This window comes from Abramis brama (genome assembly GCF_963993115.1).
Source record: "Abramis brama genome assembly, chromosome: 6".
NCBI lineage: Eukaryota > Metazoa > Chordata > Actinopteri > Cypriniformes > Leuciscidae > Abramis > Abramis brama.
In genome coordinates this window covers 5,185,650-5,251,774 of record NC_139968.1, presented here as the reverse complement: position 1 = coordinate 5,251,774, position 66,125 = coordinate 5,185,650, and the positions used below count along the sequence as shown (strand labels likewise).

Genomic DNA, 66,125 nt, shown 5'->3' with positions numbered 1-66,125 from the left:
AGTTGACAGTGATAGTGACAGTTGACAGTGACAGTAACAGTTACAGTGATATTAACAGTTGACAGTGATAGTGACAGTAACAGTTGACAGTGAGAGTAACAGTTGACAGTGACAGTAACAGTTACAGTGATATTAACAGTTGACAGTGATAGTGACAGTAACAGTTGACAGTGATAGTAACAGTTGACAATGACAGTAACAGTTACAGTGACAGTTGACAGTAACAGTGATAGTAACAGTTGACAGTGATAGTAACAGTTGACAATGACAGTAACAGTTGACAATCACAGTAACAGTTGACAGTAACAGTGATAGTAACAGTTGACAGTGATAGTAACAGTTGACAGTAACAGTGATAGTAACAGTTGACAGTGATAGTAACAGTTGACAATGACAGTAACAGTTGACAATCACAGTAACAGTTGACAGTGATAGTAACAGTTACAGTTACAGTGACAGTTGACAGTAACAGTGATAGTAACAGTTGACAGTGATAGTAACAGTTGACAATGACAGTAACAGTTGACAATCACAGTAACAGTTGACAGTAACAGTGACAGTAACAGTTGACAGTGACAGTAACAGTTGACAGTAACAGTGATAGTAACAGTTGACAGTGATAGTAACAGTTGACAATGACAGTAACAGTTGACAATCACAGTAACAGTTGACAGTGATAGTAACAGTTGACAATGACAGTAGTAACAGTTGACAGTGAGAGTAACAGTTGACAATGACAGTAACAGTTACAGTGATATTAACAGTTGACAGTGACAGTAACAGTTGACAGTGAGAGTAACAGTTGACAATGACAGTAACAGTTGACAGTAACAGTTACAGTGATATTAACAGTTGACAGTGATAGTGACAGTAACAGTTGACAGTGATAGTAACAGTTGACAATGACAGTTACAGTAACAGTTGACAGTGACAGTAACAGTTACAGTGACAGTAACAGTTGACAGTAACAGTAACAGTGATAGTAACAGTTGACAGTGATAGTAACAGTTGACAATCACAGTAACAGTTGACAGTGATAGTAACAGTTACAGTAACAGTTAACAGTAATAGTAACAGTTGACAATGACAGTAACAGTTGACAGTGATAGTAACAGTTACAGTAACAGTTACAGTGATATTAACAGTTGACAGTGACAGTAACAGTTGACAGTGATAGTAACAGTTACAGTAACAGTTAACAGTAATAGTAACAGTTGACAATGACAGTAACAGTTGACAGTGATAGTAACAGTTACAGTAACAGTTACAGTGATATTAACAGTTGACAGTGACAGTAACAGTTACAGTGATATTAACAGTTGACAGTGATAGTAACAGTTACAGTGATATTAACAGTTGACAATGATAGTAACAGTTACAGTAACAGTTACAGTGATATTAACAGTTGACAGTGATAGTAACAGTTACAGTGATATTAACAGTTGACAGTGATAGTGACAGTAACAGTTGACAGTTACAGTGACAGTAACAGTTGACAGTAACAGTTACAGTGATATTAACAGTTGACAGTGATAGTAACAGTTGACAGTGATAGTAACAGTTACAGTTACAGTGATATTAACAGTTGACAGTAACAGTTACAGTAACAGTGATAGTAACAGTTACAGTGATAGTAACAGTTGACAATGACAGTAACAGTTGACAATCACAGTAACAGTTACAGTAACAGTGATAGTAACAGTTACAGTGATAGTAACAGTTGACAGTGACAGTAACAGTTGACAATCACAGTAACAGTTGACAGTGATAGTAACAGTTATAGTAACAGTTACAGTGATAGTAACAGTTGACAATGACAGTAACAGTGACAGTAACAGTTGACAGTAACAGTTACAGTAACAGTGATAGTAACAGTTGACAATCACAGTAACAGTTGACAGTGATATTAACAGTTACAGTGATATTAACAGTTATAGTAACAGTTACAGTGACAGTAACAGTTGACAGTAACAGTTACAGTAACAGTGATAGTAACAGTTACAGTGACAGTAACAGTTGATGCATGTAACAGTTGACAATGACAATAACTGTTGACACAAGTAACAGTTGACATTTTGCTAGCCTGTTAACCTGCTTACCATCTTTTTTCGCTCACGCCTTTACGAGTTGCTGTAATTTATAGTAATATTTTCAGAATTACTAAGAAGTCTAGTTTCAAATATAATTCTTTTGAAGTGTTGGTGCTTAATGTAACAATATATAGTGTAAATGATAAATCACGTTTGAGATTTGTGCTGGCTACTGTATACAGGCCACCAGGGCACCATACAGACTTTATCAAAGAATTTGCTGACTTTCTATCAGAGTTAGTTCTGGCTGCAGATAAAGTCATAATTGTTGGTGATTTTAATATACATGTAGATAACGAAAAAGATGCATTGGGATTAGCATTTAAAGACATTCTGAACTCTACTGGAGTTAGACAACACGTGTCACGACCTACTCATCGTCGTAATCATACTCTAGATCTAATATTATCACACGGAATCAATGTTGATGCCATTGAAATTCTGCAGCAGAGCGATGACATCTCAGATCATTATCTAGTCTCGTGTAAACTTCATTTAGTCAAGGCTGCAAAGCCGACTCCGTGTTACAAATATGTTAGACCTATCACTTCTGCCACTAAAGATTGCTTTATTAATGATCTTCCTGATCAGTTTCATCATCTCAGCATCCCAGATAGCTTAGAAGAACTCGATATTGCAACAGAAACTTTTAACTCTCTCTTTTCCAGCACTTCAGACACAGTTGCAATAGTCCAACGCCATGGTACAACAAGCACACTCAGGCCCTTAAGAGAGCAGCCAGAAAAATGGAGCGTAACTGGAAGAAAACAAAACTAGAGGTATTTCATGGAGAGAGAGCTCGACTGCATACAGAGAGGCCTTAAAAGCTGTTAGTGAGGAGAATCATCTGCTTATTTTTCAACCCTATTAGAAGAAAATAAACAAAACCCTTGATATTTATTTGAAACAGTGGCTAAAGTAACGAAAAATAAAGCTCCAAGCCCAGACGTTTCCAAGCAACACAGCAGTAATGACTTTATAAACTTCTTTACTTATAAGATTGATAATATCAGGGAGAAAATTATAACTATGCAACCGTCTACTACAGTACCGCATCAGGCAGTGCATTGTAGTCTCCCTGAGGAAAAATTTGATTCATTTATTGCTATAGAAGAGGAAGAATTTGCTAAACTCGTTAATTCATCTAAACCGACAACATGTATGTTAGACCCTATACCGACTAAGCTACTGAAAGAGATGCTTCCAGAGGTCATAGATCCTCTTCTTAATATCATTTATTCGTCTTTGTCTCTAGGATACGTACCAAAAACCTTTAAGCTGGCTATGATTAAACCGCTTGTTAAAAAACGCAACTTGATCCTACAGAATTAGTCAATTACAGGCCGATCTCGAATCTACCCTTTCTGTCAAAGATACTAGAAAAGGCGGTATCCTCACAACTGTTCCTTTCTTGATAGAAATGAGATCTGCAAGGATTTTCAGTCAGGATTTAGACCGTACCATAGTACTGAGACTGCTCTCATTAGAGTCACAAATGATCTGCTCCTATCATCCGACCGTGGTTGTATCTCTCTATTAGTGTTACTCGATCTTAGTGCTGCATTTGACACCATTGACCACAACATTCTTTTAAATAGACTCGGAAATTATGTTGGCATTAGTGGAATTGCACTAGCATGGTTTAAATCATACTTATCTGACCGTTATCAGTTTGTAGCAGTAAATGAAGAGATGTCTCATCGATCACAAGTTCAGTATGGCGTACCACAAGGCTCAGTACTAGGACCGCTGCTGTTCACTCTGTACATGCTACCCTTAGGAGATATCATTAGGAAGCATGGCATTAGTTTTCACTGTTAAGCTGATGATACTCAGCTCTATATTTCTTCACGCCTTGACGAAACTTACCAATTCACAAAATTAACGGAATGCATAGCTGATATAAAAAATTGGATGACTAGTAATTTCCTACTTCTTAACTCTGAAAAAACAGAGATTCTAATTATTGGACAAAAAACTTCCTCACATAATAACCCAGAATACTGTCTAACACTTGATGGCTGCTCTGTCAAGTCCTCGTCGTCGGTTAGGAACCTGGGTGTGTGTGCTCTTTGATACCAATCTTTCATTTGAAAGTCACGTGTCTAGTATCTGTAAAACCGCATTTTTTCATCTTAAAAATATGTCTAAATTACGCCATATGCTCTCATTGACAAATGCGGAACAATTAGTTCGTGTTAATGACCCCAAGGCTAGATTATTGTAATGCTCTAATGGGTGGTTGCCCTGCACGCTTAATAAACAAACTACAGCTGGTCCAAAACGCAGCAGCTCGAGTTCTTACCAGAACCAGGAAGTATGACCATATTAGCCCGGTTCTGTCAACACTGCACTGGCTCCCTATTAAACATCGTATAAATTTTAAAATATTGCTGATTACTTACAAAGCACTGAACCGGGAAAACTTCCCATAAATCCTGATGTACTCGTTACATCATAAGAAGGATGGCGTCTATGCCAATATTAGTCTCTCTGTTTATCCGAGGTTTACCGCAGTCCGCCGGATCCGGGCCGTATCCAGATCAGATGGTGGACCTGCACCTGGACCCATCCATGACGCATCCCTGAAGTGCCAGCCTCATCAGCCCTGTGAAGGCCTCATCGACACGACAGCCATCGGCACTGATCCTCCTCCATGCCGGCGTGATGACTCCGACTTCCAAACAGATGAACTGGATAATATTCTGAATGTTCTGATCCAATCTGACTTCTGACCTGTAATGCTGCCTGGATCATAATCATACACTGTTCGCTCGTTGGACAGAGGAGAACTGGCCCCCGACTGAGTCTGGGTTCTCCCAAGGTTTTTTCCTCCATTCTGTCACTGATGGAGTTTTGGTTCCTGCCACTGTTGCCTTGGCTTTTGGCTTGCTTAGTTTGGGGACATTTAATATTCAACAATATTATTGATCTGCCTTACTTAAGGTGGACAATGAAGCAATTTTCTTCTAGAAACAAACTTTGTTGTATTATTTTTTTCATGTTATCACGGTGAAGCTGCTTTGATACAATCTGTATTGTAAATGTACTGTATTGTATCTGTATTGTAAAAAGCGCTATATAAATAAAAGTGACTTGACTTGACTTCAATCCTGAGCAGGACATCTGTAATGCTGTACTGTAGATCACCGGTCACAAACCTGTTCTCCGCTTCCCACTGAAACTGCCATAAGGCTGCCTTATTCTCCTGTAACTGTTTATCACTCTTTAAAAATGCTTGTTATTTGGCTTGAGTAATGAACATATTAATACCATTTCCACATCTCTCAAAAATGTATATCCCAGTGTGGGACTTTAAATCATCCCTTCAGTGTTTCTGTGGGTTCAAAATCCTCTACCAAGATACGCCATCTTTTGGTACATTTCCATACATGTCCATCGCAGTGCTGTGTCCAAACAAGAAACCATTTTATGTTGTTTTGAACGAATGGCATATGTGCAGTCGGCCATAGATTATAACACACTTTGGAACACTTTTTTTATTGCTTCAAATCTCATAATTTAGACTATGAATGCCATAAGTTCGACTTAATATGTCATAATTATAATTTAACATGTCAAAACTTTAATGCCATAATTATGACTTTTTATGCCATCATTTCTGTATGTCAAAATTTTTACTTGTGTGTCATAGTTTCAGTTTTGTAGGTTGCCCACTGAAACATCACATGCCAAATTAAACATAAAGACACGCATAAAAACAAATACCTAATGGTGCAATATATAATATTTAACAATTTCTCTGGTTAAGATTATTTATTTTAGTATTGTGTCTGTGTTGCAATGACACCTAGTGGCGTAGATGCAACATCGACCAAAAGAAAAAGTTTTCAGTGATAAAAAAACCCGCCGTCAGATATAATTAAATTACTATGATTACATTTGAATACATGATTAAATTAGGGCATCACTGTGCCCTACTCACAAAAGTCTGGAAATCTTTACAGGATTTAAAATATGGAGCGTGTAATTTATATGTGTGTGTGTGTGTGTATATATATATATATCCCAAACAAATTTTATATAAATGTTATTATTTTTCTTCTGGCTCTTATTCACTTATGCGCCACGTTGTTATGAAATGATTGGTCCATGAGGCCGCGTGTGTCATTTCAATGGGTGATACTACAGCCAATTTAAGCTGTTAATCCATTATTTTGTTTATAATTACCTTTATAACGTATTCTGTCATAAAATAAATGAGTTCGAAATACTCTTCAATGATTTCAATTATGTTGGTACGTCGTAAAGTCTACCGTACAAAACGGAAAAAGTCCAGAGATTCCCTCGCAGTAACTGGTACGGTCCATTGACCCGTGACGTCACGCCGTAGTTCCAGCTCTGGCCCCGCCCTCACGCTGCCTCGTCATCACTGACTGTACGGAACTCAACTCACTTCATCACAGAACATTATAGAGCCGTAAACCTGTCAGATAGACGCACCACTACAGATGAATAGAGTTTATTTGTGGAAGTGAGTTTAAAATACATGTTTTGTTGATGTACTGAGCCTAATCGTCAAGTAAGAGCAGCAAGGTGAATCGTTTATTTGGGTGAGTTTATCATTCAATCTAATGAAACGTGAGCTGTACAGTTTTACTGTGTAGTAATAATAATAATAGTAATAGTATTACTAATTTGTTAAATTGTATTATTTATATGTTATGATTTTTTTTAAATAGGTAAATATTAAATGCTTAGAAATTCGTTTTTCAGACAAATATTATCATCAACATTGAAATGAATGAGTTGCGGTGGCTAAGCACAAAAACAGCACAAAATTGAACATCATACATGCGAACTCTTTCTGTACTGTTAAAAAGCAGACTTTACTATTATTAAAAACTGTGGAAATATTAATAATAAAGAATGACTTGGTGTGTCCTGGCCTGACTGGTTGGCAAGCTCTTTGTAGTGTAAGATAGATGATATTCAGGTATTACAGGTGTGCTGCGTCACGTGGGTGTGTTGTGTTGTGTTCATACAGGTGTCAAATACTTTCAGTGAACACTAGTGTCCTGGTTCCTTTATAAATATTGATATAATGAGGACCTGTCAGAGCTGATAGTTCCTGATGTCTGTGTTTCTCAGGTATTGTTCCCACATGATTGCTCCTGTCTGCCTGGACTGATCGCTGTTCTGCTGACCCATAATGAAAGCCCTGATTCTCGTCGGCGGCTACGGCACAAGGTTACGCCCGCTCACGCTCACCGTGCCCAAACCACTGGTGGAGTTCTGCAACAAACCCATCCTGCTCCATCAGGTGGAGGCGCTAGTCAAGGTACAGCCTCCATACAGGCGGACTGAGCCTTCTCTGAAGCGTTACATTCATATGATGTTGATTGCTGGTGTGTTTGTGTTCAGGCCGGAGTCCGTCATGTCATTCTGGCTGTGAGCTACATGTCTGATCTATTGGAGCGAGAGATGAGAGCTCAGGAGCAAAGGGTATTTGATGAACATTCGTGTTTATGATAGCCGGTCACATGTGGAGAATATCAAAGTAACACAATCTCATTTGTGATTTTGACAGCTTGGAATAAAAATCTCGCTTTCACATGAAAAGGAACCTCTGGGCACTGGTAGGTGAACCTCTTCTCATCGCTGTACGGCGCAGTCCTCAGCCGCCGTGACCCTGTGTCTCTGTGTGTGTGCTTTCAGCTGGTCCTCTGGCTTTGGCTCGAGAGCTGCTGACCGACAGCGAGGAGCCTTTCTTCGTTCTCAACAGCGACGTCATCTGTGATTTCCCCTTCGAGGACATGCTGAAGTTCCACCAACAGCGTGGCAGAGAGGGCACGATTGTTGTAAGGAATCGATTTAATTTGCAAACCTCAAATGTTGTGTAAAACATGAGGCCCGATCATACACCCGGCGCAACGTGTTTTCTTCTAGTTTCAGCCCGACGCAGTTATCATTTTAACGTCTTACGTTGTTTAAATAGCAAATTTGCACCAATTTGTGCGTCCATGGGCTGCTGGTCTGAAAACGAGTGTGTTCAGGCGCATTGTTGGAGCTGATATAGACTGAGCCGTTGACCAACTGAAACCTGCTCTAAAGTCAATGGCGCAATATTTTTTTTTCTTATTTGAACACGCTTTTAGTAATATGAGGCTATAGGTGGCTCCACAACGCACTTACACTCTGCTTATTACACACACACTCTGCTTATAACACACACACAATCTGCTTATTACACACACACACTCTGCTTATTACACACACACACACACACTCTGCTTATTACACACACATTCACTCTTATACCATGGTCTGGGTGAATACTCGATTCTGATTGGCTGCAGGGTGTCCGTTAAAAAGTGATAATGTACACCTAAATAAACCGTCAGGCGTAACCAAGGAAACCAAGTTATTGTTTGTAACTTGTAACTTTAGATTTCGATTGTAAAACTAATTAAAATAGAAACTAATGTTTTAAAAATGTGTTATTTGGCAAGTGACCATGGTATAAGCGGGTTAATGCCCTTCGAGGTGTCCATTATCAGGTTTTAATGGACTCCGCTGCGCGTCGGACGGTTCACGCCTCGCGGTCGTCCATTAAAACCTGATAATGGACACCTCGTCGGGCATTAACCCTTACTTATTACACATATTACCAAATATTAAAAATGAAAGGATCACAATGTAAAAATTCCGTCATGTAAATAGCGAATCCGCCGAGCGCAACTGGCTTTTAAAGGGAATGTGAGATGACACTCTGATTGGTTTATTCCACGTTACGCCCAAAACACACCCATTACTCATTAAGAGAATAAGAGAACAATTTTAGACCATGCACCGGGAGCGCCGACCATTTGTCCCGTCGTTAAACTAGCAGAAGTGGATGCAGACACTGTGCGCTTTAGACCATGTGCTTAGATCCTTAAAACAGGGCCCGTGGTCTCACTGCCAGAGATCTGAATATGACTTAAACCTGTATGAGAAGTTTCAGAGATTCTTTCAATGAACAAGTACATTTTTAGATCCTAACGTGTTGTAGATTTTATAGATAGTGTTTTAGATCTTATATCTGGAGTATAAAGGACATTTCTCACCTGACTCTCTGTCGCTCACCCACATTAACATCTGGCTGATGTTTCAGGTGACGAAAGTGGAGGAACCGTCTAAGTATGGCGTGGTTGTTTATGAAGGGGACTCTGGGCGAATACATCGCTTCGTTGAGAAACCGCAAGTGTTTGTCTCCAACAAGATCAACGCTGGGATGTACATCTTCAGCCCTGCCATGCTGAGGAGGATCCAGGTCAGGACCGACTCACCGCACCAGCATCAGTTTAAATGGGCTTTCCAAAAACATTTAGGTTTTATTAGTAAAAACTGTGATCAGTATATGTACATACTGCGTAGTAAATGAAGCATATTTTTAGTACTGTAAACTACATTATTTCGCATTGTTGCGACAGTTTCATTACCAACTCATTGTACTGCCTTTCATTTATAATGTGCACAAAAGTCTCTGAGTAAGGACTGAGTAAAGGCTCTAAACATGACATGAAAGCATTTAACTATAGTAAAATACTTTTCTTGATCGAAGATCGAGTTATGATCATTATAAAAAATTGCAAGGTCAAAAAAAGGTTTAAAATGAAACGCATACATGGATGAATTATTCAAAATAAGATCAATAATATGCATTTAGAAAAAGAATGGGGTGAATTTGCGTTAATCTCTCTAAATGCCACTTCAGATGCAGCTTTTCTGCCTCTTCTGGGTTTTGTTGATACTGATTTCACAATTGCCCTAATTTACTGATTAACTGTAAGAATTTGATATAAAAGATGAGACATTTAATAAGGTTAGAAAAAATTACCCATATAAAGAGAAAAATGCCACTGGAAATCAATTTAAGGGGCAAACATCACCCCTTAAAGGAAAAGTTAACTTCTGAACTGAATATGAAGAACATGGAAAGCCTAAACCAGCCAAGAAACATCAGCAAAATATCATGTAGTTATTGACAATATCAACAAGATTGTTTGTCAATACATGTATTTAAAAATATTAGGGTGTAATGTGACATGTTTTGTGTGATGTGCTCTATAATTTCAGGGTTTAATATCAGGAAAATCAATTCATAACTAGTTGAACATTGTAGTAAGCTATTAAATGTAGTGATTTAAAGGTGCGTTAAACAAAGCTAGGAGTTCAGATGTAATCCTCGGCTCTCTCCAGCAATGAAGAGCTCATCTGATTTACAGTATTTACATTAATGTATTTGGAAGAATCATTTATCCAAAAACGACACACACCGCATTCAAGGTAACTGTTTTTATCAGTTCATGCATTCCCTGGGAAATGAGCCCATAGCCATCGCTAGCCCCATGTCCTGCTGTTCGAGCTGAAGGAACACGGCAGTAACACACTAGCTTTTAACTGTGGGTCTGTTGCTGTGTGCGGTGAGCAAGCACTTGTGCTGTTGGATGTGAAGGAGAAGTGCTGTCCCCAGCACATAACTTTCTTTATTCTTTATTCTGTAAATCCATCCATCCATTCTCAAAGCGCCTGTCCTCCGTGGGATCTGTAGGCGGGATGCTGGAGCTTTTCCCAGCGAACTATTGGCAGGGAAACACCCTGAAGTCCATCGCAGGACACAAGCGCAATAATGTAGACCAGCGTTTTTTATCAAAAATGTTGTCGAAGTTCAAATATCAAATCTTTGCAAGAAATGATTTTTGTAAATGTAATTAGGCACCTAGCTAACCAGCTTGCAGTCTTGACATACAGGAAAAAGGCTCTAAAAGTGCATCTAGTACGGATTAAATATATATTCTAGAAATATTAAGTATTTGACTAATTAATAATTTTGAGATTAAATTAAAAATGAATTGCTGATCCTCAACCTTGAATAGGGCTGATTGATTTACTTGGGAACCACAGTTGGCAATCCTGTTATTTTCCTCTATTCCTGTTAAGACGTGTGACTATAAGCCATTGTTGACCAATGAGAAATCGTGAACATTTCACACTTCTCCAGTTCATCATCTAGCTCAGACAGTGTTTCTGTTTGAATTAAGATTATTTTTCTTAGCCCATGGACAGATCATTTTGCTTGTTTTAAGCAAGCTCACTTAATTCTGATTAATTCCCCCGGAAAACGACATAATATCTTATCTAATTTTATTTATCTAGTAAATGCATCTTGATTTAAGAGTTTTTTGATATTTGAACTGGAAACCAGACAAAAATACTAAGTAAGAAAAGCATTTTCTGCAGTGATTTCAGGGAATAGGATTATTTTCTGTATACTTCAATAAAAACTTGTTTTAATTTATTGCTGAAGTTTCCAACATTTTCCTGTATTTTGTTCTTCAGTTGCGACCCACGTCCATTGAGAAGGAGATATTTCCAGTCATGGCAGAGGAGGGACAACTGTACGCCATGGAGCTGCAAGGTAAAGGATCACACACACGCTTAATTAGAGCCATTCATAAAGCATATACAGACCCTTTCCAAAAAATTAGAATATCATGGAAAAGTTTATTTATTTGCATAATTCCATTCAAAATGTTAAACTTCCATAGATTATAGATTCAGGGCCCACAACTTTTTCAAGTATTTAGTTGTTTATTTGTACATAATTTGGGCTTCCAGCTCATAAAACCCACGAAAACAGGATTTCAAAAAATTAGAATATTACATGAAATCACACAGTAATTACACAGTGATACCATGGTCATTGAAGCAGGTTTTGGTTCTTTTGGCAGTGTGAGCAGGTGCAAATCCTGCTGGAAAATGAAGGTCATCTGGTTGATATGATTTGCACCTCAGCACCACCACTAGAATGTCCAACAAAATGTTGGAATAATCAAAAACCAGAAACATATTGTCTCTAAAAATAATGTTGGCTAATGTTCAATAGTTTGTCTTTGGAAGAACTGATCGGAAAAGAATGACTAAACACAGAACAAACAAACAAACAAAAACAGGAGAAGAAGTGGAGAGCCAAGGTGGCGCCAGAACGGTTTTGTTGCTAACTAAGCTAACCGTCTGTGTTCCAGGTTTCTGGATGGACATCGGCCAGCCCAAAGACTTCCTGACAGGCATGTGCATGTTCCTGCAGTCGGTCCGGCAGCAGGCGCCCGAGAGGCTGCGCACGGGCCCGGGCTTCCTCGGGAACGTCCTCGTGGTGCGACAAATCACTGGAGTTTACTGCTCCTTCAGTCTGACATGTTCATATTAATTATGTAGTCTGTGTCCACAAAATAATCTCACTTTACACACTTGTAATATTTTATAGCTCAAGTCAGTTCACTTGACATCCATATTCATAACACACCCTGGCAAATATTCTCACCAAACAGAGCTTCTTTAATGAGGAGAGACATAAATCTACTTAACTGTTTGTCAAAATTATGTTTTATTAACATTAAATCAAGAATAAACTCGGGCAACAGTAACATAATAACAGTGTTAGGCTTGTGAGACTTTCAAAAAGAATGGAAAGGTTATGGGATGCTCACACAAAATATAAGAAAATATATAAGCTCTTTAAAAAAGCTCTTTTTGTTAGTATGGGGACATCTATTCTGGTAAACAGTTCAGTCTGAGTTTTCAGGAAATATGGTCACAGTGTCATCCATAACTACACACAATATGTCCAATGAACTAACAACATGACTAAAGAAAGAGGGCAGTTTAGGGATAGTTGTCTCTGCCTTCAGTTGCTCAGATTTTTGCTCACTTTAAAAGATGGACGTTTAAAGCCGCAATAAACAAAGAATTTTCATTTTGAAGTGAACTATTCTTTGAAGTATATTGCTAGGCAGGGGTGTCCAGTCCGGCTCCTGCAGAGTCCAGCTCAGCTACACACACCTGAACAGCTCATCAAGCTCTTCCAGACAGGAGAAGCACTGGAAGCAGAACATGGTGCATGTACTAAACATATATGCCATTACCCTCCACCCAGGACCCGACGGCTGTGATCGGGGACAACTGCACCATCGGGCCTAACGTGACGATCGGCGCTGGGGTGGTTCTGGAGGACGGGGTGCGAGTGAAGCGCTGTACGGTTCTGAAGGGGGCGCACATACGCTCACACTCCTGGCTGGAGTCCAGCATAGTGGGCTGGAGCTCGTCGGTGGGACAGTGGGTGAGTTCACTCTTACAGCAAGAGAGCCAACAAGTGGTTTGATTCAACCATTGATTTTCTCCACAGCAATTTCAAAGGAATCCTTTATAATAGAATTTTAAATTAAAATAAAGAATTTTAAGTCAAGAACCGAGCAAAATCCAAGATGAATAACAATATTAAAGACTTTAATTCAAAGCACAAAAGAAAAAAAGAAATTCAAGTCAGCTTAATCTCTATACTTTATACAATACAGATCATTTCAAAGCAGCTTTACAGTGATAACAGGAAAATAATGATTCAGTGATGCGAAGAGAATTGCATTATTCTGTAAAGAAGCTCTAAAAAGACAAGTCATTTATTCAGTTTGGTTGTGCCATCAATTGCCATCCATTATACCTCAAATAATGGAAAGAAAATAAGTTCATATTCATTTTTAAACAACACAATACTAATGTTTACTAATGTAAGGAGTGGCATAAAGTCACCCAACATCAGTGTGAAAGAGCAAGCTGAGACGCATGAAAGCTGTGATTGAAGATCAGGGTTATTCCACCAAATATTGATTTCTGAACTCTCTACATCTCAGCTTCCTAGATTGCTTAACTCTTCCTAAGTTAAAACACTGGTATTATTGAACTTATTTTCTTTCCATAATTCGAGATCTGACAACACTGCATCTTTTTTGTTATTTTGACCAGTTTCTGCAAATAAATGCTCGAAATGACAAGATTTTTATTTGGAATTTGGGAGAAATGTTGTCAGTAGTTTATAGAATAAAACAAAAATGTTAATTTTACCCAAACGCATATTGATGGCAACAAAGGTGGAAAAAGGTGACAGTGGCAGGAACCAAAATATCATTTCTTTCTAGAAAGGAACATAGTTGTGGAGATACCGGCTTTTCTAGTATCTTTGACAGAAAGGGTAGATTCGAGATCGGCCTGTAATTGACTAATTCTGTAGGATCAAGTTGCGTTTTTTTAACAAGCGGTTTAATCATAGCCAGCTTAAAGGTTTTTGGTACGTATCCTAGAGACAAAGATGAATTAATGATATTAAGAAGAGGATCTATGACCTCTGGAAGCATCTCTTTCAGTAGCTTAGTCGGTATTGGGTCTAACATACATGTTGTCGATTTAGACGATTTAACAAGTTTAGTAAATTCTTCCTCTCCTATAGCAATAAATTAATCAAATTTTTCCTCAGGGAGACTACAATGCACTGCCTGATGCAATACTGTAGTAGACAGTTGCATAGTTATAATTTTCTCCCTGATATTATCAATCTTATAAGTAAAGAAGTTCATAAAGTCATTACTGCTGTGTTGCTTGGAAACCTCTGGGCTTGGAGCTTTCTTTTTCATTAGTTTAGCCACTGTTTCAAATAAATACCAAGGGTTTTGTTTATTTTCTTCTAATAGGGTTGAAAAATAAGCAGATTTAGCAGCTTTTAAAGCTTTTCTGTTTTCTTTTCTGTATTGTCCCCGACTAAGCAAAGCCAGAGTGACTCAAACTCATCAGTGACAGAATAGAGGAAAACCCTCGGGAGAAACCAGGATCAGTCGCTCAGTTCTCCTCCTCTGGCCAATAATCACCACTCATCTCAGAAAACACTGTGAATTATGTAATGGGAAAGAAGAATGAGGGAAACAAGTAAAGACAATACATAGTCTATAAGCAATACTTTTAAGGATCAAATAAATGTATTATAACACAAACATGGGAATGGGTGGTTATTACTGAGATGTTTTGAACCCTACTCTTGTTTTTCATACTCTGTTGTACAGTAAGTAGATTTTGTGTGTGATTTGTGTGATGTTCTGTGCTTGTGTTGGTCAGGTGCGGATGGAGAACGTCACAGTTCTGGGCGAGGATGTGATCGTGAACGATGAACTCTACATCAACGGTGCCAATGTTCTGCCTCATAAATCCATCACAGACTCTGTTCCCGAACCGCGAATCATCATGTGAAACACCTTTCACACCCCTCACGAAGTGCCCGAGTGTGTGTGTGTGAGGTTCAGGCTGAGAAGGAGCACGTGTTGATTGTATCTGGATATCTGAAGTGTGCAGTTGCTGTTTCTGCAGGTAAACTCATCTATAGTAGATGTTCTCCAACGTCACACATTAATGACCCGTGAAGCGCTGCTGTTATATCTCCCTCTGAGTTACTGACAATAAGACCAGGACTCCCCTTCCTTTGGTTCATCTTGTTGATTTTGAGATGCCATTAGGCTGTCTAGTAATTATGTTAATAATCATTTTCATTGTTTTTTGTTTTTGTTTAGTTTTTTTTATAAAGGGAGCCATGTATTGCTTTCTGGATAAAACTCTGTGCCTGTAGAAAGAATGTATGTTTGTGTGTGTGTCAGATAACGCAGTGGCTGATGACTGTGAAGGCTTTCACACCTGTAGTATGCACTAAATTATGCAAACCACATTTTATTCATCACTCAAGGTCACGCAGAAATGTGATGGATACTTGCTGTGCAGATGAACAAAGATGAAACAGACTCGTGAAGTCATGTCTCTGTACACTGATTAAGATTTTTGATGTCTTTTATATCAAAAAAACAAATATATAAACCCATGAAACATCTTTTTGGCGTTTTCTTTTGAGTTGTTTTTACTTGAAAGCAGTTTAAACCCTTTTAACTTTTAAATGTTTGTAGTTGCTGCAGCTTTTGGGAATGTAAACGGAAATAAGACGGCAGTGATTCATGCACATGAGATGTAGATAAACCATATGGAGATGTCTTGAATGTCCTAGCAACATGAAGGGCATTAAAAATCATGTTGAAATCAGTAAAGCGTTCAGTTGAAACCCTGAAATAGGGTCCAAGCCTTGTAAAATTTTGAGAAAAGGTTCTCTCTGTGCAAACCTCAAAAACGCAAACCTGTGAGAATGCTGACGGCGTGCACATGCGTATTACGTGTTCAGTCTATAGGTATGCGCTTTTGAATATATATCTGTGCGCAGGCGACAGGCGTGTAGTCTTTCTTTACAACCTGACAAACAAACTACTTGTCTGGTCTTAAAAATTTCTAATACAGAATTATTTATTGCGTCCGCGTAGCCAAGCGAACCGTAATCATTCTGACAACGCTTTATCTGTAGAGAGGTAAAGGGAGGCAGGCCTTCACAGGGGAGAGACTAGTGGACACTTCAGGACTGCGTTGTCGTCATGTCCAGGCGCAGGTCCTTCATCAGATCTGGATACGGCCCGGATCCGGCCGAAAACCTCGGATAAACAGAGAGACTATTATTAGTGTAGACTCCATTCTTCTTATGATGTTAGGAACATGATGTTTTGTTGCTGAATAGGAAAAGTATCTAAGGAAATAGGACACCAGTATTATACAGTAGTAATACAGTTTTTAAAAAATAACATTTAACATGTGTGCACATCAAAGTTCACAAAAAGTTCTCAAAGTGCTCATTCTTTTAAATAGATTCCCTGAAACTTGTTTTCAGATTGAGGCATTTGCCTTTTTGGCTGCTTCTACAATTAAATGCAGTATTTGGAGTAAATCTCAGTATTTTGAGTGTTAATCATGATGTATCATTCCTGCACGAGGCATTTCTAGTAGTTTAAGCGTCTGAAATAAATCTGAAGCACGCACACACACACACACACACTGACAGAAGAACGCCAGGCGATGAAGTCCATCTTCCTGACACTGAACGGACATGTGCGCGAGTGACCAGGAGGCAAGTTAATAATCTATTGCATTTGACATTATAGGAACTCTAGTTGAGTACTGAGATACTGTATGTCATTTTATTAACGTGGTTTTGTTGCAATTGCCACAATAGATGCTGTGCAACGACACGTTTATAAGGAGAAGTACATCACATGAGCCAGAGTGCCGTTGTTATATATCAGCACATTTCTTCTAATCACATCAGCTCTGTAAACAAAAAGTTGACACACAGTACCGTTTTAGACTCAGTTCAGTTCGTTTCGTCTAATCTCACATCCACGGGTGATGTAATGTCTCATATTCCTGCACAGAGGAAGCGGCCAGTCAGTCAGACAGAGGCTCTCAGTTCGTCAAACACACACACACACACACACCTCACCAAACACTGACTGGACTCAGCGCTACTCCACAGAACTGGACTGGACTCAGCGCTACTCCACAGAACTTCAGGCTTAAATAAATAAGACGTATTTTCTAGCACGATGGATATGATCGCGAGGGATCAGAAGGTAAGTTATCTGACTCACTCTCAAACAATTCAGCTCCACTCGTCAATGCGCGCTGAGGTTTTAACTGTACGAAATGGTGTTTATTTTCATTGATGAATTCACATTTGTTGAATTGCTAACACCACATTTACAACTTGAGCTTTCTGTTTTGACCTTTATAAAGTGAAAAGAAACGCGTTTGCGCAGTAATTATGTTTGTTTTGGCCTCATACACTGGGTGGGGGCTTTTGAGTGTTGATTCCCGTGTACAGTAACAGCCAAGCGAAAACAATAATGCGCCGGGTGTGAAGTTTCGATAAGATTTTAATTACTCATAGTTTAGCATTAGGATCTTCTATAAACGTCCCGTTTTTGGAATTCATTTTCCGCCAAAACGAGACGGCTGGCAACCCTGGAGCTGAGGTCCGAGATCAACTGGGAATGATTAATCATATTCATAATCATAACATGCTTTTGTAGATTTTTATTTGCCGCTGAACAATTGTTTAGTTCTTGAGTTAATTGGCATCTGCAGTCTAGGACACTCACAAACTCTTTGAAAATGTATTGAATACAAGCCAGTGTTGGCTGGGATACATGAATGTGAATACATGTATATGTACATGAATGACTGGGATATACTGTATCATCCTTTTTAATACCAGAGCTAAAGTAGGAGTGCAGCAAAAGTGTGAATGTCATGACCCTCTTATAGAGCCCTGGGAAAAGGAGGTGTTCATATTTTCTTTTTCTTTTTTTTTTCCTTTTGAAGAGGAATGTCAGAACAACTAATGCTGAAATGTATCTTATTTCCCTCCATCAAATCAATTGCATAGAGCATGCCAATTTTATTTTATTTTTTTCAAAGTTTGCATGCCTGTAACTCAAGAAGAATTAAAGATATCTCAATATCCTTTTACATTCTGGTTCTTAACAAACTTTTTTTTTCTTTTTTTTTTTTGGCATCTTAATTTGTAAGCCCCTATATGGTCTAATCCTAGAGATATGGGGATCTAATGTTGCTCCATGAGTAAATTGCTGAAATATGCATACAGAAAACCACTTTTCATGCAGCTAATAGTTACTTTTTAAAGTAACTTGTTTTTAAAGAGGAATGTCTGAAGAAAAAAAAATATGTTGAAACTAGAAATGAACCTTTATTGACATAAAAGCAATAATGTAAATATCTTGATTTTTGATTGTCTATAGATTGTTATTAATTATAAAGAAAACATGCCAATATAGCTAGTACAATACCTTTATTTCTCTTTTGGATTTCAGAAAGGTAGATATATAAAGCTCCGGAAAGTTAATGCTAATAATGATAATGAAATAAGATATCCCAGAATTCCATTTACCCAAGATTTAGAATGACCAAGGATTAACTATTTCAAGTGTAAAAAGCCCTTAAATTTCGCAGTGATTCAGGTATTATGTAAATTATGTAAACACTTTGGTGCTCTTTAGTCATTTTTGACCAAAACATTTTATGTTTTGTTTTTTTTAAAGAGATTTGGTAAAGATTTTGTCACTTGCTATGTGAACACACACAAAATCATGGACATTGAGCTGAAAAAAATGGACGCATTGGAAATGAATGGGAAACGAATTTCACGTTTCACGAATTTTCCCACAGTTTGAGTAAAATATATTTTGGAAAATATATATTTCATATAAAAATGTAAACTTCTTGTCTTTAGAAAGAGACCAAACTTCAGTCTGTGCCACAAAGCATTCAAGAAATATCACAGTTTTAGTTTGAACTGTAATTTTCAGGTCTATGCTCAAAAAGTGAATAAATGGATTATAACTATTCCATAATATAATTTAGAGCCATAAAATCCCCTAAAAACACCATATATTAAACAAAAAACATTGAACTAAAAACATTTCAGTCATTTTTGACCTTTATTTGACACTTTATCCTTGAAACTGATTCAAATATAGGATGTTTTGAATGCAGCAAGTTAATGCGCTTGACCATTTCAGTGTATTTTTGGCACTCGGGTATGGTTCAGTGTAGTTGTTTTGCAAAGTGACCTACATTTGGGGTTTGGCTACTGAAAATGTGTACAATTTAACAATTCATGCATGGAGCCACATTGAGATCTCCATATAGGGCTTTAAAAATGAAGAAATCTAAAAGGATATTAAGATATACGTAATACTTCTTAAGTTACAGGCATGCAAACTCTGGGGGAAAAACAACATTTTCCCATTTTTTTGAACTGTCACCATTGGTCAGAATATGAACACAATCAGAAATGTTATTCTGCTTTATTCAATGCACTATTTCCACCAGTCTCTAAATCCAGAGTCAAGGCCGACTTTCTGCTTGACCTGCACTTCACAACAACACAACCACTTCCAGTAGGTGTCCTGACCTGTTTATGTTTGATGTGCCGTGAGAAAATGACACAAGCAAAAAAGCTAGTGTACTTTCTACTTTTATTGACTGTAGTTTAACCATTTTGAAATAGTTTACCAAGCTACAAACTATTCAATGATCTGTAGCTTCACCAGAACTTGAACTTGAAAGTGACCAAGTTCATCAACTTGGTCATTCAAGGCCAAGTTCAAGTTCTGGTGAAGCTAAAGTTCATTGAATCATGACTAGTTTGACTCATTGAATCATAGTATAATGCAGCCTCGGTTGATTCGGATGACTGTACGTCCTCTTTTTCCCATACTTTTTCCTTATATTTGGACATTAAAAAACATTCGACTGGGATTTCTAAGGGGGCTTTGGGCTTTCACACCAGCAGTGTTTCGGACACGTGGACACGTGGGGCACAGTTCACATGAAACATTGCTGTTGTGAAAGCTTCATGTGGAGCTGGCCAACCCGAGACTGGAGGAGGTGTCCTGAGTTCAGTTGCACTCGATCTGTGGAGCGATTCATGTCTAATCGCTCACATGTCCAGTGAAAGCAACACGGACTCAGGTGCGCGAGTAAATGTATCCATTTATCTTGGATACAAGCGAGAGTGAGCCTGCAGTGTTTATTATTTAAATGAGGAATATTGTGACGTGTTCGTTCCCAGAAGAAACTCAAGATACAATGGAGGCGTTTCAGGAGTTCAGAAACACTGACACTGAACTCCCGCTGGAGGGACTCTGGAACTTTACACACTAATGAATGTTAACCTTAATAAATAGTATATTTATACCTAGATTAATGATAGTTAATGCATTAAATAATGCATTAACTAAAGTTAGCAAATTGTTTTCATTAAAAAGTAAACGTGTACACTCAAAAAAATAACTCTTTGAATGAACATAAAAAAATCATGGAAATGATTTCCACATGATTAACTTGCTTCATTTCAGCATTATGCAATTCTGTTATTCCAATTTAATGTACTTACATTGGGTCAACTTAATTTATTAAGGTTGATTCAACTTATTTACTATGGTTGGACACAGCTTAATTTAATAGTGTCAGCCCAACTAATTTACTTAATTTGCATTCAACTTATGTGTTTGTTATTTTCATTCATCCATTAATATTTCATTTATTTTAGTGACACATAATTAAATTGATAGACTATAGCTAGCTATTTGCTAACAGTAGCACATATTAGCATCTTAAATGCTAAGATTTACATGCTCCTTCAACCAAAGCAGTTAAAATGAACCATATCAGTCCACAGCCAAACAAAATGCTCCACACTTCTCCACAATGGTAACCCACTGTAATTTAAATGGTTCTAATAATTCGAATGTAATTGAACATTAAACACAATTACACACTATCAAGTCTTCCCTTTTCTCATTTTCTCAAAAAAACATAAAATAACACTTCATTTTTAACCTTAATTCAACCATATGCAAAGCATGCTGGGAACTAACAAGCACTGCCCAGTTTCAGTTAATGCAACACAAATCATTCATGTAATCCAACACAAACGGATTAAGTAAACTTAAATTTTACATATTAAGCAGATTGAACACAATCAAATTAAGCTAGGGCAAAATGGCAGTTGGCGTCGCACTATACTGCCACCTTCTGGATGTAAGACATTTTTACTTAACATAAATGGTTTGTGTTTAGACAACACGTTAGGATTTTGTACTGTTAAGTTGAGACATAATTACGTGGACCTTAATAGAAAAAAAACATTTCAAGTCAACAAACACAATTATTATAAGTAAACTAAACATAAATATATTATGTAAAGTGCACAACCTTCCTAGTTAATTTTTTTGAGTGTACTCGCCAATGTCCTCTTTTTTTTAAAAACACGATATGGTCACAAGGCCAAAAGGTTTTAAAGGGCTTTAACGCCATGGTTGCATGCTTTGTTGTGCTCTGTGTGCTGTTATTTTGGTCATATTAAGCTCTGTGATGAAAGCTAAGCCCTCTGTATCGAGTGAGAATTGTGGTGGACAGCTTGTTATTATGGATTGTGTTTCAAGCGTGAGTTGAGTGATTTAAAGTGAATGGATTTGGTGTTTGTCATCACCTGATCAGACTTTCTGCTGATTTCTCACTGATAGACAAACTCAGCCAGGGAAGGGAAAAACAAGTCTCACCCTTTTATTCATGCCATCACTATAAAAATGCCATTTTACTGTATTACAGTAAAAAAAAAGTGTAATAGTGTTTTATTTAAATCAGCATAAAGCATTTTTTATATATATGTTAAGTAGTAAGAATTTGCTCTTGACATGTCCTTGAACTGTTTTATAAGATTCACCCAGAAGTGTGCCCAAATTATTCATTTTCACCATCAGACATGTACAGTATATGTTTTGTATATTGTATTTTTTCGCTTATTATTTGATTTTTTATTTGATTATTTATTTGTTATTTGAATAGCTAGTTTGCTGAATACATGAATCGATAATGTTGTATCAGTAGTCTTTATTTAATGTCGTGTGAGAAATGTGATATGATCGTGACAAAATTGTTTCATATGGTTGACAAGCATTAGCCTCACTGAATACAGTGGATAAAATAGTCTACGCACCCCTGTTAAAACAGCTGGCTTGTGTCATGCAAAGAATTAAACAAGTATAAATCAGATCTTTTGCACATTTAATGTAAAAACTACAATCTATGCAATGCAACTGAAAACCAAAGTGACATATTTAATAGAAAAACTTGAAATAACTATAACTGCATTTAATGTGAACTACTTAGCTAAGTATTTCATGTATAGCACTCAGTCTGTGTGGACAGGAGTGTTTCTTGACTCTTCTTTGCTCAAAGCCTTCCAGATGTGTATCTCCTCTTCAGGCCCTCACACACTCTCTACAGGAGTCAGTTCTGGCCTCAGGCGGAGCTGGTCAACATTCATCTTTAGCTGATTGAGATGTTCTGGATCGTTGTGAAGCTGAAAGGTGAAGGTTGTGGTTCTTGAAGCACTAAAGCCCGAGTCCCGGCTGAAGAAAAGCAGCCTGAAGCGTGATGATGCTCCTCCACAGATCTGCTGTTCTTCTACTTATGAGCCAAACATACCTTTCACAGATTTGGACAAAATATCTTATCAGACCGCAACATATTTTTACACATGGTTTTGAAAGACTGGATATATGTTTCTGCTAAGTTTACCCAGGTTTTTTTCAGTCAGAAAGGTTTGCGTCTTCCCACAGGCCCCATAGAATATGGGTCCTGATATTTGATATCTGTCCTGTACGAAGCAATCAGCCGACCATGTTGCCTGTTGACAGCCTCCCTGACCAGTTTTCTCTTTGGTACATCAAATGCCTTTTGAATTTTTCGTAGCCTTCACCTTTGAGTGACACCTTTCAACAGTGACGTTCGCAAGCTCTTTGTTGCCCATGGCTCTTGTAGTAGCAGCAACAAGATGTCAGACATATCTCACAAGAACAGTTATTTGGAGTTAATTCAGCTGAAGACAGGTGTGCACTGTTTTAGATGAGCTTGACGATTAGTTCATTCTGAACACAACCACAAACCTAATTATAAAACGGTGAACACTTATGCATTTAGATTGGTTTAAGTTTTTATTTTTATCCTTTTTCTTTGATATGTGGTTTTAATTTCTACATTAAAAGTGCAAAATTTCTAATATGATTTTTCTTTGTTTAGTTTTTTTTTATATCATGTTTTATGTCCACTGGACATTGTTACGTTTTTCTTTAACTATTTCAATACACATGCTGAAAGAGTGAGAGTAACTAGGTTTGCTTAGTTTATTTGGGCTGTTCTAACCAGCCAAGCAGGATCATTTGTTTGGCCGACCAATGGAAAATGGGGGAAGCTTTGAGTAATCCTGCTTAAAAACATTGTTCTGTCTAGGGCTACAACTAACGATTATTTTGAGAATTGATTAGTTGGCTGATTATATATTTGGTTAAATTGGTTAACTGGATTTTAAAAAAGGTTTTTTTAAGGTTTTTCTTATATATATATATATATATATATATATATATATATATATATATGTGCGCTATATGCAAAAGAGATATAAAGCAAAAAGACTGTTTAAATCCCTACATTAAAAATAAAGATAATAACAAAGATAATAAAGAAAAAGAAACTTAGTGTTAACAGATAAGAGGAATGTTTTGCAGGAACACACACATTCACTCTGGACATTCTTTATCCTGTAAATGTAAGAAATGACTTAAAATTCAATTACATAATTATTTTTTTCCATCCCTTTACAGTTACCACTCTCATAAAATACTTGAATTACATGTTGACTTTTAAACCTAAATTTAACGACCAACAACAGATATTTCAGCAAAATGTATATTTTTGCGCTGAATATTAATTAATTGTCTCCCTAATGCGTCCTGTCTGATTGACATGCATGCGTGTGTCGGCGCACATTCAGTAAAGTCTGAAGTTTTCAACACTTAAAGTTGTTGAAATTGAAATCATTCAACCCCCATTGCAAATCTGGTTTATTGTCAAAATGTACAGACTTTCAGCTGTGTGCAATGAACAAATAACAAACAAAAGTAATTGAAATAGCTCAACACAACAAATATTGCAAGTGGTTTCCCCAAATTCAACTAAAAATTCAACGTGACTTCTGCAGTATCAGCATTATTCAACCCCCTGAATAGAATCTCTCACAACAGCACAAATCTGCAAAACAGGTGTTGTATCTCAAGCACACGTGATGCAACTAATCAAGGGCTTCATTAGTTGCTCCAGGTGTGCTTGAGCTAGAACACATTAAATATCTGAACTGGCTAGGTTTGTTGAGTGTCACGTTTGACTGCATGTTAGGAATATGGCATATAAGTCAAAAGAATGGTCATCGCCCTTCACAAACAAGGAACAGGATGTAAAAAGAGTCACTGCTTTGTTGGTTTTGCCCACACAGGTTTGCGGATAACCTATGCCAGGTGGGATATGTATGAGGCACCTATGCATGTTGCTATACACGTGTTATTATAGCCTGAATGTTACTTGCAACGCATGTATTGTCCGTGCAGGTATCAAGCTAGCTGAAATCAAGCTCAGGCTTGCCACCTGTTGCAACATTATGCAATAGTGTCGGCGTTGCTGCCGCTTTCATTATCTCGCTGTGACGGTGCTGGTGCTCACACTGTGGATGTCACATAATCCTGGGATAAACGTTGCTAGGCAATAGTGCTGTCACCCATTAATTCACCAATGTGAATGGCTGCTGTTTAATGCAGTCTGGAGACAAGCGCCAACACAGCAAGGCAGACGAGACCACCGTCCTTTACTCTGCGATGTGTTTTCAGTAGTCTAATGCTTGTGCAGCTTCTGAGCTTACGAGGTCTTCCGTTGCATGAGGTACTTTTAGCTGAGGTCAACGGCTCTGCTTGCAGCTGAACTGGACCTTCACTATCAGCACGGCAGGATTTTATGAGATCCCCATAGCAACATCTCTGATGATGCAGCGTTGAGAGACCGACTCGAAAGGGAACGTCTCCGGTAGCGTAACCTCGGTTCCCTGAGAGGAGGGAACGAGACACTGCGCACGCTAGTCTGTCAGCTGCACTGTGCTTCAGTCCAAAGACTCTGAGGCAATGGAGCTCAGTGCCGCCTTATAGTGCGGGGGAGCCGCCTCTATTTCACGCTTGAAGGGCCATTGGAAGGCGAATCCCAGCCCGCGAGATTTCATAAGGCTTCAGTATATTCGAGCAAGGAGGGGATAACCCCCATAGCGAAATCTTCATTGACGCAGTGTCGAGAGGCAGATTCTCAGGGAACCGGGATTACGCTAGGTAACCGGAGACGTTTTCCGTGCACATTGGGCAGATAATGACATTTGTTGTCGATTTTCATTATTGATTATTAGCGATTAGTTGCTGAAGCCCTCTAGTTCTGGCTAATGGCACAGAAATTACACAATTTTTTAAACAAATGAAATTGAAAATGAATCTTAACCTCAGAATCATTTACATTTTAATGAATGTGTGTTTCATGAGATGTCTCTGCAGTGAGTTAAGTAATTTGCTATTCTGTGAATACTTTGTCCTTTTCCTCTGACCTCTCTCTCTTTCTTCTTATTTCCCAGATGTTGGTGGGGCCACTGCCAGCAGGAAAGGGTGCAGCATGTCTGACATGTAAAGGGATCTGCTCTGGATTCCAGCCACATTCCTGGAGGTAATTTATTCTCTTGACTAAAGATGAAAAAAGAGAGGAAAGGGCTTCCACGCCTTCTCTGGATGTGTATGTGGAAAACTGGATTAATGAGTGTGAGTTGTGAGTGCTTCTGTGTGAATTTCCATGGGCTCAATATTTTCAGAATGTCACGACTTTGGTGTTTGCCTAATTAATCTGTCTATATTAATTATATGATAAATATTTAATACTATAAACACTGTCATTTTTTAAATAAAAAAACAAATCTACTTTACTGCTATGGGGGGACTTTCCTGGGGCCTGTACCAGTGACTAGCTGAACAAAACCATGGTTGCAAGATTGGTTTTGATTTGACAAAACCAAACACATCCAAGCCGGCTTAAGTGGTACTACTGCTACTACAAAATTGTCCCGGTTAACTCAGGATTTGTTTTTTTCATCAAAGAGCTTCATCACATGCCACTGTCAACCAATAGGATTGGCGTGATGTCACGTGTGGTCGAACCCGCCACACGCTGAAGGCGTTTCCCATTGCTTCAACTTTATGATGCAGCGTTGAGTTCCCTCAATAAGGGACGAGTCAATATATGCAAAGGGTCAATATTTACAGTGTTGACCCTTCTTCTTCATAACCTCTGCAATTCACTCAGGCATGCTCATTATCAGCTTTCAACTCTGATTTCTCTTGTCCTTCTGCTGTTTTCTCAACGTACAACTCTGCTATCTCTGAAGCCTTGATTACGCCCCTGTGATAACTAAGCTGCTACCTTCATCTCATGCATCACCCTGTACACCTGATCTCCGACTGCTTAAACAAATTGGCTGACGTCTCGAGCACCAATATAGGAAACGGAAGAGCATTATCAAGATTTCTGCACTCACCAGCTGAAATACAAGTCTGTTCTTAATGCCACACATACAGCATACTGTTACTCCATAATTGACACTGCTAAAAGTCGATCTAAGTCAACATAATTTTCAACTGTTAACAAACTTATTAACCCTTCAACGCATCTTATTACTGGCTCACTTGACCTCTGCAACTCCTTCCTCCACTTTTTTGGAAAATAAAATCAAACCTATTAATTAAACATTTTAATCAAACTCATCATTCAGAAGTTTCCTATAACTGGTTCTTACCCAAGCACATCCTCTAGCTTTACTCTCACCAGCCCATCTTCTGTTAGTAATTGCTCAGACTAGCTCATCTACTTGTCAGTTTGATCCAGCCCTACCTCACTTCTTAAAAGCTGCCTGTCTGTTATCTAATCTCCTATTGCTCATTTGATCAACTGTTCTATTTCTTCCGGTCTGTCCCGCTATCATTAAAACCGCTGCAGTCACTCCTATTTTAAAGAAACCAGGGCTAGATTCTTCTGTTATGAATAACTTCAGACCTATATCTAATCTTCCTTTCATTTTTAAGCTGCTTGAAAAAGTAGTTACCTCGCAGTTACAAGCTCATCTCTATGCTGACCCCATCAATCTGCCGTTTGCCACAGCACTGAAACGGCATTGGTAAAATTTACTAATGACCTCCTAATATCTGTTGATTCTGGTTGTCTTACTGTTCTTATAATGCTTGACTTAGCAGCAGCTTTTGACACTGTAGGTAGTGCTTTATCTTGGTTTATATCATATCTTACTGATAGACTTTTTTTTATTACTGTCCATAACTTCAAATCTTCTGTGTGTTCTCTCTCTCAAGGTGTCCCTCAAGGCTCTGTTCTTGGACCACTTCTGTTCAATATTTATTTGTTACCTCTTGGTCACATTATCCGTAGTCATGGTCTCAGCTATCACTGTTATGTTCCATCTCTGCTTGGCCACAGCTCGCTCCATCTCTGCTGTTCCTCTGGACATACTGAATACCTGTATTGCGGAAATTAAAATATGGTTACATAGCAACTTCCTAAAATGTAATAATGACAAAACTGAGGGTTTTGTTTTTGGACCACCATCCCTTTTAAAAAAAGTCTGAAATGAGTTTATCTATTGATGGGGCCACATTAATTCCATCTCATACTGTTAGAAATCTGGGTGTAATATTTGATTCGTCGCTTACATTTCAATCTCATATAAGTTCTATTTACAAGACGGCGTTCTACCACCTTTGCAATATTGCCCGACTGCGACCTGCTCTCAGCACTAAAGATACTGAAACGAATTCATGCTTTGATAACCTCTTGTCTCGACTATTGTAACTCACTTCTTGGGCTGCTTGCCTGCTAAACAATCCCTAGACTACAATATGTTCATAATTCTGCTGCCAGAGTCATCAATCAAGTCAAGAAATCTGATCACATTACCCCTCTGCTCTATAATCTTCTTTAGTTACCTGTTCCTCTCCGCATTCAGTATAAAATTATCTTGGATATCTTGTATCTTTTAAATGTCTTCATGGACTTGCTCCCATTTATTTATCTGAACTTCTGCACTATTATTCACCTCCTCACTCTCTCTTATCCTCTTCTCATCATCTGACTTGAAACTTACTGTACTTACTGTACTGACACTTCTACTATATCCTCCTTCAAATCTCAACTAAAATATTTTCTTACCGTATTTCCAACCTTCCTCTGTTTAGTGTTCTGCTGTTTTGGTATGTATATTTGTATATGTACTATGTGATGCATACTAATGCTGTGTTTTTGTTATCTTCTTGAACAGCGACCTTGAGTTTGGGAAAGGCGCATTATAAATAAAACGTATTATTATTATTGATGAGGCACTGCCTCTACTGATAAGCCGTAGCTGGTACAGTGCCTAATAAACTACAATCTAATCTTAATTTTTGCAGAAAAGCTTGCACACAGTGCCACTGCGGTCAGGAGGAGCATGTGTCCAGCTCTGACAGCGAAGACGACCGCAAGGTGGGGAGATTGCTGGCAGAGTCTCGCTATGCCCATCTCACAGCTAAGGTTAAGGGAGGAGACGGCATGAGGGTCTATAAACGCAACCGCATGATTGTCACCAACCCAGTGGTCTCCCGTAAAGACCCAACATTCAACACAGTCACCTATGACTGGGTCCCACCAGGCCTCACCCAGAAACTGGTAAGAGAACCATGAAAGCTCAAACAAATCAATGCATCCTTTATATTTAGTAGTTTATCATGGTTGCGGTTATGCGTTATGCATAAGCGTTTGTTGGCGTTTCCCTTTCAGACGGAAAATTTATGGGAGGAGAGTTTTTAATATACCACTCAATGTGATTTACTAAGGTTTGCGCTAGTCAATTTACGGGTATTTGCACCATTATTTAAAATCAGAAAAAAGCAGTCTTAGCCCATTTTGTGCTTGTCATGCTGTGATGGCTGCTGTATGAGGACACACCACAGACAGCGAGTGTTGAAGGGAGAGATGTTTCTCCACTCATACTCATTTATTAGGAATGCCTCTGCTTATCTGCGAACCTATGCTAATTTGCACTGCTCTTGCTTTGGTCATAATGGACATTAGCTGGCATTCCTGAGGCCTCCCTTGGTGTTTTTATCTGGAGAAAAAAATCTTCTGGAGGCAAGACATGAAAAAAATTGCTTGCTAACAATTATGTGGTGCCGACCTTGATCACAAAGTACCACTATCAGTAAGCATGACATCTGATCTTAATTAAATCATGTATATTTGAGTGAGTTTGTCAACTGACCAGTCTGAAGGATTTGTGAGATACTGATAACTTGCAGAGCCTCTTGCTGTATTATCAACACAGGGAATTTGATTAACAAAAAATAAATGAACTAACAAAACTACTAAAAGAATACTATGAATGTAAAGTAAAGAGCATATTTTAAATTTAAGTGACCTGAATTCAGGTGGATGTTACTATATGGAGTTACATTATCTTATGAAAGATAAACTGATGATTCTCAAAGACTGGTAAACCTCATAACCTGTCTTCTACTGGTTGTACTGGGCCACATTGAACCAACTCAATCATTTGGTTTTTCAGTCCGTATAAGTAGTGGTCGACCAACAGTATTTTTCACAAATAATGAAGTTCTTCAAAACATGAATAAAAAGTAATTAAACACTATAACCAACAGTGCTAAAACGTGCCACTTTTATAAAATATCCTTTCCTAATTATTTTACTGTGGTAGACAGGGGTGAAAAGAGTACTGAAAAATAAAAGTGAAAGTATAAATAAAGTATTACTTTCCAAAAAATGTAGTGTGAGTAGAGTAAAACCTACTTGAGTAAAAGATTAGCTTATTTGAAAGTACTCATGAGTAGTGAGCTGCAGATTATTCCCCCTATAATAAACACTGTACACTGCCATTCAAAACATTTGAAAACTGTATAAAAATGTTATACTGTAACTCACATTATAATTAGTTGTTTGTCAGAAAGAATATCTATCATCCAACAGTTTTAATTTTGACTGCCAACTTTTTAAAATACATCAAAGCAACACAGAAAGTCTATTACAGAGATGAAAAGATGAAATTGCAGGACATCATCACCATTTAAATCATAATCATAATGTATGAACAAAAATAGATTTAAAATCAGTTGTAAGGCCTTAAACACTGAGCGATCAATTGTTGCACATAAAATATCAATGTTCAGAACATTACAAAGAATACAAAAACCTTTAGAAACTCACACAAGAGTTCATCATTACACACCAGAGATGGATTAAAAAGAGAGATTAAAATCTCTCTCTTTAGTGTTTAGTGATCACCAATATTATCAAACTGTTTACCTCACCTAGTGCACTGAAATAGGCTAAGATAGCGAGCTTACATGAACTACATTGTAATCCAATTCCATTGAATATGTTACAATTTAAATTTAAATTTAAATGCACATTGTTCTAAAGGGGGGATTCATCATCCCCTACCTTTTACACAGCTACATTCACTCAAGTTGCTATGCTGATAATATAATTTGTAAGGAAAATTTGCATTAAATATGGAAGTATTTCTGGGGAAACTTCAAACGAAAAGAAAAATCCACACACAAAAGCACATCTCTTTGCAGGGCCGCGGCGCTCTCGGCAAATAAACTGCTATATTGGAAGCATTCACAACTGACTGGAACAAAACATTTTGCTGACTGAAAAATATTTTTGTGCAAGTGCAGATTGTATGAAATGAATCAAACAAAAAACAGTATTTATTAACGAGCTGTAGTTTTATCACCACGCATGGGTCATCAGTAAGGTACATACTGAATTTGGTCCTCCAATTAAAGTACATTTAGTCACGGTAAGCTATTTTTCTTTTTTTATTAAGAGTTTTAGAAGGTGACAGTGCAGTGCAGATCGCACCTCTCTCTATATGTTCGTCTAAGCGGACACCCGAAGTCTTTATTTACCCGACTATCTGTGTTTCACTCCATCTCGGATCGCGTGCATAGAAAGTCGACAGTCATGCTACATGATTTTACTGATTTTGATGTTACGTAGAAAGGGCGACAGCGGAGGAAAGGAACGGAATGCATCATCATGTTTTCTCAATCGCTGCCTGTAAGAAAAAATCAGAAACTAAACTAAAACACAGCCCTAGTCATTAAATCATTTTGAGAGCCCCTGGTGGTTCGGGGGCCCTACGCAACTTGCGTGCTTTGTGTATAGGGAGGACAGGCACTGATTGTACTCAATAGCCGCAACCTCGCACCAAATTTTAGGCCCTGTAGATATAGCCTACAGATCACCAGATCACCAGATCACCAGATCTGTAGGCTATATCTACAAACAGAACCTGCCGGTTTAGATCCAAACCTAAACCTGTGGTTAAGGTTTTGTATGTGCAATAGATTTGATAGGAGTCAGGAGACCGATTACTCTCTCCCTATCCAATCACGTTTATGCATATAAACAAAATTGTACGTAAAATGTACTCTAGTAAAAGTAAAAATACACAATTTTAAACTATTTAAAAAGTACTCTTTCTGATTTAAAAAAAAAAAAGAACTACTTAGATTAACAGGAGTGTTTGTAATCCATTACTGCACACAGCTGGTGGTAGAGTGTATTGATTTTAAATAAGTGAAAAGACATGAAGTATCATGAAACTGTAATGCGATCAAGACCTGGAACTACTTCGCAGGAGTGCAGTTAAACAACAATCCTCCACTATCTCGAAGGTTATTTATTCTAAGCATTAGCATTTCTTGTCAAATGTCAGTCTGATGTTTAACAGGAATTTGGCTGGTGTTTGGTGAAACATCCCATGTTAAAAATAACCCTCTCCATGAGCTAAAGGTATGGAACAGCCTTGCTTTATCATCTCACTGGGCACATACCTCACATTTGACTTAATGGAAAGAGCCGCATATAAATTTGCCCACTGATCTCACATGCATTTAAGGGGATCATTTCAATCGCAAGGTACTGTAGGAGGGGTGGAATGAAGGATGCCAGACTAGGTCGGGATTTGTACGTTTATTTTGATAGCAGAATGCGCTGGCGTTTTGCACCACCTCCAGGGAGTACAGCAGCTCACAGGGCCAGCTTTTCTTACACAAACTTCTTATTTAGTCCAGCAGTGGACCATTCAGAGTAGGCCAGGGCTCTGGAAATAAGCCCTATACTTTATTGTCCACAATTGGCTGCCAGGAACCATGCCGCCTGTGCGCCTACTAAAGCCCTTTCATCTTTTGTTTTTCTCTAAAATCTAGCCTTTTGGAGAGCTTTGTATGTATAATTGTTGCATATTTCCAGATAAATAGATTTTGATCCACAAATATATTTAAAGAGAACGAAGTACGAGCCAGAGCCCCCTGCAAAAGCAGAGACGTTGGGATAAAAAGCCTGAGCCCACCGCAAACCTAAAGCAACATGAGCCATGCCTGACCAGGTGTGTGAGCCAGCACTTATGTCTTTTATGGAGCTTTTTCCTGAAGCCACGTTCATCCCATTCATCCCGTTACGAGCCTGTTACGGATACTGATCAGGTGCAAGAGCCGTGCAATGTCCGTTCCAGTAAGCGTTATAGTATACCGCTCATACTCCCGGGGCCGAAGTGAGTGTGCAGAACTCAGCCCTCGCTAGATCATAGTACATGCTATGATAAACTCAATCTGTGCAATGAACAAATCGGTGGTTCGGTGGTTAAGTCGTGTTTTTTTTTTTTTTTTTGTATGTGATTATTGTCATCATTGTTTTAATCAATGCTTGTGACAAATATTCTGGGTTGCTGTTTCAAAAAAATATAATATTTATTGTAGCTGGACGTGTGTGTGCCGCGTGTGCAGTTCAGAGAGAGTTCTCGCAATACACTTTTCAAAGCAACGGTGAAGAAGCATAGCCTCTGAATGATGGGGGGTGAGGGGTTATATATATATATTTTTTTTAATTAAAAGGATTTCTATATTTTCTCCACTCAGTAGTCTACAATATAATAGCCATATAAACGTAGCGTAACTATAATAATAAAACATAGTGGGATATTCAGTGATATTGGCTGTGCAATATCGACTTTTGTGATTGGCCAATACCGGCAGACTGGAGCCAATGGAAATGCTTCTCCTTCGGTGGGCGTCTTATTCCTCTGAGAACTTCAAAGCAGACCGCTTGAGGTAAATTATCTGGAATGATTAGCATATTAATTGATTTACGATGCCTAGTATGTGAGAGTGTTATGTCTGTAGTGTCTGTAGCGAGTGTTTTTTTATGTGTGTCATGTTATCCTTTATTTATTAACTGTTATGAGTTTATTTTGCACCGATTCACTGATAGTGTGAGGATGTAATAAGATAATCCAGCACAAATTAGTGCATAAAAGGTCACCAAAATGAAGTATTTGAACCTTTGTATTAATTAAATACAAAAGGAGGAGAAAAACTGCAAAAAGGTCCACTTTTTGAAAAAAAGAACCCCCCTTTCAATAGGCTGGCTACGGACCTGTTAGGTCATATAAAATGTGAAAATGTCATTGATTAAGTGGCTTAAAACAACCTTTATTAGACTAGAATTGCATTAGTAATAAGTGTTCCTTAAAATAATAGTCAAGTCTAGTCAAGTCACCTTCATTTATATAGCGCTTTTAACAATATGGACTGATTCAAAGCAGGTTTACAGTGATAATAGGAAATTTAAGTAACAGAGATTGTTTTGGCTTTACAGCAGCTCTAGAATAAAGTTATTATCCAGCCAGTTAGTTTTGATTGATTCAGTCAATATCAGTAGTTATTAACTTAGGGGCCGCTAAGACAGAACAGAAACCCCATAACGCGCTCCGGTCGCTCATTTGCACAACAACAGTGCCTGGTGGCTTGAGAACGTAAACCTTGAAATGGGTTCCAAGGTGCAAGCATTGAATTTTTTTTCAAAATGTTATCATCTCTGCGTAAACTTAAATCTGTGAAAACGCTGACGGCGTGCACATGCAAATTACGTGTTCAGTGTATAGGAATGCACGTTTGAATATATACTGATTGTGCGCAGGTGCGTAGTCTTTCTTTACAAATTGACCTCACCAAATTACTTGTCTGTAGAGAGGTAAAGGGAAGGAATGGGGCCTTCACAGGGGAGAGACTAGTTGACACTTCAGGACTGCGTTGTCGTCTGCATCTGGATACGTCCTGGATCCGGCGGACTGCGGTAAACCTTGAGATAAACAGAGAGACTAATATTAGCGTAGACGCCATTCTTCTTATGATGTAACGAGTACATCAGGATTTATGGGAAGTGTTCCCGGTTCCGGCTGACCTAATCTATGCAGCCTAACATTGAATTAAAGAAGTTTATAATGTGTTATGTGTATGCTAGGTCAAAGAGATGTGTCTTTAGTCTAGCTTTGAACTGACAGAGTGTGTCTGCTTCCCGGACAATGTTAGGAAGACTGTTCCAAAGTTTTGGTGCTAAATAGGAAAAGGATCTACCGCCAGCAGTCGATTTTGATATTCTAGGTATTATCAACTGGCCGGAGTTTTGAGATCGCAATAGACGTGAAGGACTATAATGCGTTAAGAGCTCGCTCAAGTACTGCGGAGCTAAACCATTTAGTGCTTTGTAAGTAATCAGCAATATTTAAAAATGTATACAATGCTTAATAGGGAGCCAGTGCAGTGTTGACAGAACCGGGCTAATATGGTCCTACTTCCTGGTTCTGGTAAGAACTGCTGCATTTTGGACCAGCTGTAGTTTGTTTATTATGCGAGCAGGGCAACCACCCATTAGAGCATTACAATAATCTAGCCTGAATTGTGCTATGAACTAACTGTTCTGCATCTGCCATTGAAAGCATATGTCGTAATTTAGAAAATATATTTTAAGATGGAAGAAAGCAATTTTACAGATACTAGAAACGTGGCTTTCAAATGAAAGATTGGTAAGAGCACACCCAGGTTCCTAACTGACGACGAGGACTTGACAGAGCAGCCATCAAGTGTTAGACAGTATTCTGGGTTATTACGTGAGGACGTTTTTTTGTCCAATAATTAGAATCTTTGTTTTTTCAGAATTTAGTAGTAGGAAATTACTAGTCATCCAGCTGCAAATTATATCAGCTATGCATTCCGTTAATTTTGTGAATTGGTAAGTTTCATCACGGCGTGAAGAAATATAGAGCTGAGTATCATCAGCTTAACAGTGAAAACTAATGCCATGCTTCCTAATGATATCTCCCAAGGGTAGCATGTACAGAGTGAACAGCAGCGGTCCTAGTACTGAGCCTTGTGGTACGCCATACTGAACTTGTGATCGATGAGACATCTCTTCATTTACTACTACAGTCTGTTAATGTTTGGATAAGTAAGATCGAGTAACACAAATAGAGATACAACCACGATCGGATGATAAGAGCAAATCATTTGTGACTCTAATGAGAGCAGTCTCAGTACTATGGTACGGTCTAAATCCTGACTAGAAATCCTTGCAGATATCATTTCTTTCTAGAAAAAAGGAACATTGTGAGGATACTGCCTTTTCTAGTATCTTTGACAGAAAAGGCAGATTTGAGATCAGCCTGTAATTGATTAATTCTGTAGGATCAAGTTGCAGTTTAACAAGCTGTTTAATCATAGCCATCTTAAAAGTTTTTGGTACGTGAAGATGAATTAATGATATTAAGAAGAGTTCAGGGAACAGACACAGTCTCTATATGATATAATTTAGGTGAAAGAGTCTCTATGTGATGGGATTTATCTGACTTCTGTGACGCGAGGCCGCTAACAGACGGTCGGTTTAGCCAGTATGTCTGTTTCCTGACCTGAGCCCCAGATTGTCATGTTTGAGCTCTAAGACTATATGGCATATTACTAGAGAGAAGAGCAGCACCATCCCAGGAGGGATGAATACCATCTCTTTTCAACAGGTCAGGTCTGCCCCAAAAACTTTTCCAATTGTCTATGAACCCTATATTATTTTGCGGACACCACTTAGACAGCCAGCCATTGAGTGAGGACAGTCAATTAAGTATCTCATCACTCCTGCGAACAGGAAGGGGGCCAGAGCAAATTACAGTGTCTGATAGTGTATTACAGTGTATGTATATATGCACAGGTGCTGGTCATAAAATTAGAATATCATCAAAAAGTTAATTTATTTCAAGAATTCAACTTAACAGGTGAAACTAATATATAGACTCATTACATGCAAAGTGAGATATTTCAAGCTTTTATTTGTTATAATTTTGATGATTATGGTTTACAGCTTATGAAACCCACGAAATCAAAATCCCAGAAAATTAGAATATTACATGAAATCACACAGTAATTACACAGTGATACCATGGTCATTGAACCAGGTTTTGGTTATTTTGGCAGTGTGGGCAGGTGCAAATCCTGCTGGGAAATGAAGTCAGCATCTCCATAAAGCTTGTCTGCTGAAGGAAGCATGAAGTGCTCTGGAAATGTCCTGGTAGACGGCTGCGTTGAGTGGACCAACACCAGCCGATGACACGGCTCCCCAAACCAACACAGACTGTGGAAACTTCACACTGGACTTCAAGCATCTTGGATTGTGTGCCTCTCCATTCTTCCTCCAGACTCTGGGACCTTGGTTTCCAAATGAGATGCAAAATTTGCTCTCATCAGAAAAGAGGACTTTGGTCCGCTGTGCTTTATTAAATCCAGAGTCAACGCAGCCGTCTACCAGGACATTTCCAGAGCACTTCATGCTTCCTTCATTTTCCAGCAGGATTTGCACCTGCCCACACTGCCAAAATAACCGAAACCTAGTTCAATGACCATGGTATTACTGTGTAATTACTGTGTGATTTAATGTAATATTCTAATTTTCTGGGATTTTGATTTCGTGGGTTTCATAAGCTGTAAGCCATAATCATCAAAATTATAACAAATAAAGGCTTGAAATATCTCACTTTGCATGTAATGAGTCTATATAATATATTAGTTTCACCTGTTAAGTTGAATTCTTGAAATAAATCAACTTTTTGATGATATTCTAATTTTAGCACTTGTATATATATATATATATAGTTTCCCAGTATATGTCAGTGTGTTCCTTTGATTGATATATTCCATTCACCTGTTGTCTAATTAACTGTCACAATAATAAGTTCATCGAAGCAGCGTGGTAAACAGGTGAGTATGGAATTCAAAGTAGCAGGTTTGCACTTAGCTTTAGCATTCACAGTTCTTTGTTGCAGGTGCTGACTGGTGTGCGGTGCAGACGAAGTAATGGCAGACAGACTGAAGACAGGTAAGTTTCCAAGGTGAGTAGTCAGGTAAGTCCTTCCATTGGCATAGATGAGACCAGACAAAGGTGCTAGTGAGAAGTGGCTGTATTTATATGAGTATGTGCAGGTGATTAGAATTCGGGTGATAATGATGACCACTGTGACCGATGACGAGAACGACCTCTACCTCTGGGTGCTGGATGGCGGGGGTTGTTGTGACTGAATTCGTTGAGCAGTAAAGGATCCAAGATGTCGAGCAACCCATGAACATTCTTCTGGACCGTAGTCTACAAGGTATTCCCCGTCACCGGGAGTCCAGGATAGTTTTGACTCGGTAGACTGACCTTTGTTGAAGCCATTTCTATTGAAATAATAGTTTATTTTGTAAAACCTGAGAAAACCTGTGTTGCACATGGAATGTAGAAATTGGAATGCAAACAGTTTACCAGTGATCTAGTATAATGTAATTTGACTGGCTGTTATATTTATTATGAAAGAAATAGAACACTGCGAAACAGCCAGAAGCCACTGGACTTTTGGAGCAATACAGTCTTTTGACCTACACAGAACTGCACAGTTAATTTGTAAGAAAAGTAAAGATCCTAAGTTTTTATTAGGGCCCGAGCACCGATGGTGAGAGGACCCTATTGTTTTTTCTCCGTTTATTATTATTATGTTTTTAAATTCATAATTAAACAGTCAAACGAAGAACTTTGGATTCAAGACTTTTATTTACTGACGTTTTGTGTTGAGTACAAAAGAACTTTGAAGTCCTAAGCTAGTGAGTCAACTTGCTGCACTCACATCAAAGTCAAAAGATTGCTCGACATAGTCAAAATATCGAGCAAATTCAGAAGATTGCTCGACGACGGTGAAAGACGAGCCGCGTGAGAAACGCTAAAGAAGAAGCCAGACACTCGCGAGGATGGCGAGCAAATTGACTGGGCGGAGCTGAGGAAACCTGCTAGCGGCTGCTAACAAAGACAATAGACAATAGACCAAGACGGCCGAAAACGACGTCGCGGCTCAAGAATACAGAAAGAAAGCCAGAGGTACCCTACCTAGAGTGTGAGTCGTCGGCTGAATGAAGCTTTCCCTGGAACAGGTCTGATAATATCTTCTTGACTCTATTAGCCTCCTGACTATGCTAACACTAACCATCGTCTAAAAGTGACAGTAAGTGTTCACTCACTTCACTGGATATTTCATTCTGAAAGTCATAGAGCTTTATTTAAAGAAATCCTACACTACAGTGACTCTTTTTCACGAGTGTTGTGAATACAGAAGAAGAGTAGAAGCTGTGGACAATACCAGGAATTGTGACAGTTTTGTGTGAAGATTTTAAAGTGACATTACATGGCAGATGAAAGTGCAGCTGCGTGTGTTGAACAAAAAAGGGCACCAAAGCCCACAGAAAAGGCTGTAGAGGAGAAAATACAAAGGCTGAGAGGAGAACGCAAGGGAAAGTTGGCACAAATAACCAAACAGAAGAAAGATTTAGCCAAATTGAAGGAAAATGACCACAATGTTAATTTCATTAAAGATGAAGCATTGCTAAGGTTTGAAAGATGCTTAAAGGGTTAGTTCACCCAAAAATGAAAATGATGTCATTAATGACTCACCCTCATGTCGTTCCAAGCCCGTAAGACCTTCGTTCATCTTCGGAACACAGTTTAAGATATTTTAGATTTAGTTCGAGAGCTTTCTGTCCCTCCATTGAAAATGTATGTACGGTATACTGTCCATGTCCAGAAACTAATACAGACATCATCAAAGTAGTCCAAGTGACTACAGTGGCTCAGAGAGAAGGAAATGAATAGTGGAATAAAGTCGTTATTTTTGTTGTTTTTTGCACACAAAAAGTATTCTCGTCGCTTTATAAACTTAAGATTGAGCCACTGTAGTCACTTGGACTACTTTGATGATGTCTGTATTAGTTTCTGGACATGGACAGTATACCGTACATACTGTACATTTTCAATGGAGGGACAGAAAGCTCTCGGACTAAATCTAAAATATCTTAAACTGTGTTCTGAAGATGAACGGAGGTCTTACGGGCTTGGAACGACATGAGGGTGAGTCATTAATGACATCATTTTCATTTTTGGGTGAACTAACCCTTTAAGACAGTATGAACAGATTAATGAAGAGTTGTGTGAGTTAATAGATGAAGATGATAAGAAAGCGGTTCAAGATGCTTATGAGAACAAATATTCGGAATTTAAGTGGTTTATAGAAGACACAAACAAATGGATTGCAGATGTCTTAAAAGATGAGGAAGATGATATTAGGCCACATGATAGTGTCAAAGCTAACTCCGTGGTAAGCCACACTTCCAGTACTAATTCTGCAATGCTGAGAATTAAAGCTGAACATGAAGCGCTATTGGCAAGAGCTGCAGCAATGAAAAAGAGAGAAGCAATAGAACAGGAAGAAATTCGCTTGATAATTAGAAAAGAGCAATTGGAGCTTGAAACTGAACTTGCTGCTTCAGATGCCAAATTAAAGGTGTATGAAGAATTTGAAGATGCTCATGAGTTTAGCTATGATTTATTAGAGCCACCTTCAGGACCCAGATTTGAACCCCTGATGCGTAGACAAGAAAAACACAATGTAGACGAATATGTGCATCGTGGAGCTGGTAAGCCATCCCTTACATTCAATCCAAAGCCAGCCACTCAAGATGGTGCTTCAGATAGAAGAAAGTCATCATCAAGGTTTGATGCTGTCAGCAGCACGCCGCATCTTAATCATTATGATCGCACTGATTCTTCTACAGATAGCCTGCACGAAGTGCTACAGCGTCAAAACAAAGTCACCGAGATGCTCGTTAAACAACAGAGTTTGTCTCAACTGCCTCAAAGAGACATACCCACGTTTACAGGAGATCCTCTGACTTACAGATCTTTCATAAGGGCATTAGAGCATGCTATGGACAGTAAAACAGACATCAAGTCATCAAGACCGGCTGTACTACCTCAAACAGTTCGCAAGTGGAGAGCGACTTGATCTCATTCGGAGCTGTGAGCACATGAGACCAGACAGAGCTTACAAAGAAGCCAGAGAACTGCTTGATCGTCACTATGGAGATGAAAAGACCATCGCTACAGTTCCTATATCAAGAAGGCTATGGAATGGCCTCAGATAAGGCCAGAAGACAGAAAAGGATTGAATGCTTTTGCTTTGTTCTTGGTTGGATGTTGTAACACAGTGAATGATGTGGACTACATGGACGAAATGAACAATCCTACCAACATGAAGTCCATTTTATCCAAACTTCCATTCAAACTGAAAGAAAGATGGAGAAGTTATGTTTATGACATTCAAGAAAGAACAAGAAAAAGAGCCAGGTTTCCTGATTTAGTGGAATTTGTGTACCGCCAAGCAAAGGTTGCCAATGACCCGCTGTTATCAACCATCCTGGAGATATCCTGGACTCCACGTCAAGTAATCAGAACAACTCAAAGAAGCAACCAAGCATCAGAAAAAGTGAGTCTAAAAGAAGCAGCTTTGCTGTGAATGTGTCTGCTACCGAAAATAATGTCAGTAAAAGCCAACCTGAGAAGAAACCTTTTGCAGTCAAGTCAGCAAGTGTCTTTCAAAGTCCCTTTCTTTACTGTCAGAAGAACCATGCACTGAATGTGTGCAACAAGATTCGAGAACACCTCTGAAAGAAAGAATTCAGTTCTTGAAAACGAATGGCCTTTGTTTTGGGTGTCTGACAGCAGGTCATATGTCCAAGGACTGTAAAAAAAAAAAGGGCCTTGTCTAGATTGTTCACTCAAGCACCCATCTATCTTGCACATTGTTAAAGAAGATGCTTCATCAAAGAACAGCAGTGCAGATGACAGCTCACAAAGCACAAGAGAAGTCACAAGTGCTCTCGTGTCTGCAGGGTGCAGAAGAGGTGATACGCATTGAGAAGAACAGCAGAAGATGCAGCATCAAAGAGTACCCCAGAAGCCACACAGACAGTCCTCAAAAACTTCTATGTGGACGACTGTTTGAAGTCGGTAGCCACAGAAGACAAAGCCATTGCTCTTGTGAGGGAGCTGATGACATTGTGTGCCAGTGATGGTTTCCATTTGACTAAGTGGGTCAGCAACAGCAGAGCCCTGCTGAGCTCCATTCCTGACCATGAACGAGCGGCTGAAGTCAAAGATCTCGATTTGTAGCATGATGAGTTACCAGTGGAACGGGCATTAGGTGTGCAGTGGTGCACAAGTTCTGACAGCTTCAGGTTCAAAATACACCTGCCAGACAAGCCATGCACAAGACAGGGCATTTTATCTGTAGTCAGTTCGGTGTATGACCCAATGGGTTTTTTGGCACCACTCCTACTACCTGTCAAGCTCATTTTAAGAGATCTCTGTCAAGAGAAGAAAGGTTGGGACGAAGAGATCCACGAAAAGTCATGCCGGACATGGATGAAGTGGCTGACAGACTTAGACAAGCTTTCAGAACTCAGTTTGAACAGAGGTTTCAAACCACCTGCATTTGGGCCTACAAATGCTGCTCAAATTCACAATTTCTCAGACGCCAGTCAAGATGGATATGGTATTGTGTCGTATCTCTTGCTGAAAAATGACCGGGGTGAGAAACGTATCATTTTTGATGGGAAAGTCCAGAGTCGCTCCACTCAAACAGATCACGATCCCGAGAATGGAGTTGACAGCAGTCAAACTTGCAGTCAAGATCGATCGGATGTTGAAAGAACTTGAAGTTGTTCTGAAGAAGAAGAACCTGATGGAGTCGGTCTTCTGGACGGATAGTACAACAGTACTAAAGTACATTAAAAACGATGCCCTTCGTTTCAAGACGTTTGTGGCAAACCGTGTCTCTTTCATTAGAGAAGCGACTACATCTTTTCAGTGGAAGTATGTCAGCATCTCACAAAACCCAGCAGATCAGGCTTCAAGAGGTTTGATCCAGAGCTTCATGGAAAGTAGAGCTGGTTTCAGGGGCCTAGTTTCCTGCGAAAAGTTGAATGGCCGGAACAACCTGAACAGTGTACTTACCTGACTGAAGATGATGTTGAGGTGAAGACATCCGCTGTCATGCACAAACCCAAACGAGTGCACAGATCCATTGAACCAGCTCGTTGAGTATTACTCCAGTTGGCATAAGCTAAAAAAGGCGGCAGCCTGGATTTTGCACTTGAGAAGAGAGAAGAGAAAAGAGTTTGAGCAGAACATACAGCAGAATGAGAATGATCCAGAGAAATGCAGATCCATAGTTGAACAGCAAATGGTGCAAGAAGAACCTGGAAAAAAGAATACCTACCGTGGAAGATCTATCCAGAGCTGAAATGGAACTGATTAAATACAGTCAGAGACAAGCTTACACGAAGGAGATACAAGCCTTGCAACTGGGAGGCTCCCGTGTGAAAAAGAACAGTTCTATCTTCAAACTGGATCCATACTTGCAAGATGATGTGTTGAGAGTAGGAGGGCGACTGAACAGATCGGCGATGCCTGAGGAGGCCAAGCATCCTGCCATTCTGCATAAACAGCACAGAATAGCTTACCTCATTCTCCACCACATCCATCAAGAGTGTGGACATGGAGGTAGGAACCACGTCTTATCCATATTGCAACAACAGTATTGGATACCAAGAGCCAATGCAGCAGCAAGAAAAGTGATTTCAGAGTGCAACCTCTGCAGAAGACTGTATGCAAAGGCAGGAGAGCAGAAAATGGCGGATCTGCCAGAAGACCGTCTGCTCCCTGACAAACCACCCTTCACCAACACGGGTGTGGATTATTTTGGACCTTTCGAGGTCAGAAGAGGAAGGTCAAAGGTTAAGCGTTATGGAGTGCTCTTCACATGTTTAACTGTCAGGGCAGTGCATATAGAAGTAGCCCATTCTCTTGACACCAATTCCTGTATTAATGCCATACGGCGTTTTCAAGCCAGAAGAGGCCAAGTGTCAATCATTCGTTCCGACAATGGCACGAACTTTGTCGGTGCTGAACGAGAGCTGCGTGAGGCATTGGCAGAGCTGGATCAGTCTCGTATCAATGAAGTCATGTTGAGAAAGGGTGTGCAATGGATTTTCAACCCGCCTGCTGCGTCCCACCACGGCGGTATCTGGGAGCGTCAAATCCGCACAGTGAGAAAAGTGCTGAACTCTGTTGTGAAGCAACAGCTCTTAGAAGATGCAGGACTACACACTCTCCTATGTGAAGTTGAGAGCATCATCAATGGGAGACCCTTAACCACCGAACACAGATCACCCCAATGACCTCGAGCCGCTGACGCCGAATCATTTGCTCGCATTGAAAACACAGCCTAGTTTTCCACCTGGTGTGTTCACTAAGGATAATGTCTACGCCCGCCGGCGCTGGAGACAAATACAATATATGGCGGATCTGTTCTGGCGAAGGTGGACTCACGAATACCTACCGCTTCTGCAAGAACGGCAAAAATGGTTCGGCCTAAAGAGAAGTTTCAAGGTTGGAGATGTCGTCCTTGACGCAGATTCGTTCCTGCCTCTAACTCTTGGATGTTAGGCAGAATCATGAGGGTGATGCCCGACTCCAATGGTGTTGTCCGAAGTGCTGAAGTTCGGACAAAGACCAGCATCATTCAAAGACCCATAACTAAACTTTGTTTATTGCAGGGAGAAGACTGAAGATAGAAGAGAGAGACTTGAATAAACTAGAAATGCTTAACATAGTGGATTGAATTTTGAATAGAATAGAAATGACCAGTTTGAATAGTCTGTGAAAAGTATTTAGTTGTTAATACTTACCATTTAATTTTTACCTTTAAATACTTTCCTGTGAAGAGAAGAAGATTCTTGCTAAAATGGAATTTAAAAAGTGTTAAATGTAGGAGTGTAAATGGCTTCAATTTAAGTTTAAGTTGATAATTGATATGTTAAGGCCTAGTCAATTAGGGGCTGGGATATGTTGAAGCCATTTCTATGGAAATAATAATATTTTGAGTTTATTTTGTAAAACCTGAGAAAACCTGTGTTGCACATGGAATGTAGAAATTGGAATGCAAACAGTTTACCAGTGATCTAGTATAATGTAATTTGATTGGCTGTTAGATTTAGTATGAAAGAAATAGAACACTGCGAAACAGCCAGAAGCCACTGGACTTTTGGAGCAATACAGTCTTTTGACCTACACAGAACTGCACAGTTAATTTGTAAGAAAAGTAAAGATCCTAAGTTTTTATTTTTTATGTTTTGAAATTCACAATTAAACAGTCAAACGAAGAACTTATTTACTGATGTTTTGTGTTGAGTACAAAAGAACTTTGAAGTCCTAAGCTAGTGAGTCAACTTGCTGCACTCACAACCTTCTTTAGTGTCGACAGGAGGAGGAGGCACGTCATCAGCACCAGAGCCTGTGGGAGAGGGAGTGAGCGGATAACTGTATGGTTTGAGCAAGGAGACATGGAAAGATGGTGATATTCGAAAAGACTCTAGTGTTTAACCCAGGGAACCACCAGACACTGTGACAGATATCAAGCTACTAGAGATTAGGAAGTAGTCAATCCTTGAATACGTTTTATGGGTATTCGATAGTACTCAGACACCACCGGCTCAGGAACAGACACCACCGGCTCGGAGGCGGCCATCTTGTCTGAAGACACAGGTTCGGCGTCGGTCATCTTCTCCAAAGACACAGGCTCGGCAGACGTGATGTGAACAGGCTCTGCGGTGGCCATCTTGTCCGAAGACACAGGCTCGGCAGGCGTGACGTGAACAGGCTCGGCGGCGGCCATCTTGTCCGAAGACACAGGCTCGGCAGGCGTGACGTGAACAGGCTCGGCGGCGTCCATCTTGTCGGAAGACACAGGCTCGGCAGACGTGACGTGAACACTCTCGGCTGCGGCCATCTTGTCCGAAGACCCAGGCTCGGCAGGCATGACGTGAACAGGCTCGGCGGCGGCCATCTTGTCTGAAGACACAGGCTCGGCAGACGTGCTGTGCTTCCTCCACGCATGCAGTACCGCCACTGCATAAAAGAGGAAGACCGCTCTCTTGGCCGTGGCAGGACTGATGGTGGGCGGCTCCGAGACGATCTCAGGGATGACAGCGGGCTGCTCAGAGGGGACGGCCTCTGAGAAAATTACCGACAGCTCAAAGCAGTGCGGCTTATCGTCTACACGTCATAACCACTTGCCAAATCACCATCTTTCCATGTCTCCTTGTTAGTGTTGTGGAAGATAGTGAATCAACAGATGTAGCAGGGACTCAGCTTTTTACAAGGGCAGTCGAAGACGGATGTCCCTGGTGGAGAGCCAGACCTTTTGTCCCACATGGTACTGGGGTGTAGCAGTTCTTCTTGCAATCGGCCTGGCTCTCATGTCTCCGAACTGCCCACTAAAGATAAACATGAGCTGAGTCCCAGACCCTCTCACTTTCTTCAAACCAATGGTTTACAGCTGGAACTTCATAAGGCTCACCTGACCAGGGAAACAGGGGCAGTTGGTAACCGAGTATGCATTGAAATGGTGTTAATCCAGTTGTAGCTTGTCTCAGAGAGTTCTGAGCATACTTGGCCCAAGGAAGGAATTTGCTCCAGCCGTGTTGGTGTTGGTGGCAATATGACCGCAGATATTTCCCAATCTCCTGAATCTTCCGCTCAGTCTGGCCGTTGGACAGAGTTGTACCCAGATGTCAGACTCACTGAGACTCCCAAGTGCTGAAAGGTGGCACGCCATACCCATGAGAATGAAACAAACTGACACGATATCCTCAGGAATTCCGAAGTGACGGAAAATGTGTTGGAACAGCACCTCAGGCTGTTAGTAGACTCCTTAGTGGGGTCAGTTTACAAGCTTTCGAGAAGCGATCAACCGACTACCAGGATGCAGGTGTAGGTGTCCAGATTGAGGGAGATCTGACAAAAAGTCCACTCCCAAATGTGACAGGCACCTCCGTGGTATGGGTACGTTTCCCTTCATGTAGGTGGTGCAGAACCTTCGACATGGCACAGACTTAGCATCCTCTGGCATATTGGGAGACATCCTTGGTCATACTAGGCCACCAGTAACGATTACTGAGGAGCGAGAGGGTCTGTTGGCTGCCTGGGTGTCCAGAGCCCGGAGAGGTCTGGATTGAGTCCATGAGGGGCAGACGAATGGATGTTGGCACGTAGATCCACTGCTCGGACTTCCAGAGCAGAGCTGGTTCGTTGCGAGTAGTTTCTGCAATATCAATTTCTTTAAAAAAAGGCACACTGATGGAGTCTCGGAGGTTCCCCCTGCCGCTGAGATAGTACAGCTCCTACCTGTGAGTGGATAAATCCTTCCTTTAGTTGGAGTAGAACCAGGCAGCAGATCGATGGCACAGTCCCATGGCCAATGAGACAACTGAATTGCCAACTGAAGACATCCTGGAACTCAGGACGTATTTCTTGCTGTGTTGTTACCTCTGAACTCTCAACAGTTGTGGAATTAAGACTTTCTTGATGACTGGTTTCTTGACAGGTTTAATACAGTTCTTTAAACAGCTATCTCCCCATTTCAGGATTTCTCCCCTGGTTCAGCATACCGTAGGTGAGTGTTGAAGCATCCAAGGGCGTCCCAGGATAACATCAGCAGTGGATCCTTCCAGCACCAGAAAGAGATCTTTTCTTCATGAAGATTTTCTATGCGGAGCGTTACTCCGCATTGGACAGATGGACAGTGTCGACTTTACTTTATCACTTTACTTTATCTTTATTGTCCCCAAGGGGAAATTCTTTTTCACAGCACTGTACTTGTTTAACACACAACAATATAATACAGATATACATAATACAAAATAAACATAATACAAGAGAAAAAGAAAAAAAAAGAAAAAAAAAGGCGATTAACAATCAACAATGTCGATTATTGAGGTATGTAATGGTTGCGGGAATCAGGCTTCTTCCAAAGCGAGCCCTCCTACACCTCAGAGTCCTGTACCTACGCCCTGAGGGCAGTGGGGCTAGAAACTCATTAAGTGGATGCGTGGGGTCCTGTTCTATTGAAATTGCAATGCGTGTAATAGCTCTACTATTAAGTTCTGTGAAGTTAAGTGTTGGAAGACCTATAACTTTCGAAGCAATATTCGATACCTTTGTAAGTTTGGTCCGATTTTTAACAGAAAGCATATTGAAAAAACATACAGAACAATACAGTAAGATTGGCTGAATGATGCTTTGATAGAGTAGCAATAACAATCGAGGAGAGACGTGTAGTCCTTTGAGTTTTCGAATGACTGACATTCTTTGGTGACTTCTCTTCTGAATGTCCATAATGTGCTGATCAAAGGTGAGTTTGTTGTCTATGTTACTCCAAGATATTTAAAACTGTCCACTATTTCAACTGTTTGATTATGAATAACAATAGGATGCTGTAGTGAAGAGGGACTGACTATCAGCTCTTTTGTCTTGCTAATGTTAAGATTCAGATAGTTATCCTCACACCACTGGACAAATTTCATAACAGTGGTGTGATAATCCATAACAGAGTTGTTATCTTTGAGCAGGGCAAGAATGGCTGTGTCATCTGAACATTTTAAGTATTTGATGCTGGATAATGGACTGATGTTGTCGTTTGTGTAAAGTGTATACAAAAAAGGACTTAAAACACAGCCCTGCGGTGCTCCAGTGTTGATGATTAGAGCAGATGATGTAATTGAGCCCATCCGTACTACTTGTTGCCTGTTGCTAAGGAAATTGTGTATAAAATGAATCAGCCGAGTAGAGATGTTGAGGTGATACAACTTTTGAATCATCAGGTGTCTTTGGATGGAATTAAAAGCAGAGCTGAAGTCCACAAAGAGTATCCGAGCAAAATGATGCCTAGTGGGGATGTCCACATACTGTTGGAAAGATGGCAACACACAGTCCAGCTTGCAGTTGTTGAAATCCCCCAGAATGAACAGCGGAGCGCCGGGATACCTAGATAACTTTTCATTAGCATCCGGTGGTAAAACCACATCAGGCTTGATGTTACACAGCAATGAGGACCGATGTTGTAAGAGCACATCACGACTATAGGTGAGTAACCTGTTGCAAGAGTCTGTTGGTTGTGTGTGGTTCCTGCAGATCAGCCATGGCGTTAAGATTAGGGCAATAATGGTAATCGCCTTGTAACGAGGAATCATTGTTCATCCAGCCAAGTGTAACTTAACATAAAAATAATTCTAATTAAAGTAAATCAAAATGAAATAAATCAAACTGAGTCAAACAAAGTACAGACCGTGCTGTCGCAGCAGAGCATGCGCCGAGCGCCAAGAGACTTGCATGGGTTCTGGTGCTGGAGTTGCGACAGGTGGTGAGGCGGACGAATGTGAGTGAGCGGGTTGATCCAGCAAACAGGCATACAGGCGAAATGTGGATTGAGCGTTGAATAAAGCTTTCCAGACCAATGATGTCATCATAAATTGCCCTTTGTTGACGAATGGTGGAATTAAGTCTTTGACAGTAAGCTGTTATTAATGCAGCTTCATTCCAACCACCTGTCGCTGCTAATGTGCGGATGTATTTACCTTGATGTAAACTGAAAATTTGATCATGCACTGACAATGGGCTCAGCGTTTGGCCAAACACCTCCTTGAACTGGGTTGGTAAATGATGTATGCTATCTTTGCTTGATCCTTTGGATATAACTGTGGTTGCATCTCAAAGAAGAGTGAGCAATGGAGTAGACACCCACTGCACTCATCCACCTCGCAGAGGCAGACAACGAAGGTGATGTGACTAATGGTAGAAGTGTTTGTCTGACCACTTTGTACCAAATCAGAGAATGGGTCAGGAGATGGATTCTGGACATCACTAGCTTCTGCTACTTGTTGCATTGTTATGTCAAGTCTTCTGTCCCAATAACAGATACTCCCTTTTTGTTTTTTTGTCTGGTGTCATCTATGTATCATGGTTGTTTTCCTGTTCTCCTGAGTTTCTATGCCCTGTGATCGTTTGGATTGTTGGATTTAAGTCTGTTTGTTTTATATTCTCCTGCTTTGTGTGATTTGTGCATATTGTGACATACATTGTGACAACTATATTGCCACTGTTTTATATCAGTGTTCCAATATTACCATCTTAAAGAGAAAAGTCTTCATGCATTTAACCATTACATGTCTCGTATCAAACCCTCAGACACACCACCTGCACACAGAAGGTAGGGAGATAAGTTGGGCACTCAATTATTTGAAAATGTAGGGTTTTACACCATTCCTTGCATTGTTTTTCATTTATTTGATTTAGAAACACTATACCCTAGTAAAATAAGATTACTACATGGGCATTTTTTACTTTTTCACTGTTCTCTGTGAACAACTTTTCACCAAACATTTAGGAACTATTTTATTAGGAACGAAAACAATTATTGTTCAACCATCACAGAATATTGAACAATGGTTGAACATTTTATGATGGGGGACAGTAAATCATATTGACAAAAGGTGCCCTATAATATTCTCTGAAGAGTCTTGTCTCATTTGAACATTATGTCAATCTAAGTCAAGAGAATTTTGGGAGTTTTGATTGTCCATTTTAGGAAAACCATCAAGCCTTGACTTTCTCAAACCAGCATAGCATTGTATAGGATGTAACACTGCTACCATTTCACATTTTTTCCTCAGTGTGAGACACAAAAAAATGCCACCGGTCAATTTTCTTTTGATAATTCTCTATAAATAAGTACATATAAGATATTTAATGTTTTTCCCTTTTTTTTGCTATTCTCTTACATAATTCTTTCTTTCTGTCAGGCGATGCAGTACATGGAGCTTCTCCCTGAAGAAAGACGACCCGTGGCTGGCACAGAAGGATCGTTATATCGTCACAGGCAACTGTTCAGACAGCTACCTTCCTATGATCACGACCCTGCATACTGCCACAGCCTGTCCGAGATGGAGCTGAAAGCTATGGCTCAGTTTGTGAAACACTATAAGGAGGAATCCTTAGGAGTGGGAGAAGTTGCCTTGCCTGGAGAAAAAGGTACAGCCAAGAAGAATGAAAATGCCCCCGAGGAACAGCCAGATGATGAGAGCACTAATGGAACAGCACAGTCTCCTCTCAGTGAATATGTAAGTTAGTGAAGGATTTGCAGATGGTTAACAGGGTAAACTAACCGGAGACATCAGTAGTGCCAACGTTAATAATAATCTTACAGTATTTACGTTTAGCATTAGCCAGCACTTTTAAATTTGGTAATGAGCCGTTTAATGTCAACTGAGGCTAGGGCACCCTTACAAAAAATAAGTATACTTCAAGTTAATTTTAAGTATACTTGTAGTACACTTACACCGTGTCCTAACTACACGCGACACACGATAAAAGGTTATTTTCCACGATAATCAGAGTGTTTGTCCTAACCAGCCGCGACGGCGACACGCGGCGATTCTATTTTAGAAACAGTTTCTATTTTTCTGCGACGTCACGGCTGGAACAAAGTGCGGCAATGATAATCTCAGGTAATGCGTGTAATGTGACTTTGAATATCATTTAGTGCTCCAGCTTTGTAGCCATAAAAGCAACAATAAATAATTCACCTCAGATCTTGAAATTAAACAAATGGAAACAAGAACGTTCAAACTGTGAACAAACAAGTGTATTCTTTGACAAAGATTGTTTTAGTAACTCAGTATTTTTTTTTTAAACAATGTTTGGTGTAATATTTGTGAATTTAATCATGTACTTATCCATTTTCTGGCGAGTGCCGTCAAGATTACTCTCTGGTGCTGTGCACTCGCCGCGAGAGCCCGCCCACACGCTGTTCTGATTGGCTGACTCCGCCCACACACTGATCTGATTGGCTGACTCCGCCCACACGCTGTTCTGATTGGCTGACTCCGCCCACACACTGTTCTGATTGGCTGTGGGTTTTGATTGTTGCGTCACTTCTGGTGTGGATGGGCAAATTGCTGGTCGCTGGAATCTTATCGCGTTGTATCTGGTCAGGACACTAATATCATTGTACTAGAAGTATACTTGTAAGTGTAACTAGTAAACTGAGTACACAACTAGTTTACAACTCAGGTTTTCGTTTGTACTGCAACGATACTACAAGTGAACTTATAGGTATACTGATAGTTTACTAGTCAAATACTTGTAGCACATTTTTTTAGTTTATGAAAGTACACTTTGAAGTATACTCTCAGTTAACTCGCTGAGCAAATTCAGCTTGTGCTCTCGCGAGGACTCTGGGTTTCCAGGGTAGGAGTGTTGTAGGAATTTATTGAGAACACAAGCTAAGAGAGGAAGAAAGAGGTAGAATTGGAAAGGTAGAAGGAAAAAAAATTGGGTCTCCTTCACTAATAATTGTGTGGATTATTTCGGATTTGTACGAACAAGATTCACAACATGTGCGCATGCACATTACATTTTTTCTTAATCTCATTTTATTGTTAATGAATTTGTAGTATTGTAAATGAGCGGCCGTGTGCATTGTCTCCGGAGGCAGTGAAGGAAGTGCGTACAGCCACAGATCTAGCCCTCCACGGCACTGAACAGATGGCCCACACTATTGGCCATTCAATGGCTACAATGGTGGCGACGAAGAGGCATTTGTGGCTGAATTTACTGGGAATTAAGAAGAAAGTCAAACTTTCTGTTTGATGCCCCGGACGGTCTCGCCCTCTGGACTCTTTTTTAACTGTCTGTGAGAGGGTTAAGATGCTTCCACGCCAATTGGAAACCCTTCCAACAGAGCTTTGAGCTGTACCTGATAGCGACGGGCTGGAGAGGGATAGTGACCGCCGGAAAATTGCACTGCTTCTCACAGTGGCGGGCCGATCCGCGATCGATGTCTTCAACACGTTCCAGTTCTCTGTGGAGGAGTAAGATAAGTACGATGTCTAAGACTACTGTACATCGAAGAAAAATGGTTTTTCGTAATAGGATGCAGAAAGAATGAGAGACTATTGAATAGTACATGTCTTTTTTACGTCTGAAAAGCAAGTTGTGCAATTGTGTCTGATTTGATGATCAGGGATCAAATTGGCATTCTGGATAAGAAAATAAGAAGACTGTATCTGCCAAGCGTCAGAGAGCAAATTTGCAACTCAAAGCAGCAAAGAAAAACACTGCAAACCGAGACGAATGGACAGTAAGGACTATAACAGATGTGGTAACAACCATGCACCACAGAAATGCCTGGCAAAGACTGTCACAAGTGTGGTGGAAAAACATAATTTAGCAAGATTCTGCTTGACTAAAAAGAAAGTTTGAGTTGTAGAAAGAGCAAAAGACAACAGTGAGGATGAGCAGTTCTTTGTGGAGGCTGTGGTGGATGAAGTGAGAACCAAGGACGAGTGGAGGGCTAATTTAGATGAGCCTTTAAACTGAACACGGTGCAGCAGGCGAATCTTCTGCCAACAAAAGGCTTCTACAAGACAGAAAGATAAGAATACAAACTTATAATGATGAGCCGAATCCTACAAAATGGGTATGTGGGTTCACACTGACAGCAGAAAGAGGGCAGTCTGTGACTGTGACGAGGCTTCGTTATGTCGTAACTGAAGTCTTTATGGGTTTTAACTAATCTCTGATCAGTTTTATACATTTGTAGATGTTTTACTGAGACATTAGTATAATTAAAAGGAAAAATAGTAGTTATTGGTCACTTTTTTTTCCGTTTAGCTGAGCCATATGTAAAACAAACAAAACAAGGCCTGAAAATTTATAAAAGAATACATTACACAGACACTTGATTGTTAAAGGGATGGTTCGGAGTAAAATCAGCCTATAGGGTCCTTTGCACCATGACCTCGAGCCAAGCACCCCAGAGAAGCCTTTTTTCTCTTGGTTGAACATTATTAAAGTTAGAGCTTATTTAGAGATATCAGCCGGATGGCTTAGTGCAGGCGCTAATGGATCCAAGGATGTATCTGGTAAATTACCCCACTAATAATGCGAGAATGGTACCAAACTTATACAGTAGTACAAACAGGTTCTGTACCTATAAAACGAGGCATTGGAAAGTTTGTAAGTACATCAGGAGTTTATTTAAATAACACTTGCCTGACGGCTCATGCTACCGCTAACCCGGACATCGACGTCACTTCAGTGGTTTGGGTAAAGCACATTAAGTCCTGTAGAAAGTGATCATAAGGATGTAGTAATGATGAATTATTATTTTTTCCGAAGTGTTAACAACTTAGTGTTAACTAATAATTGTTGCAAACTGGTACTGCCAACAAAATATTAGTGCATTCCTGGAACTGGGCGTCGTTACAATACATCCTTATAATCGCTTTCTGCCAGGACTTTTACATGCTTTTCCCAAACCACTGAAGTGACGTCGACGTCCGGGTTAGCAGTAGCATTAGCCATAGGATCACTAAGCCATCCGGCTGATATCTCTAAATAAGCTCTAACTTTAATAATGTTCGACCAAGGGGAAAAAGGCTTCTGGGGGGGGGTGTTTGGCTCGAGGTCATGGTGCAAAGGACCCTAGGTTGATTTTACTCCGAACCATCCCTTTAATTTTATTAGATGATTAGTGAATTGCATTTAATATATTATACTTTCAATAAAAAATTTGCAATGGGTTTGTAAAGGGTGTTTTTATGCATGTTTGGCCTGAGTTTTTGTTGCATTTCCACTGTTTTAACCTTTACGCCCACTTGAGTGTAAAGATTTGGTGCGAGTAAGATGTGATGGTGAATGGGGACCAAAAGCAAAGGTTCTGAAAGAGATCATCCTTAGATCTTATGAAGTACTCAGTGATTATGGTGAAACTCTTCGCAGAAACCGGAGGGATTAGTTGAAAATTCCAGAAACAGAATTCAATGAGAACGTTGATTAAACTGTGGCTCCAAGAGAACATTGCAATAAGAGTGATGCTGGGCAAACGAGTATCCCAAAGAAAACCCCTACAGATTGTGTGTATGCAAAACCAAACCACAGAAGAAGAAGAAGAAAAAAGAGAACAAATAATAAACGTTATGTGACATTGTTAAATAGTTATGAATGTTGTGGTAATGTTAAAAGAAGAAAAAAAGACAGATAGCCTTGGGGAAATGTATACAGTGTCTACATGCGTATGGCCCCGACTACACCGCTTAGCAGAATCAATTTCTTTTGTAAATTAAACCAGTGTTTCTCAACCAGTGGGTCGCGAGACTGTCTCTGTGTTCTGTGTGTTACACCGGCACAGACATCGATGCCTTGATTGGACTCATTTAATAAAGATTTTTGGATGTTGAAAAAAAAAAAAATTTTCAGAAGAAGAAAAGGTTGTAAAGTTATAAAAAGTGATAGACTTGCAAATTTGGAAGTAAAATAATGACAAATGTTTTTGAAACAAAAAAGCCTGTTGAATTGCACTACTTAAAAAAATACACATTGCATTAACCCTGTTTCCATTTTAATGCAGTGTATTTTTAGGTCTTGCATTTTTATGGGCTGAAATTCAACGGTTGTATATTTCAGCTGTGAATATTTCAAATCAAAACATTTCACACACATTTTTATTATTAAAAATTCAATAATCCATATTCACCATTCAGATTTCACTACCTAATATTCATTATGTTAAAAAATACAACCTATCACGGATGGATAGGGTTTGATGGACTTCCAAAAAAAGATATCCATTGACTCCCATTATAAGGCTTGGAAGAGCCAGGACATTTTTCAGATGTCATATACACCTAGGATGGCTTCAGGGTGAGTAATCATGGGCTAATTTTCATTTTTGGGTGAACTATCCCTTTAAGTGTCCTGACCGCAGGGGAATCCTGGAGAATGAGGTATTGAGGGAATCCCCAGTTCTGCAGCATAGCACCATGATATAAAGTTAAGAAAACTAAACAACCGAGAGAAATATGTGTCTACTACCTCAGATTAAAGTTTTATCTGAACATCAGCATCGGGGGATAACATTATAATCTCGTTCACAGTAGAGAAAGCTGCTTACATGTGCAAAACTAACTGTGAAGACTTAAATGTGTAAACAGATTTTGTGTCTTTATCAGCTTTTCCATAGATATACTGGTCCTGATAATCATCACACACACTTATCGCTTGCTCCATTTCTGTAAACCCATTTTTATGAGCGAATGACTCTCTCACTATAGTTTTCTTCGTCAACAGCCGCTTGCGCCCCCTGCTGGTGAGCTCGACTAACAGCAGATATTCCTGCCGTTCCCGGATGTCAAATGTTGCATTTTCTGTCGAATTTGAACCACTGAATTTGTGGAGGCGAATCTGTAAAGCGAAATAAAATGGACCGAAAATTGCCTGTTGAATATTATTGGTTGTATTTTTAAACAGAATGAATATTATGGAAGTGAAATCTGAAAGGTGAATATGGATGATTGAATTTTTAATAATAAAAATGTGTGTGAAATGTTTTGAATTGAAATATATAAAGCTTAAATATACAACCATGTTGAATTTCAGCCCATAAAAATACAATGCATTAAAATGCAAACAGGGTTAATGCAATGCATAGTTTTTCAAGTAGTGCAATTCAACAAGCTTTTTTGTTTCAAAAACTCTTGTCATTATTTTACTTCCATTTGCAAAAAACACTTAATAAATAACAATGGGCATTAAATGCCGATAAAGGGCATTTTACAAAGTATGTGCAGGCGACAAGCTTTCTGTTTTTAACAGCTTTCATGTGTGCACAAATTTGGTAACCAACATTGATGACCACTTGCTATAGTGAGTGAACACTTTTTGTAACGGAGACAATTGCTGTATAAATATTCAGTGTTATAAGTGAAAGCTAATTAATGAAATAAACTGACATTTATTAACTGTGACCGTTTTCTTGGTCATCTGTGTTAGTATTATTTCCCCCATTTTGACTTTCTTTGTTAGCCTGTCTCCTTCATACCTGATGTTTACGCTGTACGTGTGTCTCGCAGCACTGCAGCGGCTGTGGACAGCGGGCCGCTCGGGACAGGCCTGTGGTGTATGCGGACAGGGCCGGCTACACCAGACTCTGGCATCCCTCCTGCTTCATGTGCTGCGAGTGTGGAGAGCCGCTGGTGGACCTCATTTACTTCTGGAAGGAAGGAGCCCTGATGTGCGGACGCCATTACTGCCAGAGCATCAGACCTCGCTGCCTGGGCTGCGATGAGGTAAAACACTTTCATCTTAAAGAAAATGCAATAAAGGAAAATAAGGAAAACTGAACATGATATATTCTTTAGCTTGAGATGCGTATGTGAAATAAGCACCTATGAATTCTCTCTCTGTCTGTCTCTTTCTTTCTTCTGCAGCTGATCTTCTCAGAAACGTTCCTTCAGGAGGCCAATGGCCATGCCTGGCATAAGGAGCACTTGTGCTGTTGGCTGTGTGGACAGAGTATCAGAGTTCAGTGCGGCTGTGACAAACGCCCATCAAAATAGTTCACAAAACAGTCAAATACTCCAAAATATCACCCTGGCAAATAGACAATCACATCCAACAAGAAAAACCATCATCGATCATCAATATCAACAAAATATTATTTGATTAAAAGTCTAGAACCTATTAAAGGGGTCATGAACTGAGAAATCAAATCTTTTGACATATAATTGTACTATAACAACATACTGTATGTTTTCCACATTGGTCCAAAAACAGCTTTTCTTGACACCAAGCTGCCGTTTCAAGGTTGTATTACATAATGAACACACAGATCAAGCCCTACTTCGTCATCATCTCCTCTTTGACCAACCCACTTTCTATATAGACAGAAAGAACAACAGGATCACTGGACTAAAATAGCATTACTGTACCTTCCAAAGTATTTTAATGTTAGGAAGGTGGCGTCTCAGTAGAGCGTTCGCATCAGTTAGAGCTTGGTTTGTTCAGATTCTTTGGTAAATGAGTTTGACGCAGGCTTTGCGGACAGACTTTATGGAAAGATTTGGACCCAACAGTAATGCGGCAACATTTATGTTAGTTGTAATGTCTAATCTATCAGTGATTTCTGATCTCAGACTCCTGTTTAGTCAACCAAGCCAGTGACTGAAATGCCAAAACTCCAGTTATAATGATGGGATGCTTGTCTACACTGCATAATAAATCTCATTTACATAGTTTGCACTCTGTAAGTTATAGTGAAAGCATTTCATGAAAGTGCAGAAATCGTGTTGACATTTGTGAGATTGCTGCATTTGTGCGCTCAACAGACTGTGAGAGTAGAGAGTGGGAGTAGATCTAAATATAATGCTATAAGCAACACTTTTTAGTTATTAGTTATTTCAGAAGCTGTAAAAGTAAAAACGTTGTTAAAGTTTTCCAAAGAGTTCCACATGTATAATACTTATTATACATGAAGAGTTCAGATGCAAAAGCCTCAAAGTGCCATCTGAAATTTTCTTCTACAATGATCATTTTTATCAAGCTCATATTTAAGTTCAATAATTTCACTTAAATGGCAATGCAAATTACCTATTAATTGTCATTTAAGTGAAATTACTTAACTACAATATACAAGCTTTATAAAAATGATCATTCTAGAAGAAAATTTCAGATGGCACTTAGAGGCTTTTGCATCTGAACTCTTCATATATATACATGTTATCCAGTCATAGCAGTGGACTTTACATTGAAGGCATAAGAGACACTCGTTTAAATAAGAGGGCTAAAATTAGGCCTTTAACTTTTAAATGATGTCTTAATTATAACGTATTTGATGTGAAAATCCTACTAACATTATAAGTGCACATCAGGAAAATAAAATAAAATAAGAAATGCAGTTCATGACCCATTTAATAGCACTAATCTACAAACTGATGGAGATTCATTAACAACTGACAATGATTTTTTGGCTGAATGACAAAGGACAAGTTTCTCAAAATATCTCGATAATTTCAATCTCCATGGCTGCCTTCCATGGCTAGCATTTGGCTATTTTTTCTACAAAGATATTATGCACCAGAAAACCATAGAGTTTGATGGGATGCTTAGTCACTGATGTCAATTAGTACAAAATCCCTAAACTGATACATCTGCTCATTTTGATATCCAAACTATGCACATTGATATGGTTACTTGCATTTTATTATTTGCATTTAGTATTAATGCGATTAGTATAATGGCGTTTCAGTGCTAAAAACTAATCGTCATAATTTTAGGATAATCTCATAGTAGGCCTTTTACGAGAATAAATAGTAATGTTTTGAGATTAGCTCAATGTTTCAAGATTAAATTTGACAATTTTACATGTAAATAAAAAGTGAAGTGCTGTCATCTGATGCTGTGGTAATTCAGATTTCTTTTGGCTACATATTCATTGTGCCACAGCTTAAACAAGTAAATAATACAGTATATTTCACTTTATTATTTAAAAGGAATAAAAAGATTACAGATTTTAAATCTGAACTCCTAGATGGGTCACATCAGTCTCAGACATACTGTAGATCAGGGATGGACAAACTCGGACCTGGAGGGCCGCTGTCCAGCCCTGATCAAACTCAGCCGCCTGTATCTTTAGTGGTCCTGAAGACACTGGTTAACTGGTTCAGTGGCCCTCCAGGACCGAGTTTACCCATCCCTGCTGTAGATATTTGAGCATATATGTACATATCTGTTTAGATCAGGGGCTCTCAACTCTGGCCATTGACGTCCACTGTCCAGTTTAGCTCCAATCAGTGTCTTCAGGATCACTAGAATGTTACAGAGTTGGAGATAAACTGCAAGAAAAGTGTATCTTGATGGCCGGAGTTGAGAATCCCTGGTCATGATGGTCAGTTTTATACTTTTTTATAGTCATTATTACTCAAGCTGGTTCAGGCATGTCTACACCAGACGTGACTAAAGACTATTATAATCAGTGATGCTGTCTACACTGGACGTGGTACAGTGACTCAACAAACCCGACAATAAACTGATGTTTGTGACTAGCACAAATGGATTTGCAATGGTGGCTTTTCACGTCTAGTGTCCAGTTGCATCCAGTGTAGACACAGTCAAACATGACATCTTTTTATTGTATAAGTTTTCACAACACTGATGATTTTAAGGACCATGTCACCTCATTTCAGACATCATGAGAGATATTATTGGCTGAAATGTGCAGTGCTGTGGCTCCTCAGGGTTTAGTTGGCATTCAGCGGTGATGATGATGATGATGATGATGTAACTGTTGCAAAGAAAAAAGAGGTTTGAGACAATGTCATTAAATAATCACATACTCCGCTTTTCCCCAGACATTATACAACAGTATATCCCCAGAGTTGATTAATAATATAAAACTATCACAAAATGGCTCCGTTTGCATGAACAGATGCACATTAATTGGAATGTGATTTTAACATCACATCAACAACTCCGATTGGTTTTATGACAAAACTATCTTTTATCGCTGTCACAACATATTTCAATATTTATTCATCGTCTGTTAGTTATCATAATTGAACAAATATGAACGATTACAGAAAAACAATGGAGGAACAAAACACTCACCGGAGTTCCTAAAAACTTTAAAAAACTCTTTTCTTACACAATTATTTTTAGTCTTTTATAATAGTTACGCTCTGAATCAACAGTCTTTCCTCTGCTCTCTCTCTCTAGTCTCTCTCCTTTGTAAAATAGCTGCTTCCTTACTCGCCCTCCTGTGGAGAATAGTAGGTACTACTACATCAAAGCTTTTTAGCATTTTGAAATTTAGAGTTTGTATTTATTAAACAAAATGGTTTTGGCAGAAAATTACATTTAAAACACTAAACCCAGTTCTCTGAACCAAATTCTCAATAGCCTAAACCAATCTGTCGAATAAATCACTCTTTCTGTAAAACATTAAACAAGTTCAGGTCGTTACAACACTGTTTGCAAATCTCATGCACTCTTTTAGCAAAACTCTAAACACATTCTCACTCACTAAAACACATTTTACACTGTGATGCACTTATGTTTCAAAATGCTAAACACAGGCAGGCTAAAGTTAAACACAACTACAACACAGTTGTCATCGTTTACACACAACGACTCAAAATTGTTCACACTTATGATGTGACCAAACCAGCTGTAATACATAATACAAGTCAGTTCAGAGTCCCAAAACGGACTCAAAATGTTGCGTTGAATTTTGATACCAACAATGGATAGAAACAATATATGAGGGAGAGGAGGAAGAGGATGAGTAAGAGGCGGTGACCAAGGAGGAAGAGGACGAGGAAGAGCAGGTGTGTATAGTGTTGTCAAGGCTGGATCTGCTTTGCCTGCAGAGACGACAGAGTCTGTGATGTGGAGAAACTCCTCGGCCGGACCAACATGAAGACATGATGCTGAAGCAGAATAAACCTCTCTCTGACCTTGAACTCTTCTGAGTGACTGTAACATGATCTTCCTGTAGAGTTTTATACTGTTTTACGGTGTATACTTTACTCTTAACACCTTTTACCTATTTATTTATTATTCTCAGGTAAGGTAAAGAAAGTCAAATCTGACCTAAACCATAAGCATTCAAAAGGTACTTACAATTTGGTCAGAAGACTCTGTGGTATGTTCTCATTAAACGTCTTCCAGCATCATAAATCTCAGTAGGCAGATTTTGTAATCAATTAAATTTCTTTTAATTGGTTACTTTTCTTTTTATAATAAACAAAAATATAAAGGCAAATAGAACTTCATCGTTTAAGTATAAAATACAATAATCACGTTTTGAATCAAAGGTGTAGTAAGCTCTGGGCTTCTTATCTTCTGCTTGGGGTTTCTTGTCCTCAGCTCTGGCGTATCAGTGTCCCCAGAGGCAGTCAGTTCATCAGTCTTTTATACTTCTGTTGTTTACAACAGGCGTTATACTCCTCCAAAGTATCCCAGATCCTTCTCCAGGCAGGTGCAAGCGGTCCACCTCTTCATGTCCTTGAACTCCAACTCAACTAAGATGGCTGAGTTCATTTAAAGTTCTAAGAGTCTTCTAGCGCACACACATAATCACACTTTTCTGCTCCTCTCAACATGGGTTGGCACAGTCACATACATAACCAATTACTGTACATCTGTAAGAGCCATTTTGTCTTTATTTAAACCTTATGTAAGTGTGTGTCCAGTAGGGGTCTCTCTTTTGGGTAATTGGTTGCTGAATATAGGTAGGAACCTTCCTTCAGGTGACGTGTTGCTGGAGGGAAGGTGCACACAGTTTTTTGACCGCTAAGCTATGCTACACTGTATGCCATGCTGAGGAAATCTGTACTGGTGAAGGACTTGGAAATGTGGATTTATTGACTGTTTGTTGGACTCTTGCTTACTAGAAATGAGGACCAGTCACGGTAAAATAAATCTACAATGTAAGCATATTAACTTGGTGTGGACATTGCAGTGAATAACACCCACGCGAGCGCGTCCATTAACAAGCACCTTCCAGCAGCCATCAGCTGCTTAAAGTAATCGACTTGGCTGCTTACATTTAGTCAAAAAACTGGTTTTACTCAAAAGGAACTGAGTTTACCTATTTTTGCATTGGAGTCTCATCATCTGATGAACGAGATTGAGTGGAATGTTGGAGGAACTTTGCATCGATTTCGTTTACATCTGAGATCAGCTGCAGCCACGACAGGAGGACATCGCATATCTGTGGATTATATGTATGCGTCTTTGCTTTTGGGTCAGGGACCATCTACCAGCGCGAGGAAAGACACTGGAGCTGCTCTACAAACTTCAGCAAAGAAGCGAGCTTTTGTTCATATGGCGCCCAACGTGAAGAGGTATGTTTAGTAGCGCTACTTATTGTTGAATGGCCATTTAACTTTCTGTGCACACAACATGGGGACATAAATCCAATGCATTGGTGGTCAAAGAGTATAACTAACTTTGCGAACTAGATTCACTGTTGCTTCGATTGTGCTTTGAAAACGGTAGATTATGGAGCCTGCTGCAACTGAGCACAGGCCTATGGAAACGCTTCAGTTGAACAATGGTGTTTTTACTGATGTTGATGTTCAAATGGACTCCTAAAGCGTTTGTAGAAAGGGTTGAAAGGTTGCAGAGTGATAGAAAATCTGTATTAACTAAAGCTACTAATTTAAGGAAAAAGATACAAGGTCTGATGCAACAAAGAAATGTAAAAGAGGTGCAAAGTGCTTTTGTTGATCTTTTGGATTTGTTTGATGAAGTAAAAGGTATTCATGGTTCTTTGATGGGTATGTTACCTGAAAGTGAGAAGGAAAAACATGACACATGGTTTAAGGCAAAAATGATTGTAAATAATGATTTTATTTCTGAAATCAAAATGTGGGTATCATGTAATGAAAATGTTGAAATTACTACAACTGAGGTCATGAATGACAATGTTGATGGGGTCAATCCAGATGATAGTATTTCAAATGTTGGTAGTAGACATCCAAGTAAAACGAGTACAAGCAGTAGTGTTTCTTCTGCCAGAATTATAGCCGAGGCAAATAAGGCTGCACTGCTTGCTCGTATGTCAGCTTTAAAGGAAAGACAGGACTTGGAGGAGCAAGAGCAGATGATTAAGAGGAAAAAGGAACAACTGGAACTAAAAGCAATGCTATTAGAATCCAATGCTAAACTTGCAGTTCTAAAGGCCTCTGAAAGTCGCAGTGTTTCTAATGCCTCTCATGTTGTGAAGTCTCAATTGGAAAAGGAAGAAGGGAAACCATCTGCAACTATCTTAAATCCAATGGCAGAGGAGTTTGAACTTGTTGGCTATAGCAAAACTGCAAATAAAGTACCAGCAGTGGATCCCTCTTTGACGTCTTCTGTGCCATATCAGAAAATTCGTCAGCAGCCTTGGCATGAATGTATGGACTCGGAAAGGCGGAATTCCCAGCATGCATTAGGAGACACATCAGTTCAACCTCGTAGACCTTTTGCATCTATAATGATTCCCCGACCCACATCAGTTCAATATGGACAACAAGCATCTGAAATGATTCCTCGACCCACATCAGTTCAACATGGACAACAAGCATCCGAAATGATTCTTCGGCCACAAATGCAGATTCAGTATGGGGACATTGGCACTATAATGCAAAGGCAAAATGAAATAACATCAGCTCTTGTCCAACAGCAACGTTGTTCCTCTTTACCAGCCAGAGATATACCTTTATTTGATGGAGATCCTTTTCAGTATGTTTCGTTTATCAGAGCATTTGAAAAGGGAGTGGAGGAGAAGACAAGCGGTAGTGATTGTTTATATTACTTGGAACAGTTCACCAGGGGGCAGCCACAAGAGTTGGTACGTAGTTGCCTGCACATGACTCCGGACCTTGGATATGCTAAGGCAAAACAGTTGATGCAAGAACATTTTGGCAATAAGTACAAGATTGCCACTGCTTATCTGGAAAGAGCCTTGTCTTGGCCCGCAATAAAAGGGGAGAATGTCAATGCTTTGCAATCGTATGCCCTCTTTCTGCGTGGTTGTTGCAACGTCACTGAGGAATTGCAATACCTTCAGGAGTTAGATATGCCAAGCAATATGAGAGCTATTATGTGTAAATTGCCTTTCAAGATCAGAGAGCGGTGGAGAACTGTCGCACATAATATTCTGGAAAATACTCAATGTAGAGCTTTGTTCAAAGATCTTGTGAATTTTATTGAAAGACAGGTGGGCATCCTAATGGATCCTTTGTTTGGTGACATTAGGGATCTGCCAACTATCACAAGACCTGTTAATCGACCAAGGCTATGTCCAGAAGGCAGAGTTAAGGGAAACATCTTTGCCACTAACATTGCACCAGTGGAATCTGGGGAAACCTCTAAGAATATGAGGACAGAATTACCACCAAACAATTCTAAAGTGATTCCATTATGTGTGTGGTGTGCTAAGCATCATGTATTGGAGTACTGTCAACAATTCAAAAGGAAGAAGCAAAGGGAAAAGATGGACTTTCTAAAGGAGAAAGAGCTTTGTTTTGGTTGCTTAAATGCTGGGCACATGAGTCGTAATTGTGGCAAGCGGTTGACTTGTAGGATATGTAGTCAGCACCATCCCACTGTGCTTCATGTTGACAGATATACGGCCAATTCAGAGGAGGCGGATGCATGCAAGTTCGTAGGATCTGCCGAAACATGTGGTCATACAGGGGCCGGAAAAGATCGCTGTCTGCTTTCTATCTTACCAGTTCAAGTCAAGGCCAGTAAAGGAGATCAGATAATCCAGACGTATGCATTCCTGGATCCTGGCAGTTCTGCGACTTTTTGTACTGAAAGTCTTATGCAGCGGCTTAATCTTTCTGGTAGAGGAACTCAATTTCTGTTACAAACTATGGGACAGGAAAGAGTTGTATCAGCATACGCACTCTCAGGTTTGGAAGTGTCTGGTATTGATGGTAACATCTTCTATCAACTTCCACAAACGCTCACACAGAAACAAATGCCTGTAAGTTCTGACAACATTGTGTCTAAAGGAGATTTGTCTAAGTGGCCTTACCTGGCAAAGGTTAAAGTTCCCCGCATAATGGCTAACGTTGATTTGTTGATTGGAAACAACGCTCCTAAGATGTTAGAGCCTTGGGAAGTCATAAACAGCCATGGGGATGGCCCTTATGCTATGAGAACGGCATTAGGTTGGGTCATCAATGGTCCTTTGCATGCAGGTAGCTTTGAGGCTGAAGACTGTTCTGCAGTGGTTAACAGGATTTCTGTGTGTAGATTGGAAGAGATGTTGTTTAAACAATACAACCATGACTTCAATGAAAGAGCTGCAGAAGAGCAAGGATTGTCAAGAGAGGATATTAGATTTTTGGAGATTGCAGAGAGTTCTGCCAAGCTTCAGGACAATCATTACATCTTGAAGTTACCATTTAAAAAAGAAAATGTGTATCTTCCTAACAATTTCTCTGTGGCAAAACAGCGGATACTTGGATTGAAGAGGAGATTCCAGAGAGATGATCAGTTTTATCAGGAGCATGTATCATTTGTAAATGAAATGATCAAAAGGGGATATGCAGAGCAAGTGCCCACTCATCAGCTTAAACGTGAGAGCGGAAAGGTGTGGTACATTCCTCACCATGGGGTACGTCATCCCAAGAAGAGGAACTTGCGGGTGGTTTTTGATTGTGGTGCTGCATTCAATGGAACATCTTTGAATCAAGTCCTTTTACAAGGTCCCAATTTCACAAGCACATTGATTGGAGTTCTCTTGAGGTTTAGGCAGGAGTCTGTAGCGGTCATGGGTGACATACAATCAATGTTTCATCAGGTACGGGTGGCAGAAGAGGACCGGGACTTTATCCGTTTTTTGTGGTGGCAGAACGGAGATTTTACAAAAGAAGTGGCAGTGTTTCGCATGAATGTCCATCTCTTCGGGGCTGTCTCTTCTCCGAGTTGTGCTGCCTTTGCTTTGATAAAAACAGCAGATGATCATCAATCTGAGTTCCAAGAAGAGGTTGTTCAAACTCTCAAAGAAAACTTCTATGTAGATGATTGCCTTAAGAGTGTGGCTTCTGAAGATGAAGCAGTTTGTTTAGTTAATGATCTTTCCATTCTTTGTCAGCGAGGAGGTTTCACTCTGACAAAATGGAGTAGCAACAAGCGCACTGTCCTGCAAACCATTCCCGAGGAGCACCGAGCCAAAGAGTGGAAGGAGCTGGATCTGGACAGGGACAGCCTGCCGGTTGAGAGAGCACTTGGATTGCTGTGGTGTGCGGAAACTGACTCATTTAAGTTCAAAATGGAGGTCCAGGAGAAGTCCTGCACAAGACGTGGGATGTTATCAGTTTCCAGTTCAGTATATGATCCACTTGGGTTTTTGGCACCAGTTGT

At 39.5% G+C, this 66,125-nt stretch overlaps 2 protein-coding genes across 4 annotated transcripts; both read left to right on the top strand.

Moving 5' to 3' along the window:
• Nucleotides 1-6,460: 6,460 nt before the first annotated feature.
• gmppb (GDP-mannose pyrophosphorylase B) lies at nucleotides 6,461-15,790 on the top strand. Of its 2 annotated transcripts, none has more exons than XM_084117315.1 (10): nucleotides 6,461-6,664; nucleotides 7,203-7,392; nucleotides 7,476-7,556; nucleotides 7,642-7,690; nucleotides 7,770-7,912; nucleotides 9,208-9,366; nucleotides 11,436-11,514; nucleotides 12,122-12,249; nucleotides 13,030-13,212; nucleotides 15,033-15,790. In XM_084117315.1, exons 2-10 carry the CDS (start codon nucleotides 7,264-7,266, stop codon nucleotides 15,162-15,164), a joined length of 1,083 nt encoding a protein of 360 aa, XP_083973441.1. In that variant the 5' UTR covers nucleotides 6,461-6,664; nucleotides 7,203-7,263; the 3' UTR covers nucleotides 15,165-15,790. The 2 variants fall into 2 exon arrangements, with proteins under 2 accessions (XP_083973441.1, XP_083973442.1); XM_084117316.1 differs by having other exon boundaries at nucleotides 6,480-6,585.
• A 1,033-nt stretch (nucleotides 15,791-16,823) lies between these two features.
• On the top strand, nucleotides 16,824-58,787 carry lmcd1 (LIM and cysteine-rich domains 1). 2 transcript variants are annotated; one of them, XM_084116801.1, is made up of 6 exons: nucleotides 16,824-16,905; nucleotides 25,861-25,949; nucleotides 28,730-28,985; nucleotides 50,222-50,539; nucleotides 56,333-56,548; nucleotides 56,690-58,787. In XM_084116801.1, exons 1-6 carry the CDS (start codon nucleotides 16,885-16,887, stop codon nucleotides 56,816-56,818), a joined length of 1,029 nt encoding a protein of 342 aa, XP_083972927.1. In that variant the 5' UTR covers nucleotides 16,824-16,884; the 3' UTR covers nucleotides 56,819-58,787. The 2 variants fall into 2 exon arrangements, with proteins under 2 accessions (XP_083972927.1, XP_083972926.1); XM_084116800.1 differs by lacking the exon at nucleotides 16,824-16,905 and adding an exon at nucleotides 17,153-17,407.
• Nucleotides 58,788-66,125: the final 7,338 nt, after the last annotated feature.

Bases quoted from the DNA above. Each gene is read 5' to 3' on its own strand.
- gmppb (XM_084117315.1), top strand. From the start codon at position 7,264: ATGAAAGCCCTGATTCTCGTCGGCGGCTACGGCACAAGGTTACGCCCG. The intron at 7,557-7,641 runs GTATTTGATGAA...TGATTTTGACAG, and splicing joins TGAGAGCTCAGGAGCAAAGG to CTTGGAATAAAAATCTCGCT. The intron at 9,367-11,435 runs GTCAGGACCGAC...TTTGTTCTTCAG, and splicing joins CCATGCTGAGGAGGATCCAG to TTGCGACCCACGTCCATTGA.
- lmcd1 (XM_084116800.1), top strand. From the start codon at position 17,381: ATGGATATGATCGCGAGGGATCAGAAG. The intron at 28,986-50,221 runs GTAAGAGAACCA...TCTTTCTGTCAG, and splicing joins CAGGCCTCACCCAGAAACTG to GCGATGCAGTACATGGAGCT. The intron at 56,549-56,689 runs GTAAAACACTTT...TTTCTTCTGCAG, and splicing joins GCTGCCTGGGCTGCGATGAG to CTGATCTTCTCAGAAACGTT.